This window comes from Cervus canadensis, chromosome 2, assembly GCF_019320065.1.
Source record: "Cervus canadensis isolate Bull #8, Minnesota chromosome 2, ASM1932006v1, whole genome shotgun sequence".
NCBI classification, from domain to species: Eukaryota; Metazoa; Chordata; class Mammalia; order Artiodactyla; family Cervidae; genus Cervus; species Cervus canadensis.
The window spans coordinates 22699380-22768252 of record NC_057387.1 but is presented as its reverse complement, the minus strand read 5'-3'; the positions used below and the strand labels follow the sequence as shown (position 1 = coordinate 22768252).

At 46.8% G+C, this 68873-nt stretch overlaps 1 protein-coding gene across 1 annotated transcript; it reads left to right on the top strand.

Annotated features, from left to right (window-relative positions):
- Positions 1-33450: 33450 nt before the first annotated feature.
- On the top strand, positions 33451-64789 carry PHGDH (phosphoglycerate dehydrogenase). The gene is made up of 12 exons (XM_043459449.1): positions 33451-33700; positions 39221-39372; positions 42548-42613; positions 45892-45946; positions 46035-46133; positions 56692-56824; positions 57318-57466; positions 57890-58042; positions 61131-61263; positions 62361-62491; positions 63380-63617; positions 64476-64789. Exons 1-12 carry the CDS (start codon positions 33563-33565, stop codon positions 64628-64630), a joined length of 1602 nt encoding a protein of 533 aa, XP_043315384.1. The 5' UTR covers positions 33451-33562; the 3' UTR covers positions 64631-64789.
- Positions 64790-68873: the final 4084 nt, after the last annotated feature.

Below are 68873 nucleotides of genomic sequence, written 5' to 3'. Positions count from 1 at the left end.
TTGGGCCATAAAGAAGGCTGAACACTGAAGAGCTGATGCTTTCAACTGTCATGCTGGAGAAGATGCTTGAGAGTCCCTTGGACAGCAAGGAGCTCAAACCAGTCAATCCTAAAGGAAATCAACCCTGAATATTCATTGGAAGGAATGATGTTGAAGCTGCAGCTCCAGTACTTTTGCCACCTGTTGTGAAGAGCCAACTCATTGGAAAAGACCCTGATGCTGAGAAAGGGTGAAGGCAAAAGGAGAAGGGGGTGACAGAGGATGAGATGGTTAGATATCATCACCGACTAAATGGACATGAATTTGAGCAAACTCCAGGAGGTAGGGGAGGATAGAAGGAGCCTGGCATGCTGCAGTCTATGGGGCTGCAAAGAGTCAGACATGTCTCAGTAACTGAACAACAACAACTCATAAAGGATATGTGTCTGTAGTTTTATTGTGATGTCTTTGCTTTGGGGACCAGGGTAATACTAACCTCAGAGAATGAGTTGGAAAGTATTCCCTCCTTTTTTGTTTTTTGGAAGAATTTGGAAGCAATTGGTATCAATTCTTAGAAAGTATATTATTTGCAAACTGAAAGGGGCAAAATGATTGTAAAAAGCAGATTTTTTTTAAATAGAAAGAAGATTGAATTGAGGGGAGAATGGCTAAGAGGGTTTGGAAAGCCTTTGCTAGGTCTGACAAAGATCACACTAGGAATCACAGTTCAACCCATTTATGAGCATGCATATGATAATCTTGACCAAAAATACCAGTGAGTCAAATGTGACAGTACCAATAATCAAGAAATCATGATGAAAGTGCAGTTTTATATCAAGGATCCAAGAACAAAGCACTATTTAAAAGTCTACTAATATCAGCAGTAGCTCAAAAAAGAAAACCATACCAATTCAGTTGATGGTAAAATGTCCTTTGATAAAATATCTATTCCTGATAAAGGCTTTTAAAAACTAGTCATTCCACATGTACCTCAATGTTCATAGCAGCACTGTTTACCATAACCAAGGCACAGAAGCATCCTAGATGTCCACTGACAGATGAACAGATAAAGAAGTTGTAGTGCATATATACAACGGAATATTACTCAGCCATAAAATGGAATGAATTTGAGTCAGTTCTAGTGAAGTGAATGAACCTAGAGCCTGTTATACAGAGTGAAATAAGTCAGAAAGAGAACAACAAATATCATATATTAGCCCATATATATGGAATCTAGAAAAAAAATGGTACTGACGAACCTATTTGCAGAGCAGGAAAAGAGGCACAGATGTGAAGAAAGGACTTGTGGACACAGTGGGGGAAGGAGAGGGGGCAAACTGAGACCATAGCACTGACACGTATACACTATGGCGTGTAAAACAGTGAGCAAGAAGCTGCCGTATAGCACAGGACACGCAGCGTGGTGCTTGTACGACCTAGGTGGGTGGCGTGGGGGACGTGTGAGGGAGGCTGAACAAGGAGGGGATGTGAGTATACTTATAGCTGATTCACATTACTGTACAACGGAAACCAGTGTAACGTACAGCAATTATCCTCCAATTAAAAATAAATTAAAAACAAAACAAAACCCTAGTCATTCATAGTCGGTACAACACCAAGAATGAACCTAATGTAAACTATGGACTCTGGGTGATAATGATGTATCAGTGTTGGCCTATCCATTGTAACAAACATAACACACTGGTGTGGGGTGTCGACCTGGGGGTGGGGAGGTGAGCAGGGGAGGCTGTGCGTGGGTGAGGGTAGGGAGTGTATGGGAATTCTCTGTACTTTCTGCTCAATGCTGCTGCAAGCCTAACACTTCTTGTAAAAAATTGTCTATTTTTAAAAAAACTGCTCATACAAGGATGCTTCCTTAAAAATGACAAAGAATATATGCTTCAGAGCAAGAGAAACAGTATTTAATATGAATCATTGAAAGTCATCTCACCAAATACCTATCATCTCTAATAATGTTATCATTTGAAAGGTCCTGGTTAATACATTGATATGTCACAAAAATAAGACTATCTGTTAGAAAAGAGAACATGAATAATTATGATTTTACAAATGATAACATCCACTAGAACACTCAAAGAAATAAACTGAAAAAATAGTTAAAATTAATAAGAACAGAAAGTACAATGACCAAACCCAAGGTCCATATAATTCAATATCTTCTTTGGATAACAGTAAAGATAATATTCATACTAAATGAGCACATGTTGCATGGTAGACATCGTACTGAGTGCTTTTCATTCACAATGTAATTTAACCTTTTAAAAGCCCTTTAGTCATTAATTAATAAAGCTTCATAGCAACACTTATGAGCTATGCACTATCATTATCTCCATTCTATAGAAGAGGGAACTGGGGTTTAGGGAAACAGATTAACTTGCCCAAGGTCACAAAGCTAGTATGAAATGGAACTAGAATTAACTAAGCCTCATTCTTATTGTCACTATCATTATTACAGTTACTCTTATCATTCTTGAATGATCATAGGCTGAGAGAGTTGGGAAACAGTTTTTCACAGTCTCTCCCATTTCTGCACATCTTGTGGGCAGTAGAACTGGAAGTCTTTGTTTCTGTCTTTCCCAGGCTGTTTGCATAGTGAATGGCCTTGAAAGCTAGACATAGCCTCCATCCAGAGCAAAGGACAGATTTGCTTACTGTCCAGTATAATAAAGAGAATATCTCCCTTCAGGAAAAATGTGCTTTGTTAAAATCTGATTTCCCTAAGCTCCACTTTCCTCTGTGATGCAACTCTCTGCAGATGCAGGTGGTCCCTGGCCTTCCTTATATCACCCAATGGGAATCAGGCCCAGGTAACTGATAACAAATGCTGATGCTCTGATGACTGCTAATGCTTTGAGAAATAAAGTCCTTTGTCTCTGACCTGGGTACCTCATGTGTTCTGCCAACATCCATAAAACTGTGCAGATTAGCTTGTTAGTTCGCAAGTAGAGTACAACTGTAGACCCTTCCTGCATCTGAAGAGACATGCCAGAATGGGCAGACTGACTACTGTAAAGTTTTTAAACTTCCCCAATTCCTAGCTTCAAATGAAAGAATAAATAGCTAAGAATCACTAAGAATTTTCAAAACAAAAAAAGAGAGTAAAGAGGTAGTACTTGCCTCCCCAGAGATTAAGTTACTCATAAAGCTACAACAATGAAAACAGCAATTGTGGTTCTGACATAAGATAGGCAAATCAGTGAAACAGAAGTTCAGAAAGAAGTTCAGAAACGGACTCTATAATGAGGGAGGGACTTCCCTGATGGTCCTGTGGCTATGCTTCCAATACAGGGTTCTGGGGTTCAACCCCTTGTCAGAGAACTAAATCCCACATGCTGCAACCAAGACCTAGGGCAGCAAAATAAATAAATGAATAAAAACCAACAATAAAAAAATTACCACAAGGGAAACACCACAAATCAATCGTGGAAGTTTGAAGTACTGAAAAAATTATGGCTCCAAAAAACCAGTTGGACGTTTAGGGGGAAAATCAATTTAGAGATTCACATGAGGCATTGGTATACACTTTTGACAGACAAGATTTAAGAATGAGGAAACATACTAAACCATTAGCAAATATAAACAAAGCCTGGAGGAATCTCATTTCCAGATGGGAAATAACATTGTGAAATATCTTTCAGAATGTTGAAATTGTCATGTCCTTTGACACAGCAATTTAACTAAGAGAATGCAAACTTCATCATTAGGGATCTAAAACCATTGACTATTGCTTATTGCTCTGTCCAGAGAAGAGTAGGAATTCAATAAATGTTTGTGGAACAAGCAAAAGAAAAAATGTTGCAAAAAACTTAAAGGTGTATAAACAAGGATGTCATTGCAGTCCTGGTTGTATAAGTTAGTTGCCAGCAGGCTATTTATACCTTGAGGGTTAAGTGAAATTGACAGGAGAAACTAACCAAACTGTTCACTTCTCACCTCATGATTCTGTGAGTTTTGGCTGTTTTGTTTTCTCATAGTTACTTCTGTCTCCCTCGAAGATCTGGTTCTGTCTGAATCCTTGGTTCCACCTGGGTCTCACCTCTCACAGCTAGTCTCATCTTTTTTATCTGAACAAACTTACACATGGCCGTCAGTACCCTTTCCCTGATTTTCTGTCTTCTTAATACAAGATGAAGCACAACAACAAAAACACCTCCCAAGGTATTTGAATGTGTAGCATCTTTTACAGGGTTGAGATGACCAAAGGGATTTTTATAGCCACACAAATGGACTCATTCAAAACTTAATGTTAGACATTCTTATACATAAAAGTCCTTTGGCTACTCTCTCATGAGGAATTTCTCCCTGGCTACATTTCCCCATGGACTCCTGTCCTGATGGTCATTTGGCCTCCTCTCTTCACCTTTGGACTTTGCTCACATCTTATCAGGCCATGTTTCCAGGGCTTGCCTCCCACTTGGGTTGCTTAGGGACAGGGAAAATGCCTCCTTCTGTTTTTCAGAGCAGCTCTTCTTTCTACGCCTTCCCCAGCCCCCAGCCTACCTAAAGCTTGAATCAGCCAGACTACTCAAAGGCTCATTAATTTGGCCTCAAGCTCTAGTAACAGAAAGGTATAGAAATTTTCATATTTCAGACTTTCTCTCTCTCTTATAAAGAAAAGGGAAGCAGTATAGATTGAGGCAGTCGGAGCATGGGTTGGAAAAGAATTTCCAGACACAGAGCATTTCAGAAGGAAGTGAGTTTATTAATAAGAACAAAGAGCAGAGATAAAGTGGGCACTGCAAGCCCAATGGGCCCATCTGACAGAACAGGGAAAGCTGAGAGGTTTCATGAGTTAATAGCCAATTTTTTAGCCTCAAGAGAAAGAAAATTCCTGCTGGACAGTTGGTATGAGGTGATTGGTTGGGGCGCTATAGGGTGTTTACTGGAGTGGGCATCTTTGCTTAGTTGGGAGTCAGGAAGCTTGTTACCGACTATCAGAGGGCTTTTGGCAAGGTCCCAAAGGGGCTCAGTCAGCTTTGGAGGTGACCTTGATTCTGGGCTCCACTTCCGTGGCCTTGGTGCAAGGCCTCACACCTGTGGCCTTGGGGGCAGGACTCAACAGAGATGTTTGCTTTCCTTTTGATATGAAATATAACTCTCCCCTTTCCTTAAAAGGCACAAGTGGGGAATAGCCTGGTGGCCCAGTGGTTAGGATCTTGCACTTCCACTGCAGGGGGCACAGGTTCAATCCCCGGGGGAGTAACCAAGATCCCACAAACTGCGAAGCACTGCAGAGGAAAAAAAAGTGGCTACAGACAGTTTTGCTTTCAAATAACATTTTTTAAAAATCCAGCTACATTTGTAATAGCAGGGAAAGTAAAGATGATTCAAATGGTCATTAATAGAAGATACCAGGTTGAATAAATCATGATACAATAAAGAAAGTAATGGATCCAGATATTCTGGTTCTGAAATGGAAAAGATGGCCAAGAGGGGTTGTTAAGTTAAAGGAGAAAAAACAAGTTGCCAGCATTGAGTACATTTTTGGTTGGGAGCGAGTACATCTGGTGTACATTTGGTGAGTACATTTGGTGAGTACATTTGGTGATGGGAGCGAGGTTACGACTGATGCCAAACACCTGACACTGCCCAGGGCAGTTTTCCAAAGAATTTTCTGGCCCCAAATATCAGCAGTGCCGAGGTTAAGAAATTCTCTTCTAGATAAACATAAGCCACACTTTTATCAGTGCGTATTTCCAAGAGTTGAATTATGTTGGAATTACATCCTTTCTAAATCATTAATTTCTGTTTGCATTACTTTTTGATAAGCTTATTATAGTCCCAGAAGAGATTTTGAAGAGCTATAAATAGTTGGAAAGGATGGGTACATTTTAAAAAATCAATATATTTGATCAAATGAGAGAGCAGATGAGCAGAGAGGGAGAGGGCACGACCAGCAAGGAGAGGCGTGGCTTGTTCCCAGAGGAAGCCGCCCAGCTGGGTAATGAACTCTGGTAAGTTTTCCATCCAGGCCTCCATCCAACGAGGAATTTCCTTCCCGGAGCACACCTCAAGGATGGCCTGTTCTTTCCTGCTCTCTCTCAAGCGCTCTGCCTTCAGGAGATTAGGGTTGGCAGGGCAGGGGGCGGTGTGGAACTGGAGTGCCTATATGTCCAAACGCCACGTCCAGAGTCCTGGGGGTTGGGAAACGGACCAGTTAGAGGTGTGACAGAACATCAAAGTACATGCGAAATGAAAGGCGTAGTGCTATTTGTCTTCCAAGGAGTAAATTTTGTTTTTGTTTTCTGCCACCCCATCCCCTGTAGCTCAGACGGTAATCTGCGTGCAATGCAAGAGACCAGGGTTCGATCCCTGGTTGGGTAAGATCCTCTGGTGAAGGGAATGGCAACCCACTCCAGTATTCTTGCCTGGAGAGTCCCATGGACAGAGGAGCCTGGCGGGCTACAGTCCATGGGGTCGCAAAGAGTTGGACACGACTGAGCGACTAACACTAGTGCTACTACTACCCATCACCATCACGACCCCATCACCAGCACGACCCCATCACCGTCACGACCCCATCACCGTCACGACCCCATCACCATCACTTGCTTTCCCAGCGTCCTTTTGTGAAACTGGGATGTCTTGAGCGCCATCTGGTGGACAGATTTTTATTACCAAGTCACACGTGTCTGCCTTAGGCATGAACCTTTTAGTCAGCATATCAGTGTCTACATTTTAACGCTTCTTTAACCTGGGCAGTGGCTTGTTGTCACTGCTTTAGCATCTTGTGCAATTGACAGATTATAAGCCACCGTAAATTGTTGAAAGAGTAAATATTGATCCATTGTAAGCTGGGAATGGATACTGATGTCCAACCTAAAGGGATGTTGGGAGGAGCCAGGAGTAAGTCCTCCTGGTTGCCACGGGTGAGAGCAGTGCCTGCGACTGAAAAATAAAACCAACTCCAGGCCAGAGAACTTCTGAAATCCCAAACAGTTTCCATGGGAACCAGCAGGATTCCCCTGGAGCCTGGGAGGTGTTTGAGGGTGGTGGACCCAGGCCTTCTCTGGGATGAAACTCCATGAGATGCACAAGTGCTCTGGTGTGTGACTTAACTAGTCCCTGCGCTTTCAGCTCTGCCCTGCTCAATTCCCCAATAACACAGTTCCCTGACTCCAGAGTGGGCCCCAGGAGAGGCAAACACTTCCTTCCTAATGAGGACTGCTGCTAATGAGTGGGTCCCGGGTGTACCCAACATCAGTATTGCAGTGTTTTCAGATTTTTTGAAAGAAGTGGAAATCTTAATAAACTTGGGAAATAGTAATACCTTAATTTTCCAATATTGGCACACATTTCTTTTGGAACACTCAGTGGGCCAAAAAGCACGTGTGTTTCATCAACTAGAGGCTCTCTAGGCTTCTTGCCATTCTTCTGACCCACTGAGCCTCTGACCTCTGCCCGCATCAATGCAGCAGAGGTGGTCTAGTTTTGAAATGAGGTCAACTGATAATCCTAGCTCATGTGAATCACAAGGTCAGGAGTGCACTTTCTTTGAAGTTTCAGGACAGTGAGCTTCCCTTTAGGGAAAAGACCAAAGTGCTTCTCTTCAGCTAAGATATCTTTCAGAGCAGCCCCTACACCCTCTCCCATCCCATTCCACTAAAATACAGCTGTCTCCCGCACTTCTCTCTGCTATACATCTCTGCAGTGTTTTGCATCTGAACTGGATCAAGCCTCTGCATTCTGATCTTTTCCCCAGGGTGCGGTCTTTTTCCAACTTTCTGTTTTCATTTATTCAGAAGCCTATTATGCTATCAAATTAATTCAACTAATTCAATCAAGCACCATGTGTTAAAGTGGATGACTTTGCTAGTTGGTCTTTTTAAAAAAAATTTTTATTTACTTATTTCTTGACACCAGAAACATTTTGTATTGTGGTATAGCCAATTAACAATGTTGTGATAGTTTCAGGTGAGCAGTGAAGGAACTCAGTCATACATATACATGTATCCATTCCCCCCAAACCCCACTCCCATACAGGCTGCCACATAACATTGAGCAGAGTTCCATGCACCCTACAGTAGGTCCTTGTTGGTTATCTATTTTAAATACAACAGTGTGTACATGACCTTCCCAAAGTCCCTAACTATCCCTTCTCCCTGGCAACCGTAAGTTCATTTTCTAAGTCTGTGAGTATCTTTCTGTTTTGTAAGTAAGTTCATTTGTATCATTTCTTTTTAGATTCTGCACATAAAGGATGTCATATGATATTTCTCCTTCTCTGTCTGACTTACTTCACTCAGTATGACACTCTCTAGGTCTATCCACATTGTCACAAATGGCATTATTTCATTCTTTTTTAAGGGCTGAGTAATATTCCATTGTATATATGTACCACATCTTCTTTATCCATTCCTCTGTCGATGGACATCTAGGTTGCTTCCATGTCTTGGCTACTGTAAACAGTGCTGCAATGAACATTGAGGGCATGTATCTTTTCGGGCCGTTTTTCTCTGGATGTATGCCTAGGAGTGGGATTGCAAGGTCATATGGTAGCTCTGTTTTTAGAACTACTTTAAAAGGAACAGGGTTGACTGTAGACCCTGAGACACATAATGCAAATATAATTTTATATATGTATGTAATTATGAGTTTCTATTAAAACAATAGTAACAAGAACCGAATCAAAAGTAAAAGTTATGTATAAATCTACTGTTTTACTATGTTTTAATGTATATATTCTATTTCATACTTTATTCATACATTTGCCTATTTTTTTTACAAAGATCATGAAAAACACAGACACAAAAACACAAGCCCACACAGACAAATCATAAGTGTCTACTACAGGTGAGATCACCCTAGGGGTGAACATCAGTCACACAAACAATAATTGGATAATATTTCTCTGATTCCACCTCTACTCAATCTGCAGAAATTCCAGTCCTCGAATCCTTCCTGACTAGTTCTTGAGTCTTTGGGAGCTAATCCTCCCAGCTATGGTGTGCAATTTCCCCTGCTTTTTTGCATCTCTCTTTGGAAACATCTCCTGTTGCTAATGCTGCCATAGAAATCTGAGAAATCTCAGAAACTGCCGCATCCTCTTCTCATCCTTCTCCCATCAGCCAGCTAAGACCAGTTCAGCTCCGTGGTTAGCTTGCTTCTATGCTATCGACAAGCCCGCTGCGACAGAAACAGGGACACAGGCTAAAAAGCAGCACAAACATAGAGATTTTAGTGGAACTGCCTTGTGGTTTTTACAAGCTTTTCCTTGCAGTCCATTCTTCCTTGAGCACCCGTGAGTCTGGAGTTTGAAGGATGGCCAACTAAATGATGGACAGTTCTCTCATCATCGCCTTTTCTTTTTTGCTGACTCTGTTCCTGAGCTGAGCATCTGTGACTTGATTCTCTTCTCTTTATTATGAAGTTTTACTTGATAGGTTCCTACTTAAGAGAATTGTAGTTTCTATAAATCCCCAAACTTCAGGGACCTAACACTGTAATAACTTCTCACTCATATAACCATCCAGTGTGAGGTTCCTAGTCGGCAATGTTGATGAGACTCCTTCCTGGGTATTCACTTGGGGGTCAGGGTGATGGGGGCTCTACCATTGTCAACACAGAACTTCCAAGACTTCTCTGGGTACCACCATCAGCAGGCAGAGGAGTAGGAGAGAGCGGCTCAAGTTAGAGTTTCATAAAATAAAATTCACCCACTTTAATGGCATAGTTGGATGCACTTTTGGTAATTGTGTACAGTTGATTGTCCACTGTGACAATCACCATACAGACATTTTCAACATAATAAGTTCTCAGTAAGTTCCTGATGCCTCTTTACATCTGATCCCTTCTCCTGACCCTTAGCCCCAGGCAACTTTCTGTCAATATAGATAAATTTTGCCTGTTTTTAAATTCCTTGTACTTAGTGAAATGGGCTTCCCAGGCAGCTTAGTGGTAAAGAATCCATCTGACAATGCAGGAGATGCAGGTTCAATCCCTGGGTCGGCAAGATCCCTTGGAGAAGGAAATGACAACCCACTCTACTATTTTTGCCTGGGAAATCCCATGGAAGCAGCCTGGCGGGCTAGTGTCGCAAAGAGTCAGATGTAACTAAGTGATTGAGGATGTACCCACACACTTGATGAAGTATGGTATGTCTTCTTTTGTGTCATACTTCTTTTTCTTGGTATAATTCATGTTGATAATTATATTAGTATTCATTTCTTTCTATTGCTGAGTAAGATTTCATTGTATGGATATGTTACAATTTGCTAATCCATTCACCAGTTGATAGACACTTGGATGAGTTCCAGATTTTAGTTATTATGAGTAGGTCTTCTGTGACTTGTAGATATATATATCTTGTGTGACTTATAGATATATATCTTGTGTGTCTACAGTAAGTCCCCTGCATATGAACCTTCAAGCAGCAAACTTTCAAAGATGTGAACATGTTTGCCCAGCCCCTGTAGGCCAGCAGTTGTACTGGACTTCTGTAATTTTCAAGGTACTGTACTGTAAGATTTAAAATGGTTTCTTTATTTTTTGTGTTTGTTTTTTATGTATGTATTATTTGTGTGAAAAGTATTATGAACCTACTGCAGTACAGCACTCTAGAACTGATTGTGTTAGTTGGGTACCTAGGTTAACTTTTTTGGACTTACAAATCTGACTTAGGAATATGCTCGCAGAATAGAACTCATTCATATGTAGGGACTTGTACATATATTTTCATTCCTCTTGTGTAAATACCTAGGAGTTTGATTCCTGGGTCATATAGTAAATATATGCTTAATTGATACTGTTTACTAAAATGGCTGTACCATCTTGCATTCTCACCAGAAATGTTTGAGAGTTCTAGTTGATCCAGATCCTCCTCAATACTTGGAACTGTCAATGTCTTTAATTTCAGCCATTTTAGTGAATATATAATATAATTTTGGTTTTCACTTACACAATGCTAACAATTAGTGATGTTGGGCATATTTTCATGTGTTTATTGGCTGTTTGCATATTTTATTTTGTGAAGTATCGGTTCAAATCTTTTGCTCATTAAAAAAATCAAGTTGTCTTCTTATTATTGAGTTATAAGAGTTCTTTATATATTATGGACCCAGCAAAGAATGTGCTACTCATTATCTAGTACTTTCTAACACCATTAGACAGTTGCTTTTTTGCATTATGTTCAGATTTGATAGTTGTTTCTTTAGGGAGATTGGTCCTGTAGCATCTTACTCTCTTGTTATGGGAAGCAGAAACTTTGAAGGAGATTTTAAGGGCCAGAACTGGAATTGGTTTTCATCAATTTTGCTTACATTGCTAGAAGTCAATCATGTGATAAGAGTCAACTCTAAGAAGGCTGGAAATATGGTTTGTGTGTGTGCTCATAAGGTAGTGTGCCTTGGACAAGAACAGAGTTGATAGCTAGCTATCCGTGTCTGCTGGGGGGACTTAGAAGAACATGTGGGAACTGAAGTTCTGGCCCAGGAGCGTGGTAAGTCTGTTTCTAGGTCCCTCCCACAATAAATAAGTGTGCAGTACTTACTGTGTGATAGAATAGGAGGCTAATGTTTATTGAGCACATACTACGTGCCAGGCAAATACACTCTCTGTAAATATTTCTTCACTATTGAATGGACCTAACTTCCTGGAGTGGCCCAAGGAAGACTATCTGTACCTTTCACTACTTCTGCTGTACCAACCATGGTGTGTTTAATGATGCGTCCCAATCTTGCCAGCCACAGCAGGAACAACGTTGTGGGTAACGAGGATGTGTGCCAAGCCCTCCCCAGTTCCCCTGAGGGAAAGGATCACTGGATAAATAGGGTGTTATTAATATCCCCAAATCTCAACAAACCAGTTTTTCCACTCTCTGGATAATTATTCGTGGACATCTGTTGACCCTCAGGGGTTGGGATAAGATTCCAATTTACAGACGGTCCTTCTGCTCCCTGCTGTGTTTCTGCACCAAAATCATCACTGTCTGCAGCATTTCATGCCAGAGCAGTTCGCAGAACCGTTTCTGATCTTTCAGTGAATCTCCTGCCTCGATACATGGTTTTGCCAGATTTGCTTGTAATAGAGCCTCATCCAAACAGGTTGGAGATATTGCCTATGTTATCACCATCTCTCTATCCAAAGCATCTAGACACAAAATATATATTCTTTTTAAAAAATCTAGTATTATTTTTGACTGTGCTAGATCTTTGTTGCTGCGTGGGCTTTTCTCCAGTTGTGGCGAGCAGGGGCTGTTCTCCAGTTGCGGGGTTCTCCTCGCCAAGGCCTCTCGTTCTCCTGTTGCAGAGCATGGGCGCGAGGTCTTGCAGGCTTTGGTAGTTGCAGATCCCAGGCTCTAGAGCACAGGGTCAATAGCTGCGATGCACAGGCTTAGTTACTCTGCTGCATGCGGGATCCTCCTGGATCAGGGATTGAACTTGTGTCTCCTGCATTGGCGGGTGGATTCCTTCCCACTGAGCCACCAGGGAAGCCCTATATATTCTAATGGTAACAGTGAGCAGTTGGTGGTCACTGTAGCTCACACACTGCTTCTATATAAATAGGATAACTACAGCGTCATTACTCATCACTACTCCCTCACATCCTACACTCTGATACTACTGATCTACTTGCAGTTTCCCTCTACACAAGGTGTGGCTTATTTACTAGATAGATTGCTCTAGGAATTTTTCCATGTTTAGCTCAGTGTCCCTGGTATTAGGAGCTGCTTCAGCCCAGCCCTGCAGCTCAGACAACCTAGCTGATTTCTTAGACGATATGAGAATACCTGCATTAGCACTTTCCACACTGCTCGGTAATAGTGTCCCTGATTTACCTGACTGCGTGGCCCACACATTGTGAGCTCTTTAAGGATATAGCATCTTTTTAATTTGCACAGTTCCTGGCATACTTTAATTGAAGCATGAATGTGAATAAATACATACATAAATGAATAAATCAATATTTGTATTATTTGCATCAACTCTTTTGTTTGTTTGAATTGTATTTGAGGTACTTTTCATAACCTTGTACAGATGGGCAAAGCAAGGAAAACAGGTTTAAGGAAATGGTTATAGAATAGTAGAAAGACAGAAAATGGTTATCTTTGAACACATTTGCCTTTTAAAAAATCAAACATATTCAAAACTGTAGTGACTAATTTCTTATCTCTAAATAGTAATAAAAAGTAACCGTTGTTTAGAATGTGTATTTTCAAAACATTTACACAATCATTTTTTCCAGGACACATTCACAATTCTATTTTTCATATGAGCTACATAGGGAAGTGATTAATCAAAGTTCCTACAGCCACTATACGACCAAACTGAATGTCTATTAGCTCAGGTCTTTAACTCAATATGAGGTCACTGGGACAGCTTCTGATTATTGGACTGACAATTTTTACTTTATCTGCCTGTCTAATTCCCAAGAGTTTGCCTTCTGGGGAACACAGGCACATGCTGCTTATCTGCGTATACTGTACATTGCCTAATAACTGGTTATACAGATTGTTGAGCAAATTGATAAATAAGATAAAATCATGGGCTTGATTCTAGAATTCACAGTTAAATTGTCTTTCCCTGTCCCTCTCTTAAGAGCCTGAGTCCTGTGTCAATCACTAAATTTAAAACCTCTGGATGAAAAAATAATCTTTTGTTGCAGTGAAAAGGAAAAAAGAAGAATGAGTTTTTTTTCTTTCCCTTTCCTGAAAACAAAGCAGATAAAGAGAACAGTGAGCAGATCTGAACATTCCTAGGTTTTTTTTTTTTTTTTTTTTTTTTTTACTTTAATGGCTCCTAACACTACATGTCTATAACTAAGTTTGCTTTTCTGTCCCCTAACTCTGCAGGAGCCACATTTCACACCTAGTCTCCTTTGACTCTTTGCATGCTAAGTTGCTTCAGTTGTGTCCAACTCTGCAATCCTGTGGACTGTAGCCCGCCATGCTCCCCTGTCCATGGGATTCTCCAGGCAAGAATACTGGAGTGGGTTACAGTCCATGGTCTTGCAAAAAGTGGGACACAACTAAGCAACGAACACACGCACACACATCTTTTGACTCTATGCTAAACACTTCCTTCCCCTTGGTAGTTCTGTTTTTTCTACAGATCAGAAAGAAGGCTGCAGAGCCACTGAACTGCCAGACTCAATTACTGGGTTACTAACGCCAGCTTATGACTGTTTTTGACAAGATCCTAACACCTTTGTTCCTCATCACCGACTCCTGACTGCAAGCCCTCATCTTATGTAAGCCCCTAGACTCCTCACCGAGCGCGACGATCTAAGATCACAGGGTCAATAGTTGTGGCACACAGGCCTGGCTATTTTGCAACATGTGGGATCTTTCCAGACCAGGAATTGAACCCGTGTCTCCTACATTGGCAGGCGGATTCTCTACCACTGAGCCACCAGGGAAGCCCCCTTTGTCTTCATTTTGAAAGATATTTTTGCTGGTCTTAGAATGCTAGGTGGATAGATTATTTTTTCCTTTTTAGTACTTTAAAGAGATTGTTTTAATTTCTTCTGTCTTGCATTAATGAAAGATCTACCATAATTCTTATCTTTGTTTCTCTGTACTTAACATTATGTGTTTTTTTTTCCCCTGCCTGCTTTTAAGATTTTTTCCCCCAACTTTTTGTGATAGTCAGTGTAATTTTCTTCCCACATCTTGTGCTTGGGATTCAGTGAGCTTCTGAATGTGTTGATTTATAATTTTCATCAAACTGAGAAAAGTTTTTGCCCATTGTTACTTCAAATGTTTTTTCTCTCCACCCCCACCCCAACATAACATTTATATTAGGCCACTTGAAGTTTTCCAACTTCTCATTGCTAATTTTTTCCTAGCCCTATTATTCTATGTAGTATTTAATTCCAGAAAGTTTATATTGATACGTCTTCAAATTTACCATTTTTTCCTTCTATAATGTCTAATCTGCAGTTAATTCCATCCTGTGACTTTCCATCTGTAACATTGTAGTTTCCATCTCTAGAACTTGAATTTGACTCTTTTTTATACTATCCATGTCTATATTTCACATGTTCAATCCTTCCTTTAGCTTTTTGAATATATGGAACAAATTTATCACACTGACTTTTCTATTCTTGTCTATTCATTCTATCATCTGCACCAAGTTCTGGGTTGCTGCCATTGACTGGTTTTTCTCCTTGTTATGAGTCACATGTTCTTGTTTCTTTGCCTGGTCACTTTTATTGAATCCCGTTCATGGCAAATTTTACCTTCTTGAATGCTATTATTGTATGTCTATATATATTCTCAAGTTGTTCTGGGATGTGGTTAAGTTAACTGGGAACAGTTCGCTCCTTTCAGGTATTTCTCTTAAGCTTTGTCAGGCAAGACCAAAACAATACTTAGTCTAAGGGCTAATTTTTTCCTACTATTGAAGCAAGAAATAGGGAGCTTGCTATCTGGAAGAAGAACAAAATTAGAAAAAGAAAGATTAATGCCTTGTTGACAGTCAATGTCAACTACATAAGTGGAGACTGAATTTGTAACTCATCTTTTGTTGTCATTCAGTTGCTCAGTCGTGTCTAACCCTTTGTGACCCCATGGACTGCAGAGCACACCAGGCCTCCCTGTCCATCACCATCTCCTGGAGTTTGCTCAAACTCATGTGCATTGAGTCAGTGATGCCATCCAACCATCTCATCCTCTGTTGGCCCCTTCTCCTCCTGCCTTCAATCCTTCCTAGCATCAGGGTCTTTTCTGATGAGTTGGCTCTTCACATCAGGTGGCCAAAGTATTGAAGCTTCAGTTTTACCATCAGTTCTTCCTGTGAGTATTCAGGATTGATTTCCTTTAGGATTGACTGGTTGGATCTCCTTGCAGTCTAGGAGACTCTCAAGGGTCCTCTCCAGCACCACAGTTCAAAAGCATCAATTCTTGTCTTACCCATAAGTATTTGATTCTGAAATCTCCTGTGCCCTAGCTGTAGAAGTAAGGACTATTGCACTTGAGGTATATGTTGAGGAAGACTGACACTGAAGCCCCGGTTTGGGAGTGGGAGAAATGCTTAAGTTTTGCAGGGTGCTGTGGACTAAATGCTTATGTCCCCACAAGATTTGTGTGATCATTAGATTAATGCTTGTCACTTCTACTAGAAGTAACTTCCATGAAAGCGAGGACCCTACAACTGCCTGATTTGTTGTAGTGACTCACGTAAACAGTGTGTGGAAAGAATGAATGAGGACTGGGGGCAAAGCACCCCTGCTGTCTCCCCTCTCTGTCACCTGAGTGCCCTGGAGCTGCATCCATTCACCTGTGACTCAAGATCACCTCCCTTAAATACCTTTTTCAGATCTTGCCTATAGAACCACACTCCAGTGGTTCAAAATCCATATTTTTGAACTGGTAGGGGGATAATCAGTCTTTTGCCCTTCATTTCCTGTCTCTTTTATCTCTGGCTTCAGGCACCCTTAATCAGCTAACCACTCCAGGAAATAGATGCTTGAGGGAGGGAAAAACAGGAGAGTTTCTCGTCCTAATCACCCTGCTTCATTTTAGGCTTAAGGAGGACTACCCCATGTCTATGTTTGTTGGTTTTTTGAGAATTCTCTTCTTAATTAGAAGTGGGGCCATGGGAGGAGTTCATTAATCTTCCATCTACCCTTCTTGGTGGCTCAGACAGTAAAGAAACTGCTTGCAATGCAAGAGATCTGGGTTCAGTTCCTGAGTTGAGAAGATCCCCTGCAGAAAAGAATGGCAACCCACTCCAGTATTCTTGCCTGAAAAATTCCATGGACCGAGGACTGGGGTGTGCTACAAGTCCATGGGGTCAAAAAGAGTTGGATACAACTGAGTGACTAACACTTTCAGTTTTTTCCACTACCCTTCCTAACTTCTAAAATTTATTTTTGTTTCAGTACTACTTAATCTCTCCGTTCAGTTCAGTTCAGTTGCTCAGTCGTGTCCGACTCTTTGTGACCCCATGGACTGGAGCATGCCAGCCCTCTCTGTCCATCACCAACTCCCAGAGTTTACTCAAACTCATGTCCATTGAGTCAGTGATGCCATTCAACCATCTCATCCTCTGTCATCCCCTTCTCCTGCTGTCTTCAATGTTTCCCAGCATCCGAGTCTTTTCAAATGAGTCAGTTTTTCACATCAGGTGGCCAAAGTATTAGATCTTCAGCTTCAGCATCAATCCTTCCAATGAATATTCTGGACTGATTTCCTTTAGGATGAACTGGTTGGATCTCCTTGCACTCCAAGGGACTCTCAAGAGTCTTCTTCAACACCACAGTTCAAAAGCATCAATTCTTCAGCGCTCAGCTTTCTTGATAGTCCAACTCTCACATCCATACATGACCACTAGAAAAACCATAGTCTTGACTAGATGGACCTTTGTTGGCAAAGTAATGTCTCTGCTTTTTATGTTGTCTAGGTTGGCCATAACTTTTCTCCCAAGGAGTAAGTGTCTTTTAATTTCATGGCTGCAGTCACCATCTGCAGTGATATTGGAGCCTCCCAAAATAAAGTCTGTCACTGTTTCCATTGCTTCCTCATCTATTTGACATGAAGTGATGGGACTGGATGCCATGATCTTAGTTTCCTGAATGTTGAGCTTTAAGCCAACTTGTTCACTCTCCTCTTTCACTTTCATCAAGAGGCTCTTTAATTCTTCTTTGCTTTCGGCCATAAGGGTGGTGTCATCTGCCTATCTGAGGTTATTGATATTTCTCCTGGCAATCTTGATTCCAGCTTGTGTTTCTTCCAGCCCAGCGTTTCTCATGATGTACTCTGCATATAGGTTAAATAAGCAAGGTGACAACACACAGCCTTGACTTACTCCTTTCCCTATTTGGAACAAGTCTGTTGTTCCATGTCCAGTTCTAACTGTTGCTTCCTGATCTGCATACAGATTTCTCAGGAGGCAGGTAAGGTGGTCTGATATTTCCATTTCTTTAAAAATTTTCCACAGGTTGTTGTGATCCACACAGTCAAAGGCTTTGGCATAGTCAATAAAGCAGAAATAGATGTTTTCCTGGAACTCTCTTGCTTTTTCAGTGATCCAGCAGATGTTGGCAATTTGATCTCTGGTTCCTCTGCCTTTTCTAAAACCAGCTTGAACATCTGGAAGTTCATGGTTCACGTATTGTTGAAGCCTGGCTTGGAGAATTTTGAGCATTACTTTACTAGTGTGTGAGATGAGTACAATTGTGTGGTAGTTTGAGCATTCTTTGTCATTGCCTTTCTTAGGGATTGGATTGAAAACTGACCTTTTCCAGTCCTATGGCCACTGCTGAGGTTTCCAAATTTGCTGGCATATTGAGTGCAGCACGTTCACAGCATCATCTTTTAGGCTTTGAAATAGCACAACTGGAATTCTATCACCTCCACTAGCTTTGTTCATAGTGATGCTTTCTAAGGCCCACTTGACTTTGCATTCCAGTATGTCTGGCTCTAGGTGAGTGGTCACACCATCATGATTATCTGGGTCATGTAGATCTTTTTTGTATAGTTCTTCTGTGTATTGTTGCCACTTTTTTCTTAATATCTTCTGCTTCTGTTAGGTCCATACCATTTCTGTCCTTTATTGTCCACATCTCTGCATGAAATGTCCTCTTGGTATCTCCGATTTTCTTGAAGAGATCTCTAGTCTTTCCCATTCTATTGTTTTCTTCTATTTTTTTTGCATTGATCACTGAGGAAGGCCTTCTTATCTCTCCTTGCTATTCTTTGGAACTCTGCATTCAAATGGGTATATCTTTCCTTTTCTTGCCTTTCACTTCTCTTCTCAGCTATTTGTAAGTCCTCCTCAGACAACCATTTTGCCTTTTTGCATTTCTTTTTCTTGGGGACAGTCTTGATCACTGCCTCTTGTACAATGTCACGAACCCCTGTCCATAGTTCTTCAGGCACTCTGTCTATCAGATGTAATCCCTTGAATCTATTTGTCACTTCCACAGTATAATCATAAGGGATTTGATTTACTTCATACTTGAATGGACTAGTGGTTTCCCCTACTTTCTTCAATTTAAGTCTGAATTTGGCAATAAGGAGTTCATGATCTGAGCCACAGTCAGCTCCTAGTCTTGTCTTTGCTGACTGTATAGAGCTTCTCCATCTTTGGCTGCAAAGAATATAATCAATCTGATTTCGGTGTTGACCATCTGGTGATGTCCATGTGTAGAGTCTTCTCTTGTGCTGTTGGAAGAGGGTGTTTGCTATGACCAGTGCATTCTCTTGGCAAAACTCTGTTAGCCTTTGCCCTGTTTCATTTTGTACTCCAAGGTCAAATTTGCCTGTTACTCCAGGTATCTCTTGACTTCCTACTTTTGCATTCCAGTCCCCTAAAATGAAAAGGACATCTTTTTTGGGTGTTAGTTCTACAAGGTCTTCATAGAATTGTCCCACTTCAGCATCTTCAGCATTACTGGTTGGGGCATAGACTTGGATTACTCTGATATTGAATGGTTTGCCTTGGAAACAGAGATCATTCTTTAGTTTTTGAGAGTGCATCCCAGTACTGCATTTCGGACTCTTGTTGACTATGATGGCTACTCCATTTCTTTTAAGGGATTCTTGCCCACAGTAGTAGATATAATAGTCATCTGAGTTAAATTCACCCATTCCACTCCATTTTAGTTCGCTGATTCCTAAAATGTCGATGTTCACTCTTGCCATCTCCTGTTTGACCACTTCCCATTTATCCTGATTCATGGACCTAACATTCCAGGTTCCTATGCAGTATTGTTCTTTACAGCATCGGACTTTACTTCCATCACCAGTCACATCTGGGTGTTGTTTTTGCTCTGGCTCCATCTCTTCATTCTTTCTGGAGTTATTTTCTCCATTGATCTCCAGTAGCATATTGGGCACCTATGCACCTGGGGAGTTCATCTTTCAGTGTCCTATCTTTTTGCCTTTTCATACTGTTCACGGCGTTCTCAAGGCAAGCATACTGAAGTGGTTTGCCATTTCCTTCTCCGTTGGACCACGTCTTGTCAGAGCTCTCCACCATGACCCATCCGTCTTAGGCGGCATGGCTCATAGTTTCATTGAGTAAGGCAAAGCTGTGGTCAGTTTGATTAGTTTTCTGTGATTTTAGTTTTCATTCTGTCTGTCCTCTGATGCATAAGGAAAAGAGACTTATGGAAGCTTTCTGATGGGAGAGACTGACTGAGGGGAAAACTGGGTCTTGTTCTGATGGGCGGGGCCACGCTCAGTAAATCTCTAATCGGCCTTTCTGTTGGTGGGCGGGGTTGTGTTCCCTTCCTGTTGTTTGACCTGACGCCAAACTGTGGTGGCGGTAATGAACATAATGGCGACCTTCTTCAAAAGGTGCTGGGCATGCACTGCCATACTCAATGCCCCTGGCCCTGCGACAGGCCTCCGCGGGAGACTCCTAGACACTCACCGGCATGACTGGGTCAGTCTCTTGTGGGTTGGCTGCTCGTTTCTCCTGGGTCCTGTGTTTCAGCCTGGAGGAGCAGAGACCAGAACCTGCCCCATGACTTGGGGGTGCGGCAAACTGTGCCCTCGTGACTGTCCTAGTAAGCATGCCGAACGGGACATTCTTGTGTCAGGACGTGCTCTCCGCTCCGCTTCACTGCCTATCCTTGAGTCCATCTCCATGGAAACAAAGCAAGATATTCCTGATAAACAGCTAATCAAACTCCCCAGTATCGCTGTTCCCTAATGATCTCATGTGACTTCTGCCAATAAAAGTGCGGGCTGCAAGGAGCCATTTTGTTTTCCTGCCAAGGAGAGCAGGAAGGACCCCTGACTCCCCACTTGCCAAATTATATGTGTTTGTCTTTTCATTATGCGCTCGCCCCCGTTTCAGGTCTTTCTCACCCGCTCTGCTGGACGCGGCAGTCCTGGTGTGCACAAGGTTTTGTTTGCGCCCTCCAAGAGGCCTTTGTTTACTTTTACCCAATTAACTGGTTTCTTTTTCCACATCTAACCTACCCTAGAACCCTCCCCAAATGTATGCACAACTCTTTTCCAAGATGGATACCTGCCCAGAGGCCTATGGCATCACATTAGCTTTACATATTACTGGGTGGTGCCTAGCAACTAAGCAACAACAACATGCCAAGTCGCTTCAGTCATGTCCGACTCTTTGCAACTCCATGGACTATAGCCCACCAGGCTCCTCAGTTCATGGGATTCTCCAGGCAAGAATACTAGAGTGGGTTGCCATGCCCTCCTCCAGGACGTCTTCCCGACCCTGGGGTCAAACTCCTGTCTCTTGCATCTCCTGCATTGGCAACTGGGTTTTTTTTTTTACCACTAGTGCCACCTGGGAAGCCCCCAAACAGCAACAACCACTGCTCCTTTTTGACCGCCATGGAGCCTTTCTGCACATGTGAAATGTCTCCCTTGCCTCAAGGTGAGAAATACGTGATCCTGATCCTTTATGCAAACAAGGTTTAGTCCCTTTTTGTTTCTGCCGTGATTGTTTTCTTAAGGTGTTCCCAGGACACAAGGCAAGAATATTTAGCATCTCAGGAGGCCAGTTGTAAATGTCTAGCCTGGGGCCCTTCTATCTCCTGTCTTACATCCACCCCTCAGATAACCCAGGGTCATCTCCCCACCTCAAGCGCCTTAACCTGATCACATCTGAAAAGTCCCGTGCGCCATATAGAGTGACATAGTCACAGGTTCTGGTCACTAGGATGTGGACATCTTGTGTGTGTGTGTGAGTCTCTCTGTCACATCCAATTCTTTGTGACCTCACGGACTGTAACCCACCAGGCTCTTCTGTCCATGGAATTCTCCAGACAAGAATGCTGGAGTAGGTTGCCATTCCCTTCTCCAGGGGATCTTCCCAACCCAGGAATTGAACCCATGTCTTTTATGTCTCCTGCATTGGCGGGTGGGTTCTCTACCACTAGCACATCATTTATTTGTAAAATGCAAATAGTGAATGCCTACTCTGTAGAGTTGCTGTGAGGATTTATTGAATTATACATATCTAGCACTTAAAAATGATCAGTAAATATTTGTATCATTATTATGGCCATTTTGCATTTTGTTATCATATCTAATCCATGTAAAATATGGGTTTCTAAAGTTAAAGAGAAAACCACAGGCCCAAAATGACATTGCTCGTGCTAAAGCCCATGATTCCAAACCTAGACTTGATACGTGACTTAATAGCAGTTTCAACCTTCCCCAGAAATGTAATCTTTTTTTTTTCCATTTATTTTTATTAGTTGGAGACTAATTACTTTACAATATTGTAGTGGTTTTGGCCATACATTGACATGAATCAGCCATGGATTTACATGTATTCCCCATCCCGATCCCCTCTCCCACCTCCCTCTCTACCCGATCCCTCTGGGTCTTCCCAGTGCACCAGCCCCAAGCACTTGTCTCATGCATCCAACCTGGGCTGGTGATCTGTTTCAGCCTTGATAATATACATGTTTCGATGCTATTCTCTCTAAACATCCTGTTTAGAAATGTAATCTTAATCAGCCAGTTTGGGACCAGTTTCTGGTCAGCACCAATGAGGTAATGTGTTCTGTGGGCCCTTTCCATCTCCCTCTCCCACCCCAAGAAGAGTGATACAGATTCATGTATCATGAATCACAGATTCATGTGATACAGATTACTACTGGTCCCCAAAAGATGTCCTGGCCTAAAATCTTTCTTTTCTTTTGCTAATGACTTCCTTGCCCTGCTCTCTTTTTTCTTTTCCTTCTGCAACCCACAGGAAAGCCTTTTTAGTTATTAGACGGGATACTGCTCATTCTTGAATCCTTGAAGCCACTTAGATCTTCAATTTTACTTGGTTGAATTTTTTTTTAACATTAACAAAAGGCTCATGGGGCCCCATAAGGCCCATGAATAAGCTTCATGAGGCTCACGAGTCCTCAAAACTGTCTGCACAATTTAGAAGGTGAGAGAGTTTGTAGCTTTCATTCTTGCAGGGTTCAGTGACCTAAATAAGTTTCGAGATACTGCAGCTGAAGGTAAGGAAGTTGAGATGGCACAAGGAAGCTTTCTGATGAATAGACTCCCAAAGTAGTAGCTCAGGGTCCATTCTTGGGTCAAAAGGTTTAAAAATTTGATTTTCTCAGAGTCCCTAGTATTGATCAGTTTCAGAGACTCTCACTAGCCTAACTCATAAGAGACCAGAGAACAAATGGGAAAGTTCCCGTCTTGGTGAGCAGGATTGCCTGTCTAGTGACTGCCACAAGGGAACACACTGTTCCCTTGCTCCTGTCACTCAGAGCATTCCCTTGTGCCATGTTGCTAGCCTGTCCCCCAGTCTTCACATCCCTTCTTTGGGTTCAGCACCCTGAATTTTCCTTTGGGGACCCACTTTTCTTACACTATTAGTGTACACTTCAGATGGAACAAATCTTTTCCTCCAATCTGAAGTGGGTGCTTTCTCTGGCTGGCCAGTCAGCATGTTCTTTCTGCAGGCCACAGAGAATGGTTCAAGGACAGATACATGTCCCAGATTTGCCCAATGAGGATCAGGTCTGAACATTTTGCAGCAATCATTGGAAGACTAGTGCAATCTTCTAGGATGCTAAAGTGCTACAATATATAGCTGAATCTTCTGTTCTTCATTATTTTATGACATTTATGTCACATCTTTGGCATAGTCAATAAAGCAGAAATAGATGTTTTCCTGGAATTCTCTTGATTTTTTGATGATCCAGAGGATGTTGGCAATTTGATCTCTGGTTCCTCTGCCTTTTCTAAAACTAGCTTGAACATCTGGAAGTTCACGGTTCACATATTGTTGAAGTCTGGCTTGGAGAATTTTGAGCATTACTTTACAAGCCTGTGAGATGAATGCAATTGTGAGGTAATCTGAGCATTCTTTGGCATTGCCTTTCTTACGGATTGGAATGAAAACTGACCTTTTCCAGTCCTATGGCCGATGCTGAGTTTTCCAAATTTGCTGGCATATTGAGTGCAGCACGTTCACAGCATCATCTTTTAGGCTTTGAAATAGCTCAACTGGTATTCCATCACCTCCACTAGCTTTGTTCCTAGTGATGCTTCCTAAGGCCCACTTGACTTCACATTCCAGGATGTCTGGCTCTAGGTGAGTGATCACACCATCATGATTATCTGGGTCATGAAGATCTTTTTTCCTACAGTTTTTCTGTGTATTCTTGCCACCTCTTCTTAATATCTTCTGCTTCTGTTAGGTCCATACCATTTCTGTCCTTTATTGAGCCCATCTTTGCATGGAATGTTCCCTTGGTATCTCTGATTTTCTTGAAGAGATCTCTAGTCTTTCTCATTCTATTGTTTTCCTCTATTTCTTTGCACTGATCACTGAAGAAGGCCTTCTTATCTCTCCTTGCTATTCTTTGGAACTCTGCATTCAAATGGGTATATCTTTCCTTTTCTTCTTTGCCTTTCACTTCTCTTCTTTTCTCAGCTATTTGTAAGTCCTCCTCAGACAACCATTTTGCCTTTTTGCATTTCTTTTTCTTGGGGACGGTCTTGATCACTGCCTCTTGTACAATGTCATGAACCCCTGTCCATAGTTCTTCAGACACTCTGTCTATCAGATGTAATCCCTTGAATCTATTTGTCACTTCCACAGTATAATCATAAAGGATTTGATTTACTTCATACCTGAGTGGACTAGTGGTTTCCCCTACTTTCTTCAATTTAAGTCTGAATTTGGCAATAAGGAGTTCATGATCTGAGCCACAGTCAGCTCCTAGTCTTGTCTTTGCTGACTGTATAGAGCTTCTCCATCTTTAATTGCAAAGAATATAATCAATCTGATTTCGGTGTTGACCATCTGGTGATGTCCATGTGTAGAGTCTTCTCTTGTGCTGTTGGGAGAGGGTGTTTGCTATGACCAGTGCATTCTCTTGGTAGAGCTCTATTAGCCTTTACCCTGCTTCATTCTGTACTTCAAGACCAAATTTGCCTGTTACTCCAGGTATCTCTTGACTTCCTACTTTTGCATTCCAGTCCCCTAAAATGAAAAGGACATCTTTTTTGGGTGTGAATTCTAGAAGTTCTTGTAGGTCTTCATAGAACCATTTAATTTCAGCATCTTCAGCATTACTGGTTGGGGCATAGACTTGGATTACTCTGATATTGAATGGTTTGCCTTGGAAACAAACAGAGATCATTCTTTAGTTTTTGAGATTGCATCCCAGTACTGCATTTCGGACTCTTGTTGACTATGATGGCTACTCCATTTCTTTTAAGGGATTCTTGCCCACAGTAGTAGATATAATAGTCATCTGAGTTAAATTCACCCATTCCACTCCATTTTAGTTCGCTGATTCCTAAAATGTCGATGTTCACTCTTGCCATCTCCTGTTTGACCACTTCCAATTTGCCTTGATTCATGGACCTAACATTCCAGGTTCCTGTGCAATATTGCTCTTTACAGCATCAGACCTTGCTTCCATCACCAGTCATATCCACAATTGGGTGTTCTTTTTGCTCTGGCTCCATCTCTTCATTCTTTCTGGAGTTATTTCTCCACTGATCTCCAGTAGCATATTGGGCACCTATGCACCTGGGGAATTCATCTTTCAGTGTCCTATTTTTTTTGCTTTTTCATATTGTTCATGGGGTTCTCAAGCCAGGAATATAGACCACCTGACCTGCTTCTTGAGAAATCTATATGCAGGTCAGGAAGCAACAGTTAGAACTGGGCATGGAACAGCAGACTGGTTCCCAATAGGGAAAGGAATACGTCAAGGCTGTATATTGCCACCCTGCTTATTTAACTTATATGCAGAGTCCATCATGAGAAATGCTAGGCTTGATGAAGCGCAATCTGGAATCAAGATTGCTGGGAGAAATATCAATAACCTCAGATACGCAGATGACACCACTCTCTGGCAGAAAGTGAAGAAGAACTAAAGAGCCTCTTGATGAAAGTGAAAGAGGAGAGTGAAAAAGTTGGCTTAAAGCTCAACATTCAGAAAACTAAGATCATGGCATCGCGTCCCATCACTTGATGGCAAATAGATTGAGAAACAGTGGAAATAGTGGCAGACTTCATTTTTGGGGGCTCGAAAATCACTGCAGATGGTGACTGCAGCCATGAAATAAAAAGATGCTTACTCTTTGGAAGAAAAATTATGACCAACCTAGACAGTATATTAAAAAGCAGAGACATTACTTTGCCAACAAAGATCCATCTAGCCAGGGCTATGGTTTTTCCAGTAGTCATGTATGGATGAGAGAGTTGGACTATAAAGAAAGCTGAGCTCCAAAGAATTGATGCTTTCGAACTGTGGTGTGGGAGAAGACTCTTGAGAGTCCCTTGGACTGCAAGGAGATCCAACCAGTCCATCCTAAAGGAGATCAGTCCTGAATATTCATTGGGAGGACTAATGTTGAAGCTGACACTCCAATACTTTGGCCACCTGATGTGAAGAGCTGACTCATTGGAAAGGACCCTGATGCTGGGAAAGATTGAAGGCGGGAGGAGAAGGGGACAACAGAGGATGAAGTGGTTGGATGGCATCACCGACTCAATGGGCACAAGTTTGAGTAAACTCTGGGAGCTGGAGATGGACAAGGAGGCCTGGTGTGCTGCAGTCCATGGGGTCACAAAGAGTTGAACACGACTGAGCGGCTGAACTGAACTGATGCCATATCTTGGGTTTCCTAGGTGGCACTAGTGGTAAAGAACTCGCCTGCCAATGCAGGAGTTGAAAGAGACACAGGTTCAATCCCTGGGTCGGGAAGATCCCCTGGAGGAAGGCATGGTAACACACTCCAGTATTCCTGCCTGGAGAATCCCATGGACAGAGGAACGTGGTGGGCTATAGTCCATAAGGTTGCAAAGAGTCAGACATGACTTAAGCAACTTAGCAGGCAAGCACATGCCACATCTTGCCTTTCTAGGAATGAAGGAAACTCAGCGGAAAACAGAGATAGGAGAGAGATACAGATTGCCACTTGAGCTCATTTCTGTCCACACTTGATCTTTTCAGACACTTGAGTGATCCCGTTTCCTTTGGGATAGTTTGCTGTTCTTTGCATCCATGAATGTAAATGGTCAAAGTGAAAGTGCAAGTCGCCTAGTCGTGTCCACCTCTTTGTGACCCCATCGACTATACATACAGTCCATGGAATTCTCCAGGCCAGAATACTGGAGTGGGTAACCTTTCCCTTCTCCAGGGGCTCTTCCCAACCCAGGAATTGAAACAAGGTTTTCCTTACTGTAGGCGGATTCTTCACCAGCTGAGCCACAAGGGAATCCCAAGAATGCTGAAAGTCCAGTCTATTCCCATGGCTTGAATGGTCTGTTCCCTGATGACCTCCCCATCTCTTCTCGGGCCACATTCCCCTTTGTTCTCTCTACATGACAGGTTTTGGGAACTTCTGTCAGTTCTGAGAAAAAGCCACGCTCTTTTCTACCCAAGAGACTTTGTTCTTACTGTTTCCTTTCCTCCAGAGTTCTCCAGGGCTCTTTCTCCACTTTCAGATCTCAAGTTCAGCACCGTCTCCACAGAGGCTTTCCTCACTGTCCAGTACAGACAAAACACACAGCCCATGTGCTCACTCACTGGCCTGTGAGTTCCCTGAGGGCAGTGGCCTCACGTGACTTGTTTAGCATGGTTATCACAATGCCTGGCACACAGTAAGTGTTACTGAAATATTGGTGGGCCAGTTCCTTGACTTGTTCTGCTTTCCCTGCTGCCTAGAACTCCCCTTCCTTATTGCTTTGCATAATTGACATCTTTTGTAAAGTGTATTTTATTTTATTATTATAAATATTTATTTATTTGGCTGCACCCAGTCTTAGTAGCTGCATGCAGGATTTTTAGTTGCAGTATGGGGGATCTGGTTCCCTGACCAGGGATGGAACTCAGGTCCCCCTGCACTGGAAGTGTGGAAACTTAGCCACTGGACTACTAGGGAAGTTCCATAATTGACTTCTTATTTTAGTCTTACCTCAAATATCATCTTCTTCGAAAGCCTTCCCTGATCATAGACACTAGAAAAGACGTCCCCTTATCACAATCCTCTGTCACATCACTCTGTTTTTATTCTTCATTAAACTTATACCCTAAGATTATTTTTTTAAATCTTTCATTTATTAACTTACTCATTTTCATTCTCCAACTAGAACATAAGCACCATGAGGGCAGAGGTTGTGTTTGTCCCATTCAAAGCTTCATTCCCAGCACCTTCGGCAGTGCCAGGCTCACAAACTCCCAATAAATATATTTTAACTGACTGAATGAATGAATGAAAGCCACGCACTACAGTTGGCAGTCATCTTCACAACAACCTTATAAAGTAAACACTATCCCACTGTTAGTCTCATAGAGAAGAAAACTAAGTCTTACAGAGGCAATGCAATTTGCCCAAGGTCGCATTATCAGTTATTTGAGAAGCTGGAATTCAAATCCAGATGTGTGTGTTTTGCAGAAGACAATTCATCCTCTACCACTTAAAATGTCTGTTTTATTATTCACAATGTGAGTCTGGAGATCAAATGGGATTCCTAATTCTCCCACCTCCCCCCTTGCCCATGGACCTTACCCTCCTCAGGAAGAACCGCTGGGCAGCTGCCACTCTGCACCATCAGGCGCATGGGGTAGGGCCTGCCTTGGGGGCTCACCACGTACCAGGAAGCAGCGGAGTGCACGTTATTTGTGGGTTTTCTACTCTAAAAGAGACAGCCAGGAAGTGGCTGGCCTGACTCACTCCAGGACCTTTCCCCCAAATTCACAAATCTGATCAGGCTTTCTTCCCAAAGGGCAAGTGTCAGGGGTGGGGAGGGTATGAGGGGTCTGGAGAGAAAGGCAGAACTATTTTCCTAATACTTCCAAGAGAACCAAAGTTTCTGTTTAACACAGAGAGAGGGAGAATAATTGCCCTTCTCCAGCCCTCTGAAGAGACTTAGCACGCACAGCCCTCTGTTATAAAAGAAAAACCTCCAACTTACAATGGAAGTTGGAGATGGGGTGAGGGGTGGAGGTGAATGGGGTGGGTAGGAATATTATCTAGCAAGAATACACAGAAGAACTGTAGAAAAAAGATCTTTACAACCCAGATAATCATGATGGTGTGATCACTCACCTAGAGCCAGACATACTGGAATGTGAAGTCAAGTGGGCCTTAGGAAGCATCACTATGAACAAAGCTAGTGGAGGTGATGGAATACCAGTTGAGCTATTTCAAATCCTAAAAGATAATGCTGTGAACATGCTGCACTCAATATGCCAGCAAATTTGGAAACCTCAGCATCGGCCATAGGACTGGAAAAGGTCAGTTTTCATTCCAATCCCTAAGAAAGATGATGACAAAGAATGCTCAAACTACCTCACTATTACACTCATCTCACACACTAGTAAAGTAATGCTCAAAATTCTCCAAGCCAGGCTTCAGCAATACATGAACTGTGAACTTCCAGATGTTCAAGCTGGTTTTAGAAAAGGCAGAGGAACCAGAGATCAAATTGCCAACATCTGCTGGATCATTGAAAAACCAAGAGAGTTCCACAAAAACATTTACTTCTGCTTTATTGACTATGCCAAAGACTTTGACTGTGTGGGTCACAATAAACTCTGGAAAATTCTGAAAGAAATGGGAATATTAGACCACCTGACCTGCCTCTTGAGAAATCCATATGCAGATCAGGAAGCAACAGTTAGAACTGGACATGGAACAACAGACTTGTTCCAAATAAGGAAAGGAGTATGTGAAGGCTGTATATTGTCACCCTGCTTATTTAACTTATATGCAGAGTACATCATGAGAAACACTGGGCTGGAAGAAGCACAAGCTGAAATCAAGATTACCGGGAGAAATATCAATAACCTCAGATAGGGAGATAACACCACCCTAATGACAGAAAGTGAAGAAGAACTAAAGAGCCTCTTGATGAAAGTGAAAGAGAAGAGTGAAAAAGTTGGCTTAAAGCTCAACATTCAGAAAACTAAGATCATGGCATCTTGCCCCCTCACTTCATGGCAAATAGATGGGGAAACAGTGGAAACAGTTGCAGACTTTATTTTTTGAGGCTCCAAAATCATTGCAGATGGTGACTGCAGCCATGAAATTAAAAGATGCCTGCTCCTTGGAAGAAAAGTTATGACCAACCTAGACAGCATATTAAAAAGCAGAGACATTACTTTGTCAACAAAGGTCCGTCTAGTCAAAGCTATGGTTTTTCCAGTAGTCACGTATGGATGTGAGAGTTGGACTATAAAGAAACCTGAGTGCTGAAGAATTGATGCTTTTGAACTGTGGTGTTGAAGAAGACTCTTGAGAGTCCCTTGGACTGCAAGGAGATCCAACCAGTCCATTCTAAAGGAGATCAGTCCTGAGTGTTTATTGGAAGGACTGATGTTGAAGCTGAAAGTCCAGTATTTTGGCCACCTGATGAGAAGAGCTGACTCATTTGAAAAGACCCTGATGCTGGGAAGGATTGAAGGCTGGAGGAGAAGGTGACAACAGAGGATGAGATGGTTGGATGGCATCACCAACTCAATGGACATGATTTTGGGTAACCTCTGTGAGTTGGTGATGGACAGGGTGGCCTGGTGTGCTGCAGCCCATGAGGTCACAAAGAGTTGGACACGACTGAGTGACTGAACTGAACTAACAGTATCAAGGCTCTGGAGAAGGAAGTGGCAACCCATTCCAGTATTCCTGCCTGGAGAATCCCATGGACAGAGGAGCCTGGCGGGCTATGGTCCATGGGGTCGCAAAGAGTCAGACATGATTGAATGACTGAGCACATCAAGGCTCAGCTCAGCCAGCTAATGGAACAGTGTGTGTGCGTACGTGTGCATATGTGTGTTAAGTTGTTTCAGTTGTGTCTGACTCTTTTGCAACCCCATGGACTGTAGCCCTTCAGACTCCTCTGTCCATGGGATTCTTTAGGCAATAATTACTGGAGTGGGTTGTTGTTCCCTTCTCCAGGGGATCTTCCTGACCCAGGAATCAAACCCACATTTCTTATGTCTCCTGCATTGGCAAGTGAGTTCTTTACCACTAGCACCACCTGGGAAGCCCAATATAACCATATCACTTCTAAAAATGGGCTCAGCACCTCTGTACTACCTTTTGAGTCAAGTTGAAACCTCTCCTCTGGACAAGACTTTTCACCACTGGCTCCTCTGTAGTCTTACCTGCTCCTCTGGCACCTCCACAGCCAATACCCCTGGAGAAGCCATTGTGAACATCTTATAATTCTTCACCTCTCTGGGTTTTTGTAAACGTTATTTTTTTCCTCTACATGGCTGCTTCCTATTCTATATATCCTATATGCTTTCAAGATTAGGTGACTGACCATGAGCAGTTTGAAGGCAGAATAAGTTGTACTCATCTCTGAATCCTTGGACCTCTTCGAGTGCCTACCTTCAATGAGCATTGAAGTGTCAGCTCAAAGGCAACCTTTCTAGAATCTTTCCTGCTGCCCCTAGTTGGTGCTGGGAGGTCTCCTTCTTGCTGTTAAAGCACTTCAGCATATTTCTATTTATTCTTTGAATGCTATACTTTAAGTGTTGTTTTTCTTCTTTTTTAAAATTTATTTTTAATTGCAGGATAATTGCTTTACAATGTTATGTTGGTTTCTGCTATACGACAACTTGAATTAGCTCTGCGTATATTCATATCACCCCCGTTTTAAGCCTCCCTCCCATGCCCCCTGTCCCACTCCTCTAGGTCATCACAGGTCTTCCCACTAGCTATCTGTTCTACACAAGGTACTGAATATATGTCAATGTTCCTCTCTTAATTCATCCCACCCTCTCTTTCCTCTGCTATGTGTAAATCCATTCTCTATGTCTGTCTTGTTTTTTCTTTTTTTTTGGGTGAAAGGGGTTTGACTGGTACAGCACTGCACCCCAGTTAAGCCATGGTACCTAGCACATAGTAGGTGCTCGATAAGTTAAATTTGAATGCAATGTCTTCTGAATCTCCAACATGGAAATCTCCGTGCTAGGCACTATTAGAGGGACATAAGGTTGTGTCTCTGATCCTGGGGGGAGAAAGAGACATGAAATGTTCACATATATGTTGTCCAAGGTACCATGAGATAATTTGAAGATAATGCTATAGAAAATTTAAAAAAGGAACACGTTTCTGACTTGTTTATGGTAAAAATTATTACACACCCTCCTTTCTAACTGGAACTGAACACATCTGTTGACTACTTTCTTAATGAGCTTAGAAGTATCTTTTGTGTGTCCAGTGTGAAAGTAGGTGGGTCACAAATACTAAAGCAAGAAAATAATGCCCAGGTGACAGGTGTGGAAGGGCCTCTGGTTTTGAGTTCAACAGCATCTGAGAAATTTGACTTGGAGTCAAGGGTTGGGGTTACCCTTGAGATACAGTGGGCTTTCGATTTTATGCTGAACGGAAGCAGAGGGTGAGTCCAGGAAACAGTTGAGTGAAAGAGGTAGCCAAAATGGGTGCTTCCCACGTTGCTTCGTTAGCCTCTGGGGCCAGGTCCACTGTCTGCTCCCAGGGCCTCCAGGGCTGCTGGGCACCTCCTTGAGAGGAAGAGAAATGAAATACTCAGGAGTGCTGGAATGGGGGAGCAAGAGATCATCCAAACCAGCAAACGGGATAGCCAAATTATCTTCTTTCCTGTTGGAAGCGTTTGGTCTAACTTCTGATTTGTGCCTAAGAATTATCTGTCCAAAGCTTCATTACAGGAGCGTGTTGACACCGCACCGTCCTACAGGATAAGGATCTTGCACCCGAGCGTTGTGAATACTGTAGGACAACAGAACACAAAGGTGAAGTGGGCTGGATATAATCCATTCTACTTCTCTGTGAGGGTCCCTGACTCTGTTTCTGATCCTAGGTGGCCTTAAAAAATCCAAAATAGGATTTTCCAGTATTCTATAAGATAGGGCATGGAAGAGCATGTTTGTTGTAGGGTTTAAATATAAAGGAGATAAGGGCTGGGAAGTGCCTCCTTGGTCAATATATAAATTAGGCCAGACTGACATCTCATTTTCTTCTTTTTCTTCTTTTTTTAAGTAATCAGAGAGGAAGTAGTGGAAGAGGAGAATATTGAACAAATATTTTGGCTGGTCCAAATGCACCAGTCCCTTGTTCTCTTTCAAATTCATAATTTTCATTGCATCATTCATTTGGAATTAATCATGGTTTTGTGAGGTTTTAGAAACAGTTCCCTATTGCTTTTTTATTATTTAACTTTCCACATCTGTGTCTTTGGTACTCTCGGATGTTAGCCACCAGAGGAAAGAAGCTATGTCTTTTTGAAATTCGAGCCCCTTAAGCATCCAGCATATAGTAGGTGCGTTAATAAATGCCCATAGTAGGTGCGTTAATAAATGCTTGTTAAAGAGTTAGGTGCTTAAGAGAAAAGTGAAGAGGAAATAATACGTCTCTCATGATGAGAGCAAATATATCTCAACTTATTTCAGATATGAATCAGCTACTCAGCAAAAAATGCTTCTGTCTGCTCACCAGGTATAGAGAAATGCTTTGGCTGAGATTGAGAAACTGTCTCCAGAGGATAATAAAGTGGGAGGAGATCTGAAGACTCAGAGCCACGACGAGGGGGCGGAGTCACAGAGAGTTGGAGAGTTTCTGTCCAATCGCGAGTCCTGCCCAGTTACTGAAGCCCGCCAGCCGAAGCAGCCGCGTTTCGCCTTAGGTGCTTCTGCCCAGGAAAAGCTGCAGATTCCAGGGCCGACTCCAGCAATGGCCTTTGCAAATCTACGGAAAGTGCTTATCAGTGATAGCCTGGACCCTTGCTGCCGGAAGATCCTGCAAGATGGAGGGCTGCAGGTGGTGGAGAAGCAGAGCCTGAGCAAAGAGGAGCTGATAGCGGAGCTGCAGGTTAGGCGAGCGTGAGAAAGACAGGGGCTGTGTGGCATCCTCCGTGGACAGAGGTTGACACACTCGGCCCAGCGCGCCCCACCCTCACGTCCCTCCTGGTTTCAGTCTTGGGGGTCTCCGGAGTTTGGGGGCTGGGGAAGGTGGAGGGAGAAGGAGGGGGGAACCAACGTCTGCAAGCTACAGGATGCAAACTTTCCGTTCAGTTTGCAACCGCGTGTTTCACGTTGGAACGTCTCCCGCCAACACTGCAAAGTGCAGGCTGCCCGCGGGATGCCAGCGCGGTTCCCCACGGCCTTTGCGCGCAGTGCCCCTGGCAGCCTGGCGCCGTCTCTCCCGCCTCGCGCGGGGGTGCCGGGGGGAGGGGCGCCAATGTGGCTTTCCTTCTTGGAACTCAGGGACCGGCGAACCTTCCCTGGCCGGCCCGGCCCCGGCTCGCCCAGCCAAGTCCTGCCTTCCCTGGGGGACGCTGGCGGAGTCCAGCCTGTCCCGTGGCTGCTCCAGCCAGCTCCCCCAGAAGCCGCAGGGAAAGCGGCCGGGCTGGGGCAGCAAACGCCATACCCGCCTTTAGTATGATGCAAGACTACTGAGAGTTTTCACCGCCCCTCGGCCTCTTGGGAGCGCTCGGAGGAAAGAGGGGCGGGTGATGGGGGGCGCCAGAGATCCCCGCGCCGGCCGCACGGCCGTGACCGCTGTCTCCGCCAGCGGTTTCGGCGATGGCCTCACCTTTGGCCTCGGCGCGGCAAGGTATGGCCAGATCCGTGGAGAATCCGCTCCCAAACGCTCCCAGGAGACGTGTATTTCTTAGCAAATCTTTCTAAGGAGCATATCACCGCTTGTCGTGTTATATAATTAGTGCCGTCTACTTCGGATCTTTCTTTATCTTGTTTGTAAAATCCCTGCGAGATTTGGTAACCTCGTCTAGGCTTATGACATTTATTTTGGGAACTCTTCACTCCCGTTACCGCACTTCTTACGTCTGGAGTGCATCCAGCGCCCAGGTGTCTCCACCCCACCCGTCCAGCAGTATTCTCCCTTGTCCCCCAACTCCCACACCCGGCATTGTAGCCTCCTACCAATTTCAGCCAGACTCAGCGCGGATCCACCCCTCCATCCTTCACTGCTCCGAGAGTCCCTTAAATCAAACCACAGAGCTGGTAGCTGTTGCTCTAGCGGTGAGGCAATCATACGGTCTTCCTAACTGCCTTTGTATCTCCCGCTGGGTTTCTCCTTGGAACCCTTGTCGGCTCTTGCCCCAAAGTACTGTATCCAGCCCCTTTCTTGTACTGAGAAGTTTCTGGCTGGTTCCTATCTTCCAGAAGCTTGTCAGCAGGTTAGGGAGCCTGGTTAACAGACTGTGAAGCTAGTGACCAGATAACACAGTACTTGAGTGCTAAATGAGACCATCAGGAGCCTAAGCCCCTGCCTGCTCCACCTCTGCTCAGGGACAGAAGAGGGTGATCAGCCTTGACTTGGTGGGGGCCAAGGACCCAGGAGCTGATCCTTGGAGCACCCTCGGAGTGAATGGAAGACAGGCGCTTCACTTGTCACCTCCCCTTTTGTGCGGATGGTAGCAGTGGCTTTGGCTCTGGGCAATGGCTAGTAGGCAGTGTAGTGGTCTCTAGATCCTCACCTCCACCAGACCACCTGGCTGGGAAGTGTGGATGGGAGTCAGGGGCTTTCCAGCTTTCTTGTGGAAATGAAAATCCTGTACCCCTGGGGTAGGGTGGGATGAGGGGGTGGTGAGTAAGAGTGGAACTGACAAGAATGGGAGCCCTTGGTCACTAGTTGCAGGGTTCAAGAATGTTGGGAGGTTGACTGGGAATCGGGGGCTGGGACCTCGAGGATGTTTTAAAGGCACTGCAAACTCCTGGCAGGAAGAGAGGTGTTTGTTGGCTACATTGTTGAGGGATTTGGGCATGCTCAGTTTTCCTGTCTGTCTTTGTAAAAAAAACACTTAAGTTTGGAATACAGGTTAGTCTCCGTGGGTCAGTGAAAGGACTCCTATCCAAGCTACCTCTTGTTATTCTGAGTGGAGAGGTATCTGGGTTAGTGGCCCCTGGCCTCCCCGGTTTAAACCTTTTTCATACCAAAAGAAGCTGGAGCAGGTTGCCAGAACCACGCCTGGCCTCCCTTCACACTCCTTGGTATTCTGGGCAGGCACGGTTGGTTCTCTCTCGCTCCGTGGTCAGGAAGTACAATCATTCCCCAGAACCATGCTTTTCAGACTTGAAGCAAGTCACAGCACATTAGTGGGTATTGAAGTCCGTTTAATGGGTCGTGATTAGCATTAAAAAGAAAAAAGTAAATATCAGAGAGCAATACAGATAGTAAGGCTAAATGTGTTTGTTACTGTGGGTCTTAGTCAAAAGTTTGGAAAAACACTGGCTTGAAATAATAAAGCTTCTTGTTGGAAACCAACAAAACTCTTACTTAGACTGTGTACCCCTCTTCTATCATCTTATACAAGTCTAATAATAAACGTTGTCTTACCACGTATCAGTGGTTTTAGACTTTGACCATAACCCACAATAGGAAATTCACTTTACACCGTAACTCAGTATACACACACATATGTGTACACGCGTACACTCAAGTTTCATGAAAGAACACCCATACTATATGTGCTGTATTCTGTTTTCTTCTGTTTCATTAAATAACAATGCTGGTCAGAATCCACTAAACGCAGGCTGGTAATGTATTTAACTTTCTGAGGTACCTTAGCATCTTTATCGCTGAATTTTAAGAAAGCAAAAGAAGGGAATAAATTTCCATGCAAGAGTCCATGTTTTGAAAGGCTCTTTTAAAATAGCACGTTTCCAGCCTTTACACTAGGATTTGATTTGCAAAGGTTACATAGCCATCTACTTAATGAGGATCACATACCTTGTGCCAAACAGTGCCTACCTGCATTCTCTGTAGCCAGGGGAACATAGTCTGGAGACTTTCTTTGGCTGCCCCTATTACATAAGTCAGTGCGTGCATGTGTCTTTAGTCGTTTGGTTGTTCAGTTGTGAGGCAGGAGGAATGCTGAAATCACCCCCAAGGCGAAGCCTGTCCTCCTTGGGAAAGGAAGCATGTGTGAACTTGAGGAACATGAATGGGTTTCCACTGCTGAGTTGGCATAGTTTGTCTGGAGCAGCCATAAATCCGGCAGAACAGGGTCCTGCTGTTTTCCAGCTCTGAGGCCGCTGAGGGCACTGGGAGTAGGAAGGAAAACCAAGTGTGGTGAATGCCTGTTCCAGCCAGCTGTCATACACGGATATAGCACACACAGAGCAGAGAACAGCGGACAGCAGAGTGGGTGTGGTATTGAGATTCCCATCACAGGAGTGCCAGAGGGGACCTTGGGATGCTGCAGAAGAAAGTTATAACCACAGCAAACTTCCTAGAGGATGTGGGCTGCAGTTTGCAGAAGTAGAGGAGAGGTGGGGAGAGCAGGGAGCCACGTCTCAGAGGGATGGCAGGGGACCTGAGAGCGGGACAGTGCCTGGGAGTGCAGACTTTCAGTAAATGTGTGCAGATTGACTGAATCCTAACTTTTTTTTGGGGGGGGGGGGTCACCACGTGTGGCTTGTGGGATCTTAGTTCCTTGACCAGGTATTGAACCTGGGCTGTTGGCAGTGGAAGTGCAGAGTCTTAACCGCTGGACCCCCAGGGAATTCCCTTGAATGAATTAACTGATGCTGTGTTTGAATGAACAGGAACAGAAGTAGCTGAGGGTATAAGAGGCCTTGCAAGCTTGTGAACTCTGGCCACAGGGATGTCCAGGTCGTGTGGGACCAGTGTCTGCTGAATGGGAGTCTGCAAAGGCAGATTCTCACTTGGGATGGGTGAGCTGTGCCTGTACATCTCAGCTGGTCTGACTGGAGGCTCTTCAGACCTCGTGGCTTCAGAGAAAGCTGGGACACACCCTTGAAGGAAACAGAGAGAGACTGTAGGATAAATCTCCCTAAGGGAGATCCTTCCACAGAGAGAGGCTCTGCTTGTTAAAAACTCCGCGCTGTTTCTGTGCTTGTCCTTGGAGTCTGCAGCGATGGGGTGGACTCCTGGGGAGTCTATATGCTCTTCTGCAGCCAGTCTGCCCTGTGGGAAGATTCCCAGGGTTTGGGGGAGGGCTGGCAGCTTTGGAGAGAGTATTCAAGGAGCATTCTATTTCAGAACCACAGACATGAAAGGGTGTGGAGTGCTGGTGAAGGGTCCTCGATGCAGCGCTCTCTGGTCTGGCAGAGCGCCAGCCAGTGAGCGTGCATGAAACATTCACACCTCCAGAGAAGTAGTTCTTCAGCCTTTTCTAAAGAATCATCCCAGTGTTGAGAAGCCCTCCAGATCTAAGTAGACTGCAGAGTAAGCTTCTTTTCTCCTCTCCCCTCCATTGGAGGGAAAAGAACCCTCTGTTCTCCCTGCATATAACTTGTCCAAACTTGTTCCTAGGCTCTGGACTTCTGCACAGTATACACAGTCTGGGCCCTTACCCTAGAAGCCAGATGCCAATAACCCCTCTTTGTCTTTGGAATCCATGTGGTGGGAAGGGAAGAGAAAAGGTTCTCATGGGATCCAGCTGGGTGCCCCACCAGGGAAATGCAGGGCAAGTTACAGGTTTCAGATCATTTGTCTATTCCCATGCTCTTGTGTTACAGGAGGAGACCAGGGGTGGGGGTGACATACCTTGGCTCAGGGACCCAGCGTGTTATTGGCAGCACAGGGCCTAGAGCCCCAGCCTCCTGGTTCCCAGCTTGCTGCTTATGCAGACACCCTTGCAGCTTGCTCATCAACCAAACCTGGGACAGCCAGCGTTGGGCAGAGTGTGCATTTGCTCTCCTGCTCCAGTTCCTGGGCCTTCTTGCTGAGTATTGGGCACAGCATCCTTATTCTGCAGAAGATAGCATCAGATGCTGGACAAGCCTAAGGATGATTGTCCCCAGGTCTAGCTTAGCCCAGGTAAAATGGCTGTGATGAATCCAAAAAGTCTGATTTTTCACATAGGTTTAGTTTTAGTCTAATATTGCCTGGTTTTCTGAGCAACTGTGAACCAGCTTAATTGTTTTCTCCCCTTTCCTCTACTGTGGTTTCTATTTTAGGAAATGTTTTTCTTTTAATAATTTGCCTTTTATTAACTTCACTTAGTCATTCAGCTGACCAACATTTATTGAGTGCCTTCTGTGTACCAGGCATAGGGGCTCACAAAGTAGAATCTGATCCCACCTCACCCCATCAGTAGCTCCATGTCTGATGAAGGAAGTGATGTCCCTTGAGCAGGGCCAGATATCGTGCCAGGGGTTGTACCTGTCCTGTCTCATTTCCTCCTCACACACCTGAGGAGGCCGAAGCTCAGAGTCTTAGCTCGTCAGGGCTGGAGCTTGGATTTGAACCCAAGCCTGACTGTTGGTGAAGGTGCATACACACGCCTTCCTTTCCTTGAATGTATCCAGCATCAGCCAGCCTACAGGAACTCCCACCTTGGACAGAGAGGCCATACAAAGACCAACTCTGTGGATCCAGGTGTTTCTTTTTCTGCCTCAGGACTGTGAAGGCCTTATTGTCCGCTCGGCCACCAAGGTGACCTCTGACATCATCAACGCGGCGGAGAAGCTGCAGGTGGTGGGCAGGGCTGGCACGGGCGTGGACAACGTGGATCTGGAGGCCGCAACCAGAAAGGGCATCCTGGTCATGAAGTAAGTTGTGGAGGTGGTGGGAGTGAGTGTGGAGACTGACCGCGTGGAGGGAGGAGATGCCTGTAGAGTCAGAAGCAGGAGGCTGCCTGCTCCAGGCTGAGAACAGATGGGGTCGGGGCAGGTCGGAGCTTACGGTTTAGTGGTTTCCCGGGTTTTTGACATGGAGGCTGTCTTGGTAATCTCAAAATGCTTCACAAACTCACCCCGCAGATGCTTGCACGCCTGCAGCCTGGCTGAGGAATCAGAAGAACCTTAGTGGATTTGTCTCAGTCTCTGCTGCGGCCCTGCCCCTCCCCCTCTGCGGTTCCGTATGGAGCCCGGTTCTGCAGCTCCACTTGATGATGATTCTTGGGCTGCAGCACAGCCTTTGTTAGTAGACACACTTGCCCACTCTTTCTCTTCCTCTCTTCCCTGTACTCTTCCGGGGAGGGACCCCAGTTTCTCTGTCAGACTCCAGGGCCAAGAAGGAAGGGGTCCTCCTCAGAGCTGTTTTTTGCAGAAACTCATGGCAAAGGTCATGGCAGCATGCCAATGCTGTTGCTGCTGCTGCTAAGTCACTTCAGTCATGTCTGACTCTGTGCAACCCCATAGACGGCAGCCCACCAGGCTCCCCTGTCCCTGGGATTCTCCAGGCAAGAACACTGGAGTGGGTTGCCATTTCCTTCTCCAATGCATGAAAGTGAAAAGTGAAAGTGAAGTCGCTCAGTCAAGTCTGTCTCTTAGCGACCTCATGGACTGCAGCTAGGCAACCCTTATTTCTGACACCACTCTGACATAAGATGGAATGGCAAGGTTATCCCTGTCCACTTCTCTGTCCTCCATTTTTTCTTCCCTCGGGAGCCTCATCATCGTCAAGACCTTCCCCTCCCTCCTCTCCACTTCCCTCTGTAGGATAGGGGTTAACTGACCTGGTTATCGGCCTGAGGTCAGTATCCAACAGAAGCGATGTTAACCGGTAGCATCCTCCGGGCTTCCCAGGTGACTCACTGGTAAAGAATCCACCTGCCAATGCAGGAGATGTGGCTTCTATCCCTGGGTTGGGAAGATCCCCAGGAGGAGGAAATGGCAACCCACTCCAGTATTCTTGCCTGGAAAATCCCATGGACAGAGGAACCTGGAGGGCTACAGTCTATGGGGTCACAAAGAGTTGGACATGACTGAGTGACTGAGAACACACACGCAAACCATCCTTCAGTCTTGCCCTGGATCCAGAAGCAGCAAGCTCCTGGCCCCAGCACCTCCTCCCATATCCTGTGTAGTCTGGTCATTAGCTGGGGGTGACAGGAAGCCAGGTTTTCTTAGAAAGACAGACTCTGAGAATCCTTTTATCTTGATTTTTAATTTTTTAAAAATAGAATCTCTTGACCTTTTTTCTCCTTATAACCTTCATTTCCAGAGAAGAAAGACCCAGTAGAGGGCATAAAGGGTAAACGTGTGTTAATAGTCTAAAAACAGTAAGGAAAATCTTTTGAGAAAAGAAAAATAGTTTCATGGGTTTTATCTCTATCTTCCTTTCTGCAAAATGGGTAGAATCAACATTGCCCTTTGATTTATCATGTGAGGAAGCTTTCTCAGTGCAAAACTTGTTGAGAAATAGGAGGAGAAGTCCAATAGGAAAAGATAAAAACATTAGCTTTGTTCCTAGTAAAAGCCAGGTTGGGCAACTTGATAAAAGTCTGTGGTCAAAGGGCCATCCTCTGTCTCTGTCACAGGTACAGAAGTGTGAAGGTAACACCACAGTGTAAATCAACTGTACCCGATAAAATAAAAGCTTGATGGCTTGGAGCAGCAGAGATTTGCACTTTCTATAGGCAGATAGGTCCTGAAATAAGAGAAGTCAGATAAGGGCTGAGCCACACACATTTCTCCCCATCTAATGAGATGCTTCTCTGCCTCGGGAGAAATAAGTCTGGGTAGAGAAAGGCCAGGTGTGTTTCTTGAATGGGGGTCCCTCCTCAGGAAAACATAAAGCCAGGGCAAAAGGGTTTTCTTCCAACTTCGGGTTTAGGGCAGGAGTACGTCACAGAACTCAGGGCTGGTGGCATGGGGTTGGGGGTTTGCATTAAGAACAAGTACGCTCAAAATGTTGGAGAGAATGTAGAAAGAAGGGAACACTTATACACTGTTGGTGGGGATGTAAATTGGTGTAGCCACAGTGGAGAACAATATGGATCTTCCTCAAAAAACTGAAAACATGACCCAGCAATCTCACTCCTAGGTACATTGGGAAAAAAAACAAAAATGCTAATTTGAAAAGATACATGTACCCCAGTGCTCATAGCAGCATTATTTCAATTGTTAAGATGCAGAAGCAACCTAAGTGTCCATGGACAGATGAATGGATAAAGAAGATGTGACATATATATATATACACACACACAATGAAATGCTGTTGTTTATTCTCTAAGTTGTATCTGACTCTTTGTGACCCCATGGACTGTAGCACACCAGGCTTCCGTGTCCATGGGATTCTCCAGGCAAGCATACTGGAGTGGGTTGCCACTTCTTACTCCAGGGGATCTTCCCAACCCAGGGATTGAACACATGTCTTCTGCATTGGCAGGTGGATTCTCTACCACTGAGCCATTCTGGGAAGCCCATATAATAGAATGTTAGCTGTAAAAAGAATGAAATTTTGCCACTTGTAGCAGCCTGGATGGTTTTGGAGGGCATTAGGAAATAGAAAGAGAAAGACAAATACTGTGTGATATCACATGTAAGGAATCTAAAACATATAGCAAACTAGTGAATATAACAAAAAAGAAACAGACTCACCGATACAGAGAACAATCTAGTGGTTACCAGTGGGAGGGAGGGGCAGCATAGGGGTATGGAATTAAGATATACAAACTATTAGGTATAAAATAAACTACAAGGATATATTGTACAACGTGGAGGGTAGCAACAGTATTTTATAATATAAATGGAGTGTAACCTTTAAAATCGTAAATCACTATATTGTACACGTTTAACTTATATAATGTTGTGTATCAGCTGTACTTCAATTTTTTTAAATGTAAAGAAATAACCCATAAAGCTAAACAAGAGAAATAAAGAACTGGTAAGCTCATGGAGCAGGAGAGCAAGCTCGGGGTGCACTGGAGGCTTTCCACAGGGACAGGAGTGGGAATCCTGGTCTGGCTGACAGATGACCCCCCTCTTTTTCCATGCATAGTACCCCCAATGGGAACAGCCTCAGTGCCGCGGAGCTCACCTGTGGAATGATCATGTGTCTCGCCAGGTAAGTGAGTCCCTAACTTCTGAGGAAAGTTACTCTCTGTGGTCTGTCAGTTAATATGACTCCCTAAGCAAACTGACCCAGAGAAACTTAGAAACACTTCAGCCTGGTGATGTGCAGGCTGCTAAGAACCTTCAAGGCTGTCAGTCCTCCACTGATCACTCATTATCCTGGATCTCACATTCATTACCTGGGAGCAGGCCCATGGAGAAAATAAATACGTGGGTGATCTTCTCTTTCTCCGTACTCACGTCCGCTCTCCACACCCATCCCCTACCAGTCACAGCGGTAGGTGTCCACACACACGAAGCCTTCTCTGATCTCGAAGCCTCACAAATGCTGTTTCTGCTGCCTGGGTATCCGTCCCTGCCATTTCTTCCTTTAACTCTTTTTTTTTTTTTTTTTTTTGGAGGCTAATTACTTCACAATTTCTTCCTTTAACTCTTAAAACTGCTCTTCAAGGTTAAGCTTGAGTGTTAATTTATCCAAAAAGCTCTCTCTGGATTCCTCAGGCAGGCTGATTCTCCTGGGGCTTACCCCTGTTACTGTCCTTGCAGATCTATATGTAAGAGAATGGAATAGAAAGCTTCCCTGGGATCCCTGGGACCAGGCATGACCTGTGGGTTCATAACACAAAAGATCTCAAAGGGTCAAATCTCTTGAAGAGAGGGGACAGCCTAGGGACCAATGAATATTACACAGATGTGTTGGGTGGTAAAGTGACTGTCTGAGCCCCTGCTCTTGAACAGGTAGTGGGTCATTGGGAAGGGCAAGGAGCCAGTGGACCGGCAGAAAGATGCTCTGGGTCCCTTCGCAGATCCGTGGATCGTTAAACCAGGGAACCCAGGCAGCCAGGACCCCTTACTTCTCTACTCAGGCCTGAAACCTTCTGGGCCTCATAAATGATTCTTTCCCCTTCTCAAGACCTGGGAGATGGTCTGAGGGCATTCACCTTTGCTCTAACTCTTCCCCAAGATTTCTACCTGACATCTTAGGTCTTCACTGATACTCACCAGTCAGTGAAGGGGAGAGGAGGTTGGAAAAAGGGAGGAATAGGGAGAGAATTGCCCAACAGAAGGGAAACGGCCTGGAAGGGGTCCCTGCGCTGGCTGTTTGGATCTCCCAGAACATCTAGAGAAGTGTTAAGGCCTGATGCCCTGGTGTCACGTGTGCTATTAAATTCAGTGGTATTTGCTTGTTTGTGTTTTTGGGGGATGAGGGAAGGAGCCCAGTGCCGCTTTCTAATTCTCTCACATTTTTTTTCCAGAGGTGATGTTTCCTTGGGAGTCAGGAATAGTTTTCCTCCTATTCCACGACCAACTTTACTTAAAGGAGTTGGCAAAGTGGTATGATTTAGGTTCTCAGCCACTCATCATGACCTCAGTCATCAAAGATGCATCAAAACTAATAAAGGAGCACCCTGTAAGAAGGAATCACCAGTCTCATAACTCACCATGCGCTGGTTTAATCAGTCTGCTTTCCCAGCCAGGCAGCAGTAGCAGGGGTGGGGGGTGAGGGGGTTGGTGGACAGTGACGTTGAGAGCCCTGGGCAATGTGGGTGGAGAGCAGGCCGGGATGGGCCTTGCGCTGGGGGACTTCATCTAGATGCCTGGCCCCGAGGTGCTGGAGAAGAACAAGGACAGGGAAGGACAGTGAGGAGAATGCAACAAAGACAGACTTCACTGTTCTGCCTGCTTTCCTTCCTCTTGTAAGTCAGGTCGGCCTCCATTTAATTCTCGGGAGGTCTTCTGCCCACATGTGGCCGTCCTCACACTGGCCTGCTGAGGACCCCGCAGTGTTAGGGCCTGGGAAGCCCCGTGGCCAGCTGGGTGGAGCGCCTAGAGAGACAGCGCGGGGGTTTCCTGTGTCCTCTGGTGCCGCACACGTGCCTCGGATGGCACCGGGCAGCCAGGTGGGCAGAGGTCAGAGGGCGAGAGGACAGGAGGAGGCAGGTGGGGGCTCTGTCTCCGTCAGGTTTGATCAGTCTGGCTTTGCTTCCTCTCGGCAAGTCATTGTCCTCAGCGACGTGAGGACATTGTCCTTCTTGAAGTGAGGCCCGATGGGCCAGAGCAGCGAGATGGGGCTTCTTCCATGAGCTTTGTTGAGGTTGCCCATGAGTTCGTGGGACTGTGACGGTAGGGCAGGTTCTCCATCAACCTCATCCTCAGATGGAAGTCTGTGCCTGGTAACTTGTAGACCAGAAAGAAAGCTTTGTATCAAAACTCAGGGAAGTGGAAATATGGGAACGGTTATCTTGGAATCTCTGGTTTTCACTCTCGCACATGCAGACACATATACACCACTGAATCTTATGGCCGGCAGGAAAGCCTGCACTGAAATACTTAGGAGGCTGACTAGTGGGGATGCCTTCCTTGGCTTTGAATTCATTCTGATACTTCTGGCCGAGTGATGCTGGGCAAGGTGTTTAATCCCCAGTGCCTACAATCTTCCCCCCAACTCTCCCCCCACCCCCGCCATGCAGTTATTGTGAGCATTAAATGAGCTGATATTTAAACATTGCTTCTTATCTCTTTCTTTCTCACTTCCAGAAGAGCCTGGAGGACCATGATCCACATAACATATCTTGCCTCTGATTTCTCACATTGCCCTAATTTCCTTTGTCCCCTCTGAAAAACACGTGGAGACTCAGACCTCCATGTTGGCTGATAGGAGGAGATAGGCTGTGGAGCTTGTGGGGGTGGGGGTGTGTGTGTGTGTGTGTGTGTGTGGTGAGACAGGAGGTACTATGGTCGTTGGAAATGTCTAGACTATAGCACCTGCTCACCCCAGTGTAGTCTTACTCTCAAGGGAGAGTAAGTATTCAGCTATCCCCTGATATAGAGGAAGATGTCGTATGTTGTAGCTCTGAATGAAATAAGAAAATGGAAATCTTTGTGCTTCTGGAACATTTGATGTTGTTAAAATCCCCCAATACACCGTTTCATTATCTCTACAAATGCTGGAGGATTAGCTTTTGCTTTTTACATGCCTGGAGTCACTGAGGCCAATATTCAAGCAACTGAGATGGACTCAGAACCTCCTCCCAGACATTTGGCTGGAGACAATCCCAGGGCTCCAAGCCAGATCTTGTCAAGGGATCCTCCTGCTACACCCCTTTGTCCATCCTCGGTATTTCTGAACCTGATCCCCCAGACCTATCTTGAGCTTGTCTTCATCAGGGGATGCCCAGCAGATGTAGTAGCCATGTAGTCTTCACACTGTGCCTCCTTCCTGGGCTGGTGGGGTCTGGGTGGGCCTGCTGAATGTGTCTGTCCTTGCAGGCAGATTCCTCAAGCGGCGGCATCTATGAAGGATGGCAAGTGGGAGCGGAAGAAGGTAAGCGGCTGGCCTTGCCTCTCCCTGCCTGGGTCGGTGTCCACGGTCTACTGCAGGCACTAACTTGGGCTTCTTTCCCTGTTTGCAGTTCATGGGAACCGAGCTGAATGGAAAGGTCCTAGGAATTCTTGGCCTGGGCAGAATTGGGAAAGAGGTGGCCACCCGGATGCAGTCCTTTGGGATGAAGGTAAGAGGTCGCCAGACCTCTTTGATGTGGGGCTTCCTGTGGCAGCTTTGGAAGAGGCAGCTTTGCTTGAGAGAAGCTGAAGGCTTTGTCCTAGGAAAATCTGATGCCCCCTTTAGAGCCCCTGAGTAAATGGGTGGTAAAGCCGGGGGGGAGGGGACATGGGCCCACCGACCTAGACCCTTGAACTCAGCATCTGGGAATACTTGGTGGAGATCCTTCAGCTCTGGGATGAGTAGTTGCCCTCAGTCCCCGTGAAGCAGAGAGGAGTCTTATCCTGCCTGTCCTTTCCTCCCCTTCTGTGGGGGCCTCCTTGTTTTGCTGCTTCTGTCTCCTGTGATAATTCATAAAACTGGAGCAAATTTGTAACCTTGCAGCAGAGCCCTTGCTGTCCATCTTCTAGCCCTGCTCCATAGTCCAGAAGAGATTGAAAGGCGCTTCCCTATACACTGTGAGGGACTTCCCCTGGTGGCTCAGATGGTAAAGAATCTGCCTGCAATGCCAGAGACCTGGGTTCAATCCCTGGGGCAGGAAGATCCCCTGGAGAAGAGAATGGCAACCCACTCCAGTATTCTTGCCTGAGAAATCACATGGACGGAGGAACCCGGCGGGCTACAGTCCAGGGGGTCACAAAGTGTTGGACACGACTGAGCAACTCACACTTCCACTTTCACACACTGTGAAAAGATCATAGCGCCCACAGTGGCTGGGAAAACTCACACACTCCTCAGGAATCTTCCCTGACCCCACCGCCCACCAAGGCTCTGTCTTATCCTGCGCTTGGAGCTCAGGAGTTCTGGTTGAGGGAGGGTTGTCATCAGAAGCAGTGCTGCTCCCCAACCCCTACCCTGGGGACCCATCCAGAAGGCTGTACCAAGAAAGGGGAGACCCACAGGGTGCCCAAGTGGGCGAGAGAGGTGTGGTGGCTGGGTGGGCATCTCCATGTTTACTGTGGCTGTGGAGAGAGGGCTTGTGGGTTCAAACGACAGCCAGGAAACGTTAAGGAAGAGGGTTTTGAAAATCAGATTATTTCAGATCTAGAAACATTTCCATAAAGCTGTATGGAATTTTCCCTTTTTCCCTTGCACCTTCCTTTCTGTATGTCCTTCTCACTTTGCATTAGGAGAGACCTTATAGATTAACCCTTAATTTTAAATCAGCCTCTGAATTTTGTAAGTTTTTGCTACGGGCTCATAGCAAATGGATGGTGAACAAGGACCAGGTGGGCATCCCTTTGTACCACAATCTACATCTTCTCTACATATCCTATTGACTGAAGTCAGCCAGACATCTCTGCTGAGCTTTAGCACCAGGAAGGAGAGGTACCTTTTTCTGGCTCCCTATGAGAAGGGGCATGGCCCCCCAGGATCCATTGATCATGGAAGCAGACCAAAGCCATGTCTTTTGTGCAAGCCACAGGGAGCACTCTCTCCTTTTTCCTTGTTTGTGAGGGCTCAGGGTAAAGGTTCAGCTCCTGGAAAATTCTGATCGTCTAAAAGCAGGGGTCAGGGGTTCAGTAAAACTCAGGGCACATGTAGCCGAACACGTGAGTGCTTCACTGATGATGCGGTGACTTTGGGATGGTTGCCAGACCCAGCGGTCAGTCTATCACGTGCGCTCCCCTCCCGTAGGGTACCACGGTACACTGGGCTCTTCTAGCTTGGCAGCACTCATTGTCAAGGACGGGAGACTTTTGTGGTGACTTAAGCCAGACAAAAAAGCCTACCCTGTTCCCTGAGTAATTGAAGTGATTGATAAGCTTGTCCGTTCTTCTAGCATGCATGCGTGCTCAGTCGCTCAGTTGCATTGGACTCTCTAGACTCCATGGACTGTAGCTCACCAGACTTGCTCTGTCCATGGGATTTCTCAGCAAGAATACTGGAGTGGGTTGCCATTTCCTCCTCAATGGGATCTTCCCTACCCAGGGATAGAATCCCACCTTGGCAGATGGATTTTTTACCAATGAACCACGTGCGAGGCCATCTTGTTTCCTGAATAATTGAAGTGATTGGTAAGCTTGTCTGTTCCTTTGGCAGCACTCAGCTACTTAACCGCAGCCCCGGCTGCTTTCCAGAGGCACAGAGGGATATAGGACCTTGAGCATCAGCAGCAGATGTGACTGACAGGGCTCAGTTCAGAGATGTCCAGACCCTGCATATGAGTGCTCATCTATGTCTCTGGGCATAGCACATACCCCATGCCTGTATGCTCTATTCCCAGCATGGTTATGAGGGTGTGGGTACCTTTTTTGTGTTGCAACATATATCTGCTTCACTGGGGGTTTCTTCTGTCCAGATGTCTCTGGAGGGTCACTAGACTGTTTTGCTTCTGGTACATGTTCTTTGTAAACCTGAAACACACCTTGGAATGTACCCCCACCCCACATACACCCCAGCCCCTCAAGAGCACCCTGGCTCTGGTTCTTTCCCACTGGCCCAAAGTGGCCTCTTTTTGGACTCAGCTGCTTACTTTGATCCAGCTCTCTAACAGGTTTCTGGATCTGACACATTCTGAATCATATCTCAGTGCAGAGAAATCACTGACCTGCATCATCTGAACCTTGGTTGATGTTTGAGCAGTTGCAGAGAGCAAGATTTTCTAAAGGCCAAGGAAGGAAGATTCTTGAACAAATTGTTAAAGAGATCATTTATCAGCATCCAGGCAGGATGAGTGTTTACTAAACACAAGTTGTTTCAAACTAGTCTTGGTCTCTCTTTGGAAATCAGTAGTAAACTGGTAATATCATGGGACACCCTAGATGTATATATCTTGACTATTTAAAATTATAATCATGTAATAAGTGAATGCATTCTCTTAAAAATTGAAATTTAGATAAAGGTCTCCTAGATGACCATCCCAATCTGAGTTTCCTTAGGTAGCATCCGCTTGATATATTGTCATCTCAGACTTTTTCTATGTATTTACATGGAATACAGGCTTCTGGGATACAGGTACAGTTCTGTACCTATAGAGGAGTTTTAGCCTAGAGACAGTAGAATGTTGTGCATGTTTTGAAGATAAAAACATATGTCTTGGAATAAATAGATGTACTATATTTTTAAACTTGCATGGAATTCTTTTGAAGGGATAAATTGCTTTTATTTGGTAATTACCTCAACGATGAACATTTTAGATCGTTTGTAGAATGTGGACTTTAGCACACGTTGGTGAGGTCTTTCATGATACCTTTGAGATTAAGATGGAGATCATGAGCTCGGTGCTGAGGGTTTAGTAACTGGCTGAAGGATGTATTCATGTCAGTCTGCAGGGGGATTGGTTCAGGATGGTGCAGGGCTCTGCCTTACTCACTGTGCTCATCAACAGCCTGGATGATGTGTCATTTGTGGATGACAGGAAGCAGAGGGAATTAACACTTAAACATTCAGACTTAGGTCCTGAGAGGCATAGGAAGTCTAGAATAGTTGGGCACCCTAATAGGACATTTAATTGGAATACATGTCAGTGCCCCACATATGAGGCCCCAGAGCAAGTAGACTTGGGTGAAGAGGTGTTTATAAAGGCTCTTCCAGGAGAGGAGGCCTTTTAGTTGACAACCGTGCAGTGTGATTAATAGTAACATGGTTGATAGAAAAGGTTCTATGACTCTTGGCAGCATTAAAAGAAGATGACTTTCAGAACAAGGAGGTGACATTCTTCATGCTCTGTACTGATCAACTCCTGTTGTGAGTATTTGAGCAGTCCAAAACCCCATGTTCTGCAAGACTGTGAAACTTGGGAGATAGGGTAATAGGAGGGGAGCCCACACATCTGTGCTTCCTAAGAAAGGGTGGAGGCACTAGGATCTCTGAGCTCATCAAGATGTGGGAGTCACAGGGGAGGCCTTGAAATAGCCAAAGGGAAGTCGTATAGAAGAGTCACGCTCTCTGAGAAGCAGATCCAGGAAGGAGCACTAGAGTGCAGGCTGGAGAGGCAGAGTTACAGACAGAGCTGACCTCAGTGGAATAAGTGGTCTCAGGAGAGAGTGAGTCCCCATCACTGCAGATACACTTGCAAGACCAGATAACGACCTGGCCAGCAAGTGAAGAGGCAATGTGAACACAGACACAGATGCTGTTTGAGCCCCCACATCTCTGAGTATACATCACCCCAGTGGGCTACCAGTTTCTTTAAACTGTGAAATGGCCCTGGCCGTGAGTTCACTGTGTGATCATAGGTAATGGTGCCAAATTTTTAAGGGCTGGGTTTGTTACAGTAACTTGGAAGAACAACCTAAAGTCATAAAGATGGAACTTCCCTTGAGGTCCAGTGGTTAAGATTTCACCTTTCAATGCAGGGGTTGCAGGTTCTATCCCTGGTTGGGAAGCTAAGATCCCACATGCCTTTTGGCCAAAGAACCAAAACTGAAAACAGAAGCAGTATTGTAACAAATTCAATAAAGGCTTTAAAAATGTTCCACATCCAAAAGGTCTTTTTTAAAAAAGGACATAGAGTGGACCAGGAGGCGTGGGGGACCCTGAGTTGTTGTGGTTGGGCCAGCTTGAGCAGAAGAGTAAAGCCTGTAGATGTTATTTTTACCATCCTCTTCTCTCCCAGCACCTAGGGTCTTACCCTGTTCCTGATCTGTCACCAGGCTGTTAACCACTAATCAGGCTGCTATGTGTGCGCTCAGTTACATCTGACTCTGTGTGACCCCCTGGACCGTAGCCTGCCAGGCTTCTCTGCCCACAGGATTCTCCAGACAAGAACACTGGAGTGGGTTGCCATGCCCTTCTCAAGCTAATCTTCCCGACCCAGGGATCAAACCCATGTCTCTATGTCTCCTGCATTGGCGGGCAGGTTCTTTACCACTAGTGCCACCTGGGAAACACAGTTAGGCTGTTAACGGGATGGCTGTTATCTGACCCTCTCTAGGGTGTCAGGATTTAAGACCTGACCCCATCATGCCGCAGGAGCTGTAAGGAGAGACTTTCTTATGCTCAGATGCTGGGGGTGGACCATCCCTTTTCCTCCCTCCCTTTGTGACTGTCTTGTCACTTAGGGAAGGGGGAGCTTAGCCAGCTGGCTTCCCAACAGCACGTAGTGTGTGAGTGGGGATGGGTTAGGGAAGAGCCCATCTATGCCAGCACAGGCCTAGAAGGAGCCTCGGAGGCCCCTAGAGCAGCTGCTGACATGCTTGAGCCACAGGTACACGTGTGGGTTTCTGGATAAATCTGGCAGCCCACAGCCCGCTGGTGTTCTGAATCACTTGAGTCTTAACACACTAATGTTCTTGTCCTCAGTAATGTTGCTGGATAACAGATTATAACTCTGGAGGCTCAACTCATTCAAGCTGGCCTGTCCCCTGGGATGGCTTAACAGGCCCCAGCCAATCAGGAGCTGAGCCTTGTACTATCTTATCAGGTTTTTGGTGAGGAGCAGACTAGCATCTCTTAACAGTTTCTTTGTGGCCAGTATTGTGATGAGTCTGACATTAGCCCGAAGGGAGGGATGTTTAACCCGAGGCTCCAGCTGTCATCAATTCCTTTGGGTCTTGCCAATGTTTACTGAGTTAGTTAGACAAGGCTGTGGATTGAAGGCAGGAGGAGAAGGGGATGACAGAGGATGAGATGGTTGGATGGCATCACCGACTCGATGGACATGAGTTTGAGCAAGCTCTGGGAGTTGGTGATGGACAGGGAAGCCTGGCGTGATGCAGTGCATGGGGTCGCAGAGTTGGACATGACTGAGCGACCGAACTGAACTGAATATTTACTGAGATCTGCTGTGTTAGATATCATGCTTACACTGACCCTCTGGAGTCAGTATTATTATCCCAGTTTACAGATAAGTAGACTGAGGCCCAGGAAGGTTACGTGAAATGCTCAAGATAACAGGACGAGTAAGGGGTGGAGTCCAGCTCAGACTCTGGGCCTCTTGGGTCCCAGTCTGGTGCTCTTTGCCCAGCACCACCACCACCGCTGTCTTTCCTCCTGGTTCCTGTTGGTAAATCAGTCCCTGCACCACGTCCCTGTGCTCAATCATTCATACAACCGGCAGCTCCCATCTCAGTCTGGTGCCTGCCAGACTTTTGCCCCAGAGCAGTGATTTTCAGATTCTTCCCAGAGTCTCAAGTTTAGACACATAGTAAGGACGTGGAGGGGCGTCCCCAGAGGCTCAGTAGTAAAGAATCCGCCTGTAATGCAGGAGACGAGGAGACACGGGTTTGATCCCTGGGTTGGGAAGATCCCCTGGAGGAGGGCATGGCAACCCACTCCAGTATTCTTGCCTGGAGAACCCCATGGGCAGAGGAGCCTGGTGGGCTGCAGTCCATGGGGTCACAGAGAGTCAGACGTGACTGAGCGACGTAGCATGCACACATGCACTCCCGGACGTGGAGTATGGGCCCAGGGAGAGAGCAGGTGGTGGGGCTTCTGGGCCTTCACCTCTGTTGTTTTGAATTGATCTGGTTTTATATTATTATTATTTTGGCTGCACTGGGTTTCGTCACTGTGCAGAGGTTTTCTCTAGCTGCCCCGCACGGACTCCTCCTTGTGGTGGCTCCTCAAACAGAGCTCTAGGCGCTCAGGATTCAGTAGCTGCAGCCTGTGGGCTCGGCAGTTACAGCTCATGGGCTTAGTTGCCCCACGGCATGGGGCCGGGGGGGGGGCGGGGGGGAGGGGCGGGCAGATCTTCCCGGACCAGGGATTGAACCTGTGTCCCCATCATTGGCAGGTGGATTCTCAACCTCTGGACCATCAGGGAAGTCCTGATATGGTTTTATACTGAGTTTGTGTTTAAGATTTCATTGTGTGGTTGGGGGGGAGAGTGCCAATGCTAAACTCAAAGATTGGCTCTGGGACAGAGAGAGGGTGCCTGACCATTAGGCTCCTCTGTTGGAGCCCTTTTATACCTTTAAGGCCTCTCTGATCTCCATCCACAGGCAGCCAGAGGGACTAGGAGCAGTATGACTGGTCTCCCAAGGCTGCCTTCTATGACAGCAGCTAGGAGGTCACCTGGGAGCACCACTTGAAAAGCTAGGGTTCCTCTGTTGCCCCAACATCAGGACTCTGTCCTGGGGCTGGAGTTGGGGTGGGGAATCCCTTTACACATCTCCCTAAGGCTCCTCTCTAGGAATAGATGGCGTGAACCCGGAAGTGCCTGACATCTATACATTTGACATCTGACCTTTCTTGGACACATCAGAACCCGACTCGGGGTCGGTCTCCTGGGCCTCATGTCACCCTTTATAGCTCCCGGGACATGTCTCCTGGTATAAGAACCCTAGCCCTTAGTTGAGTTCAGCCCCTGTCTCTCTTGAGTGAAAAATGAGAACAGGGTAGAATTCTTCCCCTGCAGTTGTCTGCAGATGAAGGAGGTGCTGTCTCTCTGTGAAAGAAAGCTGAGTCAGGGCCTGCTGCCCGCTGTGGCAGATGTTTATCTCTCCTGCACCCCCGCCCACCCTTTAGCCTCAGGCACCTGCAGCAGGGACACTGGGCTAGACTCAGCGTGCAGGAGCCTTCCTGTTGGCAGCCCCATGCTGATTCTTGGCTCCTGAGAGCCCAGAGGCAATAGGGTTGTGTGAACTTGCTCACATGGGGAGGATGGTTCACACCATGTTCCGCATGAAAAAAAAGAAAAGTATATCTGGATTAGAGATGAATGGGACATTGTTCCAGCCAGCCTCAGAGCCAGTGGACAAAGAAGACTTGTGAGAACCAGGGCAGGGTCCTCTCCCCTCCCCTGGACATTTCATTCTCCCCACGAGAAAGGAAGAGTTTACCTCTGTGGAATAGCCATGAGCTCACCATCCTGTAAGGGCGTGGTGGGGGGGGCAGCCTCTTTCCCCTATACCTCCACGAGGGTTGGAGTGGGACCCACTTGGCTTCTTTGGTCCCACAGAGCTGACGATGAATGAAAAATGTGATTCCAAAAGCTACACCTCATTCATAACTATTTTCCGTTTCTTCTCTAGGAAGGCTGACTTGATCTAGCAATCTTCTGTGCCATGATTTTCTAAAATAACTTTTACATTTCCCTAGCTTCAAAAGAAATTCATGATCAGTGGGGGAAACTTGAAAGAGTATAAGAAAGCATAAAGGAGAAAAAAAGTTAATTCTACCACCTAGAGGTAACCACTGTTGAAATATTAGGCTTTGTGTTCATTCTGTTTGTGTTTGGTTTAATCCTGGGCCAACTCTGAATGTTTTCTCAGGGAGCTTTCTTTTCATGGAACATTGAATTGTTGAAAGTCAGAGGAGGGGTCACTTTGAAATTGTCCACCTGCTCCTTTTCTTAAAGTTGAGCATCCAGGTCTGGAGGCACTGATTTGCACCTGGACACACAGTTGCCCGCACTTGAGGCTGGACTCAGGCCCATCTCCCGGTTCAGAGTCCTTATCTTGGGTCCCGCAGAGCTGCAGAGCTCAGCCAACTGTCCGGCCTTCTTGAGCATTTCAGCACCTCTGAGAGTCTTATGACTTCTACACCTCTTCCCCATCAGGTCCCTGTGGCTGACCTGGGCCAGGCCCAAGGAGAGAGCCCAGGGAAGCCTTCTTGGGTAGACCAGGCAGGAAGTGGTTAGGTCTTTGCTGTTGCAAGAGAAAAATGCTTCTTACCTGGTTGCACATTCTTCCCAGCTGCTTGTGCTGCCTTGGCAATCTTCAAAGCATCACCCCTGCTGAGAGGTTTGTGGCTGGTAGCCAGGATTCTTTCTGATGTAGAAGAGATGTTTCCATCTCATTCTATCCCTGTTTTCTCAGGTGGGGGCTGTGGGCCTCTCCACTCCACCCCTGATTAGCAGGTAGGAATTAGGAGTGTGGGCCCTGGATCCAGAATACTTGTGTCCCAGTTCTACCACTTACTACCTGTATGACCTTGGTTAAATCATTTAATGGGCTTCCCAAGTGGCTCAGTGGTAAAGAATCCACCTGCCAATGCAGGAGATGCAGGTTCAATCCCTGGGTTGGGAAGATCCCCTGGAGAAGAAAATGGCAACCCACTCCAGTATTCTTGCCTGGAGAATCCCGTGGACAGAGAATCCTAGTGGGCTTCAGTCCACGGGGCTGCAAAAAGTTGGACATGACTTAGCAATTGAGCACGCAAATCATTTAACCTCTGCCTCAGTTTCTTCATATGTAAAACAGAGAAGTAATAGTATCTAACTCGTCAAGTATGAGATGCATGTTGTTGTTTGTTGTTTAGTTGCTAAGTTGTGTTCACCAGGTTCCTCTGTCCATGGGATTTCCCAGGCAAGCATACTAGAGTGGGTTGCCATTTTCTTCTCCAGGGGATCTTCCCGATTCAGGGATCGAACCCTTGTCTCCTGCATTGGCAGGTGGATTCTTTACCACTGAGCCACCAGGGAAGCCCCATGAGGCACATAGTTAATACAAAAGGTGTTTGCCATCATCAGCTATGAGTCTGTGCCTTTTCTTGCTTCTCATGAGCTTTGTCTTCTCTAGCGTTCCCTGATGACCTTTGGCTGATTTCATGGGTTTGATGAAGTTTACACCCCGAGTTTCCTGTCTGCCCTCATCTCCTAGGAGCCAACCTTCCCTCCTTCTCTGCAGCCTCAGGGAGGTACCTCTGCTTTGGGGGCTGTCCCCTCCCCGCCAGCTCAGACCATGGTTCTTTCTGGATCCTCCCAGCCCATGGTGCCTCTAAGTCTCACTTTCCTCCTCTTGATGTCCTTCCCCTCCCCAGTCAAACCTGCCTTGTTGAAAGGATCTGACGTTAGTCGTTTATACCTCTGCCTGATTAGTCACCCAGTTATGCCTTCCAAGACGAGGTACACTTTAAGCCTTGTGTAAAGAACCTTTGAGAGACAGGACCGTACTCTACCCACCTGGTGTCAGCACTGGTGTTTCACCCCCTTCCCCAGTGGTGAGTCTGTCTTGTTGATAACTCTGCTGGGCACCACCACCACCCTCCTCTCTCACCTCTTCCTTGCTCTGTTGAAGTGGGCGGCGTGCCTGCCCATCTTCTGGCCTGTGGGGCCTCCAGCTGCAGCCAGCTTCTCCCCTCCTTCCCCTCGTGCCCTCTGACCGCATCACTGCTCCCCACAGGATCGTCCTTCCTCACGGGGGCTCCCCACTTTCCAAGGGTGTCTGAGCTTCACTGGTTCAGCCACATACCAGCTGCTTCTGCACCCGTTTATGGTCCAGAGCTTGGAGGTGGGCGAACCTCCCTTTGAATTCTGACCCTGCCTGCTCCAGCGTGGATGCCCCACTTCCTTCAGATCTAAAGTAGGAAGAATAATAGTACCAACCCCCTTGAAGTACCGTGGGAGATAAGTGGGTATTGTGCTAATCGTTAAGTTGTGTCTGACTCTTTGCAAGCCCATGGACTGTAGCCCGCCAGGCTCCTCTGTCCATGGACTTCTCCAGGCAAGAATACTGGAGTGGGTTGCCATTCCCTTCTCCAGGGAATCTTCCCACCCCAGGGACTGAACTCCAGTTTCTTGCGTTGCAGGCAGATTCTTTACCATCTGAGCCACCAGGGAGGGAAGCTTAAGAGTAGTGCTCAGTTTAGAGTCAGTGCTCCGTAAACGGTAGCCGTGATTAATAATGCCAGTGCTGACAATTGATAGTGACACTTACCCTCCCCCTCTCACCTGTCTCCAGACGATAGGCTACGACCCCATCATCTCGCCAGAGGCCTCAGCCTCCTTCGGCGTGCAGCAGCTGCCCCTGGAGCAGATCTGGCCTCTCTGTGACTTTATCACTGTGCACACACCTCTCCTGCCCTCCACCACAGGTTGGTGTGTCCCTAGCTTGCGGGTTGACCACAGAAGCCACCGACCAGATGAGGGTGGGCCCTCAGTCTGGGCCTTCTGCCCACGCTGGGGACCAGTTATGCTGGGAGGGTAGCATCCAGATCCTGTGAGCATGGAGCACGGTGATGCTTTGTTACACAGCCCGGCACCAGATCGAGGAGGGGTGAGCTGGCTGGAAATGCACAGGGTCTGGGTGAACTGGGTCAACATGTAGGATCAGTGACTCCGTGGATACTTCCTTGGATCACTGCCTGAAGCACTAAGATCTCAGGGATGTTTGAGATGTTTCTTAACTGAGTCTAGTCTGAATTCGTCCTGGCCCAGAGCATCTGAGAAGCGGGCAGTGAGACCAGAGAGGCTGTAGTCCCCCAGGAAGGAGGCGTGTGGGGAAGAGCCCGTGGTGGGGAAGGTGGGGCCTCTGGAGCCAGAGCCTCCCGACACCATCGCTGCAGGAAAGCCCTCCTTCCCTCCCAGGCCTGCTGAACGACAGCACCTTTGCCCAGTGCAAGAAGGGGGTGTGCGTGGTGAACTGTGCTCGAGGCGGGATCGTGGACGAAGGCGCCCTGCTCCGGGCCCTGCAGTCGGGTCGGTGTGCTGGCGCCGCGCTGGACGTGTTCACGGAGGTAAGTGCCTGCTTGGCATAGGGGGCGGAGGGGAGGTGGGAACAAAGGGCCTTGGGCTGGAAGCCCAGCTGAGCAAAGGCCTTGGCTTACTGTCTCTAGTGGGAGAAATTATGTTGCCCAAAATAACACCTCTCTGTCAGGAGGTGGGTAGTATTAACCCATCTTACAGATAGGGAAACTGAGGCTCAGAGAGATGGAGATGTGCCCAAAGCACATGAGTAGTAAGTGATGGAGCTGAGATTGGAATCCAGTCTACGACTGTTCTGCTGTGATGGAACATTCATGAGGAAGCCGATTATTGCTGAGTCCACTGACCACCCGGGGGGAAACAGAAGTAGGAGTTGGCATTGCTCCTGCTCTCTCCCCCTCCAGTTCCTGAGGCAGTCCATAGCACCCCACCCAGAGATGTCTCTTTCTGGTCAGGAACCACCCCGGGACCGGGCCTTGGTGGACCATGAGAATGTCATCAGCTGCCCCCACCTGGGCGCCAGCACCAAGGAGGCCCAGAGTCGCTGCGGGGAGGAGATTGCCCTCCAGTTTGTGGACCTGGTGAAGGGGAAGTCCCTGGCGGGGGTTGTAAGTATGCCTTGTGGGAAGGAGAGGTCAGAGGAGGGCATATTTTAGCTGGGAATGGGGGTGGGGGGCTGAGCAGTGACCAGATTCAGCCCTGGGAGCCCACGATAAGGGGGCAGTGCTTGCATTTGACAAGCCGGCAGTGCTCTGGCTGGGGCGGCAGGAACTGCCCTGCAGTTTAACCTTGAGAGCTGAGGCCCGGCACCCCGGAGCCAGCTTAGCTTGCTCTATTGTAGGCTTGCTGCTGAGACACTGTTTTTTTTCCCCTGCGCCATGCCTCTGGAAAAAGGCTCCTTTGTTCTCTGCAGGCCTTGGGAGTGAAAGAGTGAGGCTGGCGTGATGGCGGGGTGCCCAAGGTTGGATGAGTGGCGGGGGATGGACCGAAGAGAAAGCCTTGATAGGGTGTTCTCACCTCATCTCACTTTGTAACACTGAGCACATCTTTCATCCCCGCCTCTTAGAATCCTGAGCAGGGGCCCACCCTGCCCCCATAAGGAACTCTCCACGCCTGCTGGCCCCTTAATTTCCCCAAATCGTGACTTCTTGATTGTGCTCCCAACAGGCCCTTCCTGGCCATTTGTTTCTTCTCCAAGCTGAATCTGACTTATACTTCAGGTCCTGTCTCATTCATTCAGTCTTCAGATGGTCCCTAAGCCCCAGCGGGTGCCAGATGCTGTCACAGCCCTTTGAGGACACGGGGGTGAATAAGGAGGCCTTCCCAGGTGGCACTAGTAGTAAAGAACCTGCCTGCCAATGCAGGAGATGTAAGAGACGTGGGATCGATCCCTGGGTTGGGAAGATCCCTTGGAGGAGGGCACAGCAACCCAGGCCAGTATTCTTTCCTGGAGAATCCCATGGACAGAGGAGCCTGGTGGGCTACAATCCACAGGGTTGCAAAAGAGTCAATGACTGAAGCGACTTGGCATGGCAGGGGTGAATAAGGAATGCATAACTCTTCTTCAGGAGGCTTGCCACCTGCCCCTTCACGAAGATTTGCTTGGCCTGTCTCCATCCCAATCCTTTTGCCATGAGACACATTCTTGTTATTAAGATTTCATGAGTTTATATTTTAGTCCTTAATTATACGCTTTAAGTTTTCAGAGGATTAAAAAAAAAAAAAAAAAAAAACCCAAAGCAGGATGTAAGCTTTCCTGCAGCTCATGTGGCTCTACCCCAAATACTTAACCAATAATGAATGGGGGGGGGGGTGCAGGGCTGGAGGGTGGTCCCTGACCTTCCTGGCTGACCTTCAGCATAGGGCTTTTCGCTTCTGAGGACAGAGTTATGGCGGGAGAGACACAGGGTGCTTTGTTCAGCCCTTGTTTGAAAGCCCAACTCTCCAGGCCACTGTGACCTCTACACCCTGAGAAAGTAAGGGACCCATGAAATGACCCTTACTTACGTGGTCAGATCTCTGTCAGGTCATTAAACTTAGTTTCAAATTAGGAACAAATGCCTGTTTTACCCTTTAGTGGCTCAGGTACAATAGGCATTTGTAAGAAAGACCTCCTTGTCACCCAGGAAGCCCCATTGTCCCTCATTCTTTACTGGGCCCTCTCCAGTTCCTTTCTGCTGTGACCTGAGGCACAGACTAGCTTGAAGATGAGGTTGGTGCCCAAATGCCTTGGCTCTTCCTGGAGCCTCCCACTCATCTTCTAGAGAAGACAGATGCCCCTTTAACTCGGCAGACCTATGGCGAGCACCGCCCTGGCCTGCCCGGGAAGGAACCAGGCGTGGTGCCTGCCTGTGGGGCTGCTCCGGTGAGCATTTTCCCCTTGCCCGCTGCAGTGCTCACCCCCCAGCTGTTGCCTGGCCCTTCAGTTCTCCCCTCGCAGCTCTGGGACTCACTACCCTTCAGAGAGGATCAAAGGGGAGCTGGCTGTGGGGCGCGGTCATACCCGGGACCCCCTTACACAGCAGGGTCTGCTGGGGAGTCCTGCCTCCTCGGCTGTTTCCATCATTATGACTCCGTCTTCTTTAATGTTCTGCCAGTTTTCTCTGTGAAAACAGGAATAGAAACATCCACGTTTTCCTCTCATTACATCTGCCTGATTGGATTTGCATCCAACCCCAGGATTCTAATTAAACCCTTCTTAGATGATTCTCTTTACAGGTTGCCTCAGTGTAAGTGGCGAGATCCTTAACTCAGAGCCAGGACATCTTGAACCACAAGATGAAATAAACATTTTGACCCAGAACATGCTGCTTTGTTGTCAGCGGGGGGTCCAGCTGGCCAGCCCCTAGACTTCACAGCATTGGAGGCTTATGTGGCTTCTGTCTCTTTTCAACTGCCCAGCAGGCCTGTGGTGGACTTCACAGGAGTCCACATTTGAAGAGTGATAGGATCATCAAAAGTGTATAAATTCAGGGAATTCCCTGGTGGTCCAGTAGTTAGGACTCAGCACGCTCACTACTGTGGCCTGGGTTCAATCCCTGGTTGGGGAACTGAGATCCCACACGCTGTGTGGTATGGCAAAAAAAAAAAAAAACAAGTGTATAAATCCAGCCTTACAAATTGTGATATTTAGACCGAGTGTTCTGTGACAGTGTAAAAACACACTTAAAATCAAGATAGAAAATAAAAATGAAGGCAGATAGGAAAGCCATTCCAGAGAGACCCACCACTCTAGGTCTAAGTGATCTGTGACTCTCCGCATGGTTTATGTCAAAGACCCATCCTCCTTCCTTTCCAAAGGAAAATCAAATCTCTGGTGGAGTTGGGGAGGGGTGGCGCATTGGGGACAGAGCACATGGGGAGAAGAGGGAGATGTCCCTTCCCTCTCTTCCCTGCTCCCCTTTTGGCAGTTTGAAGTTGGGGAGCCTTTTGTGTTAGAGCCAATAGGAGGAGCCAGGGAGCTGTGCCGTTTTCTGGCTCTATAGCGCTCCTCAGCGACAGGAACAAGCTGTCATCTTGTGAATGGCTGATCAAGGTTGTCACCCCAAGGCACCCCAAAACTAGGCTGGCCCCCTGCTGCCTGCTCTCCATGTGGAGCTAAGGCTTGGCCTTAAGACCTTGTCTGGGAGCCAAGTCGGTCAGGGGTGCCCTGTCCCTTCCCTTCCTGACCTCAGTCCTGCTCCCCTTTCTCTGCAGGTAAATGCCCAGGCCCTTGCCAGCATCTTCTGTCCACACACCAAGCCTTGGGTCAATCTGGCTGAAGCTCTTGGGGCGCTGATGCAGGCCTGGGCTGGGTCTCCCAAAGGGACCATCCAGGTGGTGACACAGGGTGAGCTGGGGACTCTGCAGAGGGAGGGCGAAGAGGGCTGTGGACTCTGCCTCGCAGCGGGAATATCTGCTGCAGGCCACAGACCAGTGAGGGGCCCTGAGATGCCCACATTCTTGTGACCACACATCTCACATTCCATCTGAGTATGGCTCGCCTGCTACCAAGTGAGGACAGAAAGGGAGGGGTACACAAAGTCATTGGGAAGTATGCTTAATTTTCGTTAAGTCCTGTTATGCAGTATTTTTAAAATGTGCTGTTTGGGATGTGAGAGGGGCCTCCACAAGGTTCGGAGTTTCCTGTGGGAGGCAGTAGGATGGGTGGAGGGAGTCCAGGGGAAGCAACAGAACCTTTATTTCGGTTTTGACCCAGTTGCTTACCTGCCATGGGACTTCCCCTTCTCTGACCTGTGGGTTCTTCACCTGTGAAGTGAAAGCTGAGGTGGGTGTGTCAGACAAGGCAGATGCTGGGATATTTTGTGCTCTGGAACATTCTAAGGTGGGCTCTCCAGCAGGCTGACATCCTCCAGCTCAGCTGGGGAGTGGGTACCTTGTACTCTATTGAGGCCTGTCCTCCCCATTGACTGTTGGACATCTACTCACTTGTGGAAAGACTGGAGTGGTGGGGTGGTGGTGGGGTAGACCGCTAGCATTGCCAATACCTGGAAGGGGCAGAGCCAGGGGCCCCAGTGGCCGGGTGCCCAGGCCCCAAGGAAACGAGGCAGGGAGGTTGGCTCAGGTGCTTCAGTTGCCCTTTCTGCTTCCACTTGCTGAGACCAGCAAGGGTGTAAGTGCCGAGTAGGGGTGAGGGTACAGGCAGACCCAGGTGGCCAGGCTGGGGCCAGTGGAGTTGGGCTGGGTTCTGGAGAAGAGTTTCTTAGACTGGTGTAGAGCCTCCCCGGCGTGGACCCCCAGTGTGTCCTCCCCACCCCGGCTGCCTCTCCATCCCCCAGAGGTAGGCAGAACTGCCCAGCAGCCTGGGCTTGGGCCCACCCAGGGCGGTAGGAGCTGTGTGACCCAGCGCTCAGGGCCAGGGTGTACTGCCTTCTCCCTTGTTGTTCAACATACAGCGCCCTGATGGCAATTTCTCTCTGTCCCCAGGATCATCCCTGAAGAACTCCGGGAGCTGCCTGACCCCCGCCGTCATCGTCGGCCTCCTGAAGGACACGTCCCATCAGGCTAATGTGAACCTGGTGAACGCCATGCTGCTGGTGAAAGAGGCCGGCCTCGATGTGCGCACCCTCCCCGCCCCTCCCCTCCATCTCCCCGCCGCCATCCCGTCATTCAGAGCTCCTTGCAGCTCTGCTCACTGATGGGGAGCCCCCCGGGCCGTGAGTCCTGCCGGTGACAGTACCGCCCTGTGGGAGACAGCCATGACCTCCCCCCGTGCCGGCCCCCGAGCATCACCATGAGAACTGGTACCCGTGAAGGTGCTGTATGTATAAGTGCTCTGTGAGCGAGGGGGCCAGCAGGAACCCCGCTTCCCAGCCAAAAAGGAGATCTCAGAGCCCGGCTGGGAGCTGGGAGGTGGCCCCGCGCCAGCCTCTAACTCTCCATCCAGCACTCCTTTACCACCCCACGCAGGGTCTGGGCTAGTCTGCAAACTCCGGGAGCTCACCACACACCCTCTTATGCTCTGCGGCCCTTCATGGCTTCCCTGCGGTGTCTTCCTTTCTGGTTCCCTTTTAAGATCAAAGTCTGTGTTTCTCAGCCAGTGGGAGCTGGCGGAGGCAGTGGGCAGTGAGCTCCCATGGCCCCCTTCCTCTCCTCCGCCTACTGTCTTACATCCTGGGTTGGCCACTCTTTTGTGCAGGGAGCAGGAATTCAGCACCAGAGGGATCAGGCTGGACCGCCTCTGGTGGCTGGGCTGCTTGTCCAGCCCTTCTCACAGCCCTGCCTCCCTCCCTCTGCCTTTTCCTCCTCCCACCCTCCCATCCAAGCCTTTACCTGTATCCGGTAGGTCTCTTCGCCCTCCTTCAGGGAAGAAGCTCATGCTAGGGGGTGCCAGGCTTGCCCATCTGCCCTCTCCCCTGACCCTGAATTGCTAAGTGTGGCGGCCAGGCTGATTAGGCCAAGGGAGGGAGTGGGCATCACTGTGCCTCTTTGCCTCCTCTCTGCAGGTGACCACCTCCTACAACCCTGCCACACCAGGGGAGCAGGACTTCGGGGAATGCCTCCTGACCGTGGCCCTGGCAGGTGCCCCCTACCAGGCCGTGGGCTTGGTCCAGGGCACCACGCCTCTGCTGCAGGCTCTCAACGGAGCTGTCTTCAGACCAGAAGTGCCTCTCCACCCGGGCCAGCCCCTGCTCATGTTCCGGGCTCAGGCCTCCAGCCCTGCGATGCTGCCAACCATGATTGGTGAGGAGGGCCTGTGGGGCTGGCCAATGCCCTGGAGGCAGGGACGGCTGTGTGTGTGTGTGGAGGGCTCTGTCCTGGGATTGTGCTTTGTGGATTTCTGCCTCCTTCAGCCCCTCTTCATGCCTGCAGGCCTCACTGGATCTGCAGCAGGTTCCAGAACATATGGGGCTGGATGTGGAATTGCGAGATTAAGTGAGGTTGCAGAGCCATGCGGCAGGGATGGGACCCCAGAGCCCCTGTTACTAGCCAGGTGCTTACCACGTTAAGGACTCAGTTTGAGACTGCCTGTAGAAATGTATCCTGGAGTTCAGAGCCATTGAGTTGCAGGTTTTCTGACGGCAGGGCTGGGTGGTGGTCAGCCTGATCCAACAAAGCCTGTCTGAGCATCCCCTTCCCGCAGTTACGGGCATCTTGGACCTGCCTCAGGCCCCTGGCACCAAACCTGCTTGGGGTCCTGGGGCACTTCCAAGTATGACAGAGAATGAATGTCCACAGGCCTCACGGGGCCTGATATCAATGTCCTTGCCAGATGCCAAGAGGAACTTTTCCCCTGCTTTTCTCCTTGCTGATGGTCTGGATAAAACTGCCAGCCAGCAAGTCCAACTGGTGGCTTTGGCTTTTTGTGGCTAATCTTCCCTTCCCTGCCTTGCCTGATGGTCAGGGTGTTCCTTAAGCTACTGGAATAGTGAGGGAGCTGGCCAGAGCCCTTTGTTCCCTCGGTCTCAGCTCTTCAATTCTGAGACCACCACCCCTGTTGCAACATTAATGTCGGAAATCAAGACTTGTGAGCCCGCTCCCAGCCTCCTGCTTCTCCTTCCCCTGTGCCTGGTGCTAACCAGGGGTTTCTTCTACTTCCAGGCCTCCTGGCAGAGGCAGGGGTGCAGCTGCTGTCCTATCAGAGCTCTGTGGTGTCAGACGGGGAGACCTGGCACGTCATGAGCATCTCCTCCCTGCTCCCCAGCCTGGAGCCCTGGAAGCCCCATGTGACCGAGGCTTTCCAGTTCCGCTTCTAACCTTGGGCTCTCCTGTCCCAGCCTCGTGGGATTTTCTGAAGAAACATATCCACTGGGAGAGGAGATCCACATTTCTGGGGCTGACACTGCTTGTGTCCCCTCTGTCTCCTATCTTCCTACGGTACAGCAGTGACCTCCCAATAAAGAGCCTGTCCTCTACTCTCTGGGCAGTTTTGTGTTGTCATTACCCGGAAGAACCACCAGAGGGCATCCGCGGGCAGCCGTGGGGCTGGGCTTTGGCTGCAGGCGAGTAGGACACATAAAGGGAGACCCATAAAGAGAGATCTAGATGGGTGGTCTACATGTCTGAGTGGGGGTGCTCTGAAGAGGACCCGTTCCCTGTGCCTCAAGTTTTTAAGAGACATTTTTATAAGAACAAACCTCAAGGATTTGAGCAAGTCCCTGTATTATTTTGGAGAAGGAAATGGCAACCCACTCCAGTATTCTTGCCTGGAGAATTCCATGGACGGAAGAGCCTGGTGGGCTGCCGTCCATGGGGCCACAAAGTCAGACAGGAGTGAGCGGCTAACTAATCTAAAATGCTATTTTAGATCCCCCTTCCGCCTGGGCATATAGATGCACACTGATGCATGTAATTCACCAAACATGTCAGCATTGTGTGCCAGGCATTGGGTTAGGTGTTCTGCCTAGGGGGAGGTTTATGAGAGCTCAGACTGCTTCTGTAGACATCTCCCTCTGCTGGGGGACAGAGCACACAGGTCACTGGAAGCAGTGAGGACAGAGCCACAACAGGTGTATGTGGATTCTGTTGAGACCAGAGGAAAAAGGCATTTGAGTTGAGGATGGTGGCTCCCAGGAGATGTTTGGAAAGGTTTCATAAGAGGAAGAAAGTGTGAGTAAAGGCACGGGGCCTGAGGATATTTGGAAAATTCACAAAGCCAGTTTCGTACGGTGTGTGCGTGTTCAGTCACTTCAGCCGTGTCCAACTCTTCACAACCCTGTGGACCATAACCTGCTCCTCTGTCCATGGGATTCTCCAGGCAAGAATACTGGAGTGGACTGCCATGCCCTCCTCCAGGGGATCTTTCTGACCCAGGGATCGAACCCACGTCTATTGCATTTCCCGCTTTGGCAGGCGGGTTCTTTACCACTAGCACAACCTGGGAAGCCCCAGTTTGGTATGGGAGAGACAGTATATCACTTGATTTTAAGATTTTCATGAAATGTGTCAGAATAGTACTCCTGTGCCTTACAGGTTTCGCCTTTTGAGAGTTGTTCTCCCTCTATCAGTAAGGGATTGTCTGTGCCCACATCACACCCAGTAGCCCCTGTTTTGGAGACTTCCCCAAGCTGAGAAGGCCGATACAGGGTGACTGATTGCCACTGGCAGCCGCAAACCCATTCCTGTGACCTCAGTGCTGTGACTAAACCGAAGGTCGATAGAAACTCCGCCTGTAGCCACTCACTGTGCTGACACCTGCCAGGAGCTCCTAACATGTGTCAGGGCCTTGCACGCCTGGAAGGGGATGGACTCGGACGTGAGCAGCAAGGTGGCTTGGAGCTGCTCTGACCTTGAGCACGGTGTTTCATTCCCTTAAGCCTTTGTTCCCTCATCAGTAAGAGGGACAGTCAGACCTCTCAGGATTGAATGGATAACAAGTGATTTGTGGCAAGTGCCCAAGGCACTTGGTAAACATTGGTTCCTTCATCCATAGGCCTTTCTTTCACAGCAGATGAGCAGGTCTCACTCAGGGCTCTTACATAGAATCCTGTGCACCAAAGGGCCCTCCCTTTGCCCTAGTAGTAATGTTTTGCCAGATCTAGACATGGTTGTCCTGACATCAGACAACCCATTCCCTCCGAATGGAAAGATATCTTGCATAATGTGGCATCTGGTTGTTGGGGGGGAGGGGGTGACACCAGAGCTCACTACTAGCTAGAAAGACGGGCTGGGATTGATGAGGTTAAACTTAGTTAAAAGTGAAGTTGAGCTCAGAGGCTTCTCTTGGTGGCTCGGTGGTAAAGAATCCGCCTGCCAATGCAGTAAACACGGGTTTGATCCCTGATTCAGGAGGACCCCCACATGCTACAGAGCAACTAAGCCCGTGCACCGCAAGTATTGAGGCTGTGCTCTAGAGCCTGGGTACCACAACTCTTGAGCCCATGTGCTGCAGCTACTGAATCCTGCATGCCCTAGAGCCTGTGCTCAGCAACAAGAGAAGCCACTGCAATGAGAAGCCCGCATACCGCAACTAGAGAGCAGCCCCTGCTCACCACAACTGGAGAAAGCTGAAGCTCGTGCACAGAAATAAAGACCCAGCACAGCCAAAAAAAAAGTTGAACTCAACTTCCAGCTTCCCAAACTCCTCCAGACAAACCATATTTTGTGCTCTAAGGTCAGAGCAACCCAAAGTAATTTATGCTTACTCACGTAATTTAGAAACCCAAAATTACTTGAACAGCCCCCAGTATCTTCCTAGACATGAGTGGCCAGTGAAGGCATGGGACACATTCACTGCATCACTTTGTCCACATAAATGCTCCTAAATTTAAAAAGGCAAGTGTGTTTAAGATCCAGCTGGTGTTGGTTACTCCTTCACATTAGTGAACCTTAGAGTGGAATTCCTTCTTGTGTACCTTGGCTGGTAAGCTAGGGTTTGCTTCCCGTGGTGGAGACAGAACAAATACTGGGACAGGAGAGAACTGGCTCCAGAATGCTGACTCCTAGAATTTTGAGATTTAGAAATGTGTGCATGTGTGTCCAATATGTCCCCTGGAGACAGGAAGTTGCCTCATGGTCAGTGGACTGGCTCACTGTCCACATCTGTTGTTTTTTTTTAATTAATTCATTTTATTTTTTGACTGTGCTGGATCTTCGTTGCTGTGTGCAGAACTTTCTCTAGTTGCAGCAAGTGGGGTCCGTGCGTGGGCTTCTCCTTGTGACTTTTCTTGTTGTGGAGCACAGCCTCTCGGGCATGCGGCCTTCAGGAGTTGTGGTGCACCGGCTTAGCTGCCCCATGGCATGTAGGATTCTCCCGGACCAAGGATTGAACCTGAGTCCCCTGCACTGGCAGGCGGACTCTTAACCACTGGGCTGGCCACCAAGGAAGTCCTCCACATCTGTTTTAATATGACATGTAGGTATTCTTGATTGAGATGTATAAAACAGGCCACAATACCCTTACCTAGTCATCACTCCATCCTCTTTCCTGCTCTAGGTTGTCCTGGGTGACTTTTCGCCCACCTAGGGAAGTTCTTTATCTGCATGATAGTAGCTGACCTTAAGGCGAAAATAGTGACGGGGCAACTGAAAAATCATCCCCTTATCTGCTGACCTGACAGGAGGAGTGGGCTTTCTTCGGAGTCCGTTTTCATGAAGTGGATCCGGAGTTACCAGAAGAAGGCCTAAGGCTCAGTATCAGAGTTAGTGACGTGGAGGAGTTGAAGAGGCTGGGAGCCTCTGTCTGTGCAGTGGTGACAATGACCAGTGTCCTCCTGGGTGCCCTGCAGCCAAACCAGGGCTGACGCTCAGCTGGCACCCTGATATCTTCATTGTTAAATACTAATATTTTTAACATCACCCCCACAGAGTGTCCAAATGCCTCCCAAGTGGAGGCAGGCCTGGTTCCGGCACTGGGTGACACAGAAGCTCCTGATTGCTAAGGCCAACGGAGGCAGATTTAGCACCAAGACCCCCCAGTGGACCATACGGAGGGAAGGCGAGGCGCCGAGTTCCCTTCTTCAAGAATTCAGGTGACTGTCCCACTAAGTTAAATAAGTCAGGCAGAGAAAGACGAATATCATACAATATCATATTGCCTGGGGGCTTCCCAGCTGGCTGTAGGGGTAAAGAACCCACCTGCCAATGCAGGAGACATAAGAGATGCGAGTTTGATCCTTGGGTCAGGAAGATCCCCTGGAGGAGGGCCTAGCAATCCACTCCAGTATCATATTACTTATATGCAAAATCTAAAAAAAAAAAAAGAATTTTTTTACAAAACAGAAACAAACTCAGAGACTTAAAGAATGAATTTATGGTTACCAGGAGGGAAGGACTGGGTGCAGAGAGACAGATTGGGAGTTTGGGATTGACGAGTACACACTCCTATGTTTAAAACAGATAACCAACAGCAGACTAACCACTGTATAGCATAGGGAACTCTGCTTAATATTCTGTAATAACCTAAATGGGAAAAGAATTTTGGAAAAGAAAAGATGCATGTATACGTATAACTGAATCACTTTGCTGTACCCCTGAAACCAACACAACACTGTTAATCAC

Coding starts and splice junctions, on each gene's coding strand:
- PHGDH (XM_043459449.1), top strand. CDS start 33,563: ATGGCCTTTGCAAATCTACGGAAAGTGCTTATCAGTGATAGCCTGGAC. Junction 42,614..45,891: donor ATGATCATGTGTCTCGCCAG/GTAAGTGAGTCC, acceptor CTGTCCTTGCAG/GCAGATTCCTCAAGCGGCGG. Junction 58,043..61,130: donor GGAAGTCCCTGGCGGGGGTT/GTAAGTATGCCT, acceptor CTTTCTCTGCAG/GTAAATGCCCAGGCCCTTGC.